Source organism: Urocitellus parryii, chromosome 1 (genome assembly GCF_045843805.1).
Source record: "Urocitellus parryii isolate mUroPar1 chromosome 1, mUroPar1.hap1, whole genome shotgun sequence".
Taxonomy (NCBI): domain Eukaryota; kingdom Metazoa; phylum Chordata; class Mammalia; order Rodentia; family Sciuridae; genus Urocitellus; species Urocitellus parryii.
Genome location: NC_135531.1, coordinates 64,046,552 through 64,112,418, shown reverse-complemented (window position 1 = coordinate 64,112,418; position 65,867 = coordinate 64,046,552). Strand labels below are relative to the sequence as shown.

At 34.1% G+C, this 65,867-nt stretch overlaps 1 protein-coding gene and 1 pseudogene across 2 annotated transcripts; one reads left to right on the top strand and one right to left on the bottom strand.

Moving 5' to 3' along the window:
- Positions 1 to 10,091: 10,091 nt before the first annotated feature.
- Zfyve16 (zinc finger FYVE-type containing 16) lies at positions 10,092 to 50,980 on the bottom strand. 2 transcript variants are annotated; one of them, XM_026415256.2, is made up of 18 exons: positions 50,865 to 50,980; positions 42,336 to 42,444; positions 39,466 to 41,741; positions 38,416 to 38,512; positions 35,645 to 35,806; positions 33,377 to 33,519; positions 31,385 to 31,760; positions 29,692 to 29,805; positions 28,625 to 28,780; positions 27,810 to 28,034; positions 24,653 to 24,735; positions 23,440 to 23,544; positions 22,923 to 23,070; positions 20,796 to 20,876; positions 16,285 to 16,447; positions 15,382 to 15,487; positions 14,294 to 14,461; positions 10,092 to 12,753 (listed from the first exon to the last, which is right to left on the bottom strand). In XM_026415256.2, exons 2-18 carry the CDS (start codon positions 42,403 to 42,405, stop codon positions 12,595 to 12,597), a joined length of 4,632 nt encoding a protein of 1,543 aa, XP_026271041.1. In that variant the 5' UTR covers positions 42,406 to 42,444; positions 50,865 to 50,980; the 3' UTR covers positions 10,092 to 12,594. The 2 variants fall into 2 exon arrangements, with proteins under 2 accessions (XP_026271041.1, XP_026271042.1); XM_026415257.2 differs by having other exon boundaries at positions 33,377 to 33,504.
- Positions 50,981 to 62,695: 11,715 nt separating this feature from the next.
- On the top strand, positions 62,696 to 62,973 carry LOC113201507 (small ribosomal subunit protein eS21 pseudogene; annotated as a pseudogene).
- Positions 62,974 to 65,867: the final 2,894 nt, after the last annotated feature.

Here is a 65,867-nt window from a genome sequence, read left to right as displayed (position 1 = left end):
TTATTACTCCATAAAAAGGAGTGTTGTTGCACAAGGATATTTAGATGAAGCTTCAAGTTTTCTCTCCCCTTTTCCTTCAAAGACTCCCCAACTTGGCTCTCTCTCCCACTGCCTTCCTAACCCGCCTGAAACTCCTTGTTTTCTGAAGCCAGGCTAATGCAGGAAGAGCACCGTGGGACTCTGACTAACCTGGGTGAGCAACCTGGCTTTATGGTTCTCGGCTTCTGCAACTCTAATACAGCTGAAGCTGCCAGCGGTAAAATTGAACTTACAGCGCTGACCTGGAACCCGAATGGAGGCTGTCTTCACCCAACCCCGCAGACTTTAATATTTTTAAATCCTTCTAGACTTGAGTTACAATTATTTTTATTTATCCTCAATCAGACCTTCGTATTCTCTAGATTTTCCCCAGGTCCATCAGAAAAGATTTCTATACTTAAGAAAACACTACGTTTTAATGACATCAATTTTGAAGTCATTACGTTAAAGTTTTAAAATTTTATAGAACAGATCAATAGATTAGAGGAAAGGGATTGGGAGGAGGAGGGGGTATTAGAAAGTACTAGGGAAGAAATCTTCCAAATTATGCCAGGTCCATGCATAAATCAACAAAATGAATCTTGCTTTTATATGTAAATATAATACACGAATTAAAAGAATAATAGAAGAGAGATGGGTAGATTAGATAGAGTAAGCAGATCAGGGGAAGGGAGGAGGAAAGGGAAGGGGAAGGTAAAGGAATGAGATTGATTAAAATATGTTCATGCGCAAATATAATGAATTCTACTTTTAATTATGCACCAATAAAAATAAGTAAAATAATAAAAATTTAAAGTTTCACTTAAATTTTTAACTTAAAAATAGATTTGAGATATACAGATGATTTGCATCTGATTACATTTCTGTAATGACTAATAATAGTATATTTAAAGTGCATGATTCAGCAAATTCATAGTATTCATAGAGTTGTACAACCATCATGACAAGGAACTTGAGAACATTTCATCACCCCAAAGCAACAACTCTGTCCCCCCACCCCCACCCTACACACATACTCCCTAAGCAACCACTTACCTACTTTCTATCCCTATGGATTTGCCTATTCTGGACATTTTATGTAAATGGTATCACATAATAAATGACATTTTGTTTCTGGCATCTTTCATTAAGGATAATGTTTTTCAAGGTTCATCCATGTTTCAGCATGTGTCAATACTTTCTTCCTTTTTATGGTGGAATAAATTCCATTGCATAAAACAAAACTGAGGTAGAACAGAAGAAATAAAGAAGTAGCTAGAAAGGCTACATAAAGGAAAAACAAGGAAATATAATTTTTTTTTATTATTTTAGAGAGAGAGAGAGCTCCCCTGGGGCCTCTGGGCCTATGCATTGGAGAAAGCAGTAAATGCTGACAAACTGGGCACCAGAGTAGGGGTCCTGGCCAAGGTTCACCCTCAGAAGGACAGGCTACTTCAACCCCTAGAACCTCAGTGGGAATCAGAAGTCTCATTGTGCATGGGTCAGAAATGGTATGAAATGGAAGACCTGTCAAAGTCTCTTCTGAAAATGTTTAAAGAGGGGACAGTTAGAGACCATAGGCTGGCTTCATGGGATTGAGGCAGGGTTTTCACAGCTGGCACATAAAAATCATAAAAATAAGGGATGCCAAGTTACCTATGTATTTCCTATGAACAATGAATAATTTTTAGCATAACTATTTACAGGTATACTTAAAGCCATGATATTTGGAATATACTTAAACTAGAAAATCATTCATTATTTATCTGGAATACAAATTTAACTGGGCATCCTCTACCTTTCTCTCTTGGCAACATTAAATTCAGGATATCCCAGGACCATCTAGGCCTGGAGAGGCAATGGCAGAGAACTGGGTGCAGGAACCTGGTGAGGCCAGGCTTCCCAGAGAATGCAAACGCAGCCACACAGGAGGGGAAGAGGCAAGGGGAGGAGGGAATGTCCCATCTCACTCTTTCCCTGCCCTCTGATCTCCTGCTGCACCTCCGCTTAGCAAGGAGCTCCCTTGATGCAGTCCTAAGTGGTTTTGGCACAGTGCAGAGCCGAGGATGCAGGGCAGAGAGGCTAACAGAAAATATTCAACAAGACTGGTGAACCGGTTTCTATCCCCTCTTCATTCTGTCCTCAACAATTTGGATTCATCACATTACTCCTCCCTTTCTCCAGGATATACTATGGCTCCCACTGCCTGGAGCAGCAAGTTCAATCTCTTCAGCCTTTCCAGTTTTAGCCTTTGTTCTCTCATCCTCTGGCACGCATTCGCTGCTCTAAGCAGACAAGACTACTGAACAAAGGAACTCACTGAGACTCCCTCAAGCCCCAGGGCCTTTGCTTAAGCAAAGGTATTCTTTAGGACCATCATGGAACTTAGAGCTGGAAGGACCTTTACGGGGATCTTTTCTCACCCCCTATGCCTCGACTGGAAACCTCAGATTTAGCAGGAGAAAAAAGAACTCATAAAGTTACTTCTCCAGCTGATCAACCCTTCCTGGCCTCTCACCAACTGTGCCAGGAAGCCTGGTCTGCACTTGGAAATGAAGCTGCGGTTCTCTGTTTTCATCACTGGTCGCCTTGTTTCTAGTTGCTGCCTGATTAGGAATCCTCTTCCCTGACCAGAATACAAGGTTCTTTTTCTTAGCTTTCCCTTTAGCACAGTGGTGGGAATGTGAACACAATAATTTTGTTTTTAAATTGCATCTGTTGATTATAGTTCAACAATTTAATCACAGTTATTAAATAACTAAAGATCTGCCTTGCTTGGTACTGGTGGTATAAGGGGGTGGGGAAATTCACAGGGTTTGGAACAAGATAGCCTGGGATTTTTTTTTTTTTTTTTTTGATAAATCCTTGCTGAGTTTTAAAAAAATAAATGAAAAAATAAGAGAGAGAGAGAGAGAGAGAGAGAGAGAATTTTAATATTTATTTTTTGGTTTTCGGCTGACACAACATCTTTGTTTATGTGTATATGGTGCTGAGGATCGAACCCCGGCCACATGCATGCCAGGTGAGCACGCTACCGCTTGAGCCACATCCCCAACCCAAGGAAATATAATTTTAATTTAAAGCTTCACATACTTTTCCAGGCCTATCACTCTCCAAGCCACTCTCTCTCCCAGGCCTGTCACTCCATAATTTCTGGGAAATATGTAAATTCGAGCTACCGTAAAATCATTCACTTATGATAATTAACTTGTATACTGTTCATTAGCCCAATAAATGTATTAAGCAAAGAGAGATGAGATTTTTAAAAAACCCAACATTATTTCTTGATCAGATAATGGAAACCATGTCAGCTGAAGGATCCTGAGAATAAGCAGACCACCAGAAACCATTTTGAGATCACCAAACTAATGATATTTTTACATACCTCACCATACCCATCCCTCAGCAAGTTTCTTTTAAAGAAGAGCCAGAAACCACAAAAACACATCTCTCCAGATGGCCTGCATTCTCCCTTGAATCTGTATCCCTTACTTTCTTAGGTAAGTCTCTGTGCTTATACTGACATGTGCTGATATGCTTTTCCATCACAGATGTCAAGAACACTGTTGTTCTCAGTAGAGTTCTCCCCTTCTCTGAGAATTCCACTGGACTATCTTCTGGTGAGCTTGACTCCAGTGACAAAACATTTTTACCTGTCCACTCATCAGTTGGTGGACATTTGAGTTGTTTCTACTTTATGAATGCTAACAATAATGCTGCTATGAACATTTATGTACAAGTTTCATGTGGATGTATTTCTTGTGTATATATACCTAGGAGTGGAATTGCTTCTTCTATGAAACACTATTTTCAACTTGTAAGGAACTGCCAGTTTTGTAAAGAAGAGCCATTTTACATTCCTTTAAACACTTTACTAAGGTCTCAATTTCTACACACTCTCACCAATGCTTATATAACTTTTTAAAAATTATGGGCATCCTAGTTCATATGAAGAAGTATCTCATTGTTTGATTTTTTTGTCTTGATTTCCCTACTGACTAATAACATTGAGCATATTTTCAGGGGTTTATTGGCCGTTTGCATATTTGATTTGAGGAAATATTCATTTGCTCAATTTTTAAATTGGATTTTTTTGTGTTTTTATTGTTGAACTGTGGAATTCCTTATATAAGTCTGAATACAAGTTCTTTTGACAGATGATTTTCAGATATTTTCTCACACTTTGCAGGTTGTCTTCTCCATTTCTTGATGGTACTGATTATAGTAGAAAGTTTTTGTGACCTATTGGTCACCATATTAGCTCAGTACTTTGATAGATTTTACAATAACTGACTCAGAATTTCTCTTGACCACGTATTTTTTAGAAATTTCTGTGATTTGCTTCAAAATACTCCAGCAAGGAAGGGATAGATGAAGAAAAAGTGGCAAATCTTGATAATTATTGAATTGGATTTTGTAGGATGGTTATATGGTTTCATTATACCATTCTTTACTTTTGAATGCTTGAAAATTTTACAGCAAATTTGTGTCTAATTACTTTTTTTATAGGGGGGACCCAGAGGAAGGGTTTCATAAGGGAAGGGTTTATGGAGCACTGGCGAAAAATAACAGACAACAGAGCCTTACAAGGACTAGAACATGAAAGACAAGTATCAACCTGAGAGCCTGCAACTTTTTGTTGAGTTATATAAAGGAGTATTATTTAATTCATGATTTCTGATTGGTCCGAACTGGGTGAAGGTATGTGTATTAGAGGAGTGAAATAAGAAGAGGTCATCTGTGTAAAGCATTAATCTCCAGGCTATAAAAATAATTCAAAACACTTAACACACACACACAAAAAAAAAAAAAAAACCCAAAGAACAAAAAACAAACAACAACAACAAAAAATGACCCAATCAATCAATATATGGGCAAAGGAACTGAATAGACACTTCACAGAAGAAACACAATTGATCAACAAATATATGAAAAAATGTTCAACATCTCTAGCAAGTAGAGAAATGCAAATTAAAACTGAGATTTCATCTCAGTGGGGTGTGGTGGCGCATGCCTGTAATCTCAGGGGCTCTAGAGGCTGAGAGAGGAGGATCCCAAGCTCAAAGCCAGCCTCAGCAAAAGCGAGGTGCTAAGCAACTCAGCGAGACTCTGTCTCTAAATAAAATACAAAATAGGGCTGGGGATGTGCTCAGTGGTTGAGTGCCCCTGAGTTCAATCCCCAGTACCAAAAAAAAAAAAAAAAGATTTCATCTCACCCCAGTCAGAATTGCAATTATTAAGAATACAAACAACAATAAATATTGGAGAGGATATGGAGGAAAAGGTACACTCAGATTGCTGGTGGGACTGCAAATTGGTGCAACCACTCTGAAAATTGGTATGGAGAATCCTCAGAAAACTTTGAATGGAACCACCATTTATTTGACCCAGCTATCCCACTCCTCGGTTTATACCTAAAGGACTTAAAGCCAACATACTACAATGATGCAAACACATTTATAGCAGCTCAATTCACAATAGTTAAACTATAGAACCAACTTAGGTGTCCTTCAACTGATGAATGGATAAAGAAAATGTGGTATATATGCACAATGGAATATTACTCAGCCTTAAAGAATGAAACTATACATTTGCCAGTAAATGAATGGAGCTGGAGAATGTCATGCTAAGTGAAATAAGCCAAACCCCCAAACGCCAAAGTCGAATGTTTTCTCTGCTATATGGATGTTAATTCACAATGGGAGGGAGCTACGAAAAATTAGTTACTTTAGATTAGGTAGAGGGGAGTGAAGGGAGGGGAGAGGGTATAGGGGGAGGAATGATAGTAGAGCGAATCAGACATTATTACTCTATGTACACATATAACTATATGATCCATGGAATTCTACATTATGTATAACCAGAATAATGAAAAATTATACTCGATTACATATGATGTATCAAAGTGCATTGTCATGTATATTTAATTAAAACAAATATAAAAATGTAAAAAAATGTTCAACATCTTAGCAACTAGAGAAATGCAAATCAAAACTAATCCCAGCCACTTGGGAGGCTGAGACAGGAGGATCATGAGTTCAAAGTCAGCCTCAGCAAAGGTGAGGCGCTAAGCAACTCTGTGAGAACTTCTCTCTAAATAAAATCAAAATAGAGCTGGGGATGTAGCTTAGTGGTCAAGTGCCTTGGTATCCCCCACCCCACCTCCCAAAAAACACAACTACTTTTTAAGATTTCATCTCAATACAGTCAGAATGGCAATCATCAAGAATATGAGAAACAATAAATGTTGGAGAGGATATGGAGGAAAAGGTACACTCATACTTTGCTGGTGGGACTGCAAATGGTGCAACTCTGGAAATTGGTATGGAGATTCCTCCAAAAACTTGGAATGGAACAGTCTCTCTATTCTAGTGCCTAAGTCTTTGACCCACTTTGAGTTTCGTGCAGAGTGAGAGATAGGGGTTAATTCATTTTGTTACACATGTATTTCCAGTTTTCCCAGCACCATTTGTTGAATAGGCTCTTTTCTTCAACGAATGTTTTTGGCACCTTTATCTTATGAGTTAATTGTATTTATATGGGTTTGTCTCTGTCTTCTATTCTGTACCATTGGTTTATGTGTCTTTTTGGTGCCAATACCATGCTGTTTTTGTTATTATGGCGCTGTAGTATAGTTTAAGTTCTGGTATTGTGATGTCTCCTGATTCACTCTTCTTTCTAAGGATTGCTTTGGCTATTTTGGGTCTCATTTTTCCAAATGAATTTCATGACTGCTTTTTCTAGTTTTATGAAGAATATCATAGGGATTTTAATAGGTATTACATTATATCTATGTAATGCTTTTGGTAGTATGGCCATTTTGACAATATTAATTGTGCCTATCCAGGAGTACAAGAGATCTTTCCATCTTCTAAGATTGTCTTTAACTTCTTTCTTTAGTGTTCTGTAGTTTTCATTATAGAGTTCTTTCACCTCTTTTGTTAGATTAATTCCCAAGTATTTTTTTTTCTTGAGGCTATTGTGAACGAGGTTGTTTTCCTAATTTCTCTTTCAGTAGATTCATCACTGATACATAGGAATCCGTTTGATTTATGGGTGTTGATTTTATATCCTGCTATTTGCTGAATTCATTTATTTTGGAAGATATTTCTGGTGGAATGTTTTTGGATCTTCTAAATATCAAATCATGTCATTGGCAAATAGTGATAGTTTGGGGGGGGTTCTTTTTCTATTTGTATCCATTGAATTTCTTCTAATTGCTGTGGCTGGAGTTTCAAGGAGGATGTTGAATAGAAGTGGTGAAAGAGGACATACTTGTCTTGTTCCAATTTTTAGAGGGAATACTTTCAATTTTTCTCCATTTAGAATGATGTTGGCCTTGAGTTTAGTGTAGATAGCTTTTACAATGTTGAGGTATGTTCCTACTCTCCCTTGATTCTCTAGAGTTTTGAACATGAAGGGGTGCTGATTTGTCATTTTTTTTTTCTGCATCTATTGCAATGATCATGATTGTCTTTAAGCCTATTGACGTGAATTACACTTATTGGTTTAAGACAACTTTGTCTAGTATAACTGTAGGAATGTGGGTTTGTTTCTGTGTCTTCTGTTCTGTACCACTGGTCTACACACTTGTTTTGGTGCCAATACCACACCATTTTTATTACTATATCTCTGTAGTATAATTTAAGGTCTGGTATTGTGATGAGGATGGACATTTCTTATTGTCTTAAAATCTCTTTGGGGTTTTAAAATTATTTTGTATTTTAATCAGCTATGGTTGTTTTCAGCAGAAACATTAATCTAAATATACTAGCATTCAATTTTCAAAAATAGAAAATTTCTCACAGTTGCACTTTTGTTCCTGTATGGTTAAAACTTACTCTCCTGGTGTTTTCTGCACTTACCACATACTACTTGTGGCATGCATTCCATAAATGTTAAAAAGAAATGTCTAATTCTGTAATAACAACTAATAATTTTTCGCTATTTAGAGCTAAATTGTTAAATTTAGAGCTGCTCAAAAATATGGGTATCTTTTATTTAATGTTAGTTGCTGCATATAACATACTATTATAAAACTTAAGCCTAAAACAAACATTATCATACACAATTTCTGAAGATCAGGAATGTGAGTTTGGCTTAGTTGGGTAGATTTTATGAGGTTGTATTCAAGCCACTGGCTGGGGCTACAATTTGAAGGCTTAACTAGAGATGGAGAATCTACTTTCCATTCACGTGGCCATCAGCAGGAAGAGGCTTCAGTTCTCATCAAATAGGCTATACAATTGCCCATACCTAGCAAGTTGAATTCATGCCCCTCCCCATTTATCCAATAAAAAGAGAGGGGAAAAAAAGACAATCTTTCACAATGCATTATTCTGCCATATTCTATTGATCCCAAAGACCAACACAAGTACAATGTAGGAGAGGACAACACAAGAGCATGAATACCAGGCAGTGGGGATCACTGGAGGCAATTCTGAAGGCTAACATATTGTTTAATTTTTTTTTACAAAGGCTTTTACTATAGTACTTGAATTAAACCTGTTCATCTGTAAAAACAATGAAAACATGGCTGAATTTTATTAATGTAAAGCAGAAAATGTTTCCAAAAGGTATTAGTATTACATATCATTCCAAGGTAAATTAAAAACTGGGATATTAAGAATAAGATTTGAAGCCAGGTGTGGTGGTACATGCCTGTAATCCCAGTTGCTCAGGAGGCTGAAGTAAGAGGATTGCGAGTTCAAAACCAGAGGCACCAAGCAACTCAGCAAAACCCTGTCTTAAAATAAAATGCAAAAAAGGACTGGGGATGTGGCTCAGTGATTAAGTGCCCCTGGGTTGAATTCCTGATACCAAATAATATTACTATTATTATTATAGTAATAATAATAAGATTTGAAACTATTAAAATCTGATTTGAAAAAACCATGAGTGTAATTAAATGATAAAAGATAAATTTAGAAGGCAAGTTTAGTGCCTGATAGGAAAAAGTAAAAATTTAAAATGTAGCTTCAATAAAAAACAACCATTCAGGTATTTCAGTAATAAAAGTTTTGTTATTAAAAAGTCTTCCTATTAAGACACATGTCATAACTCTTTTAATAATGGAGTCTTTCTTCCTTTCTATAATTTAGATGTTTTTACCAATTACTGAGTAAAGTAGTTTGACAAAAGCAATAAGATCTCTAGGATCCTAAACATATGCTATGTAACCCAAAGTAACTGATACACAAGAAATTAGAGAGGATTGTACAATAATTTTGGAAAATAGTGTGAGAATCCTCAAAAAATTTAAAATAGAAATATATGATCCAGCAAACCAACTACTGGGTATCTAAAGGAAATGAAACCACTCTGTTAAAGATTTTATATATATATATATATATATATATATATATATATATATATATATATATAATATATACCATGATTCACTGCAGGATTATTCACCATACCAAGTTATGGAATCAACCTGAGTATCTACCAATAGATGAACAGATAAAGAAAATGTGGTGTGAATATACAATGGAATTTAGCTTCAAAAAAGAAGGAAATTCTATCATTTGTGACAAGCATGAACTTGGAGGGTATTATGTTAAGCAAAATACAATAGGCACAGGAAGACAAATACACATGATTATTTTTATGTGGAATCTAAAAAAGCTGAATTTAGAAGCAGAGAGTAGATAGATGGTGGTTGCTAGGGTGCAGAAGGGATGGAAGATGGCAGGGGCATTGTGGGAGATGTTGGCCAAAGAATATAAAATTTCAGTTAGGAGAAGTTAAGTTCAACCTATACAGCACAGTGAGTACAATATATTGTACACTTGAAAAAAATTACGGGAGAAAATAAGAATATACTTATTTGTATTTGCTGCTACAGCACCTAAATCTTAGAATTATAAGGAACAAATAAAAATGATTACCTGTTGAGACTTGTGGATGGGAAGAACAAGGTAGATGTGTACAAGATGGGAGGGAGTTTTAATATTTGTTTTTTAAATCATATTTACATAAAACTTTAAGTCACAGAGAAGAAAAATAAAACCTGGGATGAGTTGGAAGTTTGTTTTATTTCAAGATATTTTCTTTTAAAATTTGAGTTACATCATGAAAGTTATGCTTGCTATTAAAAATAAATGCTCTGTTCTTTGTTTATGAACAATACCTAAATCTAGATTGCTATACACCTAGGCAGTTGAGAACCATAGTCAGGCTACTACTTTTATAATTAAATCATAAGATGAAACATCTACACAATACCAAAGACTGGTTTAAATTGATTTAGAAAGGAAATTTGAGTCTTTCTATAATATTACAGATTTTTCAGATTTTCAGCTTTTGCCAACTTCACTGCCCAGAGTTTAATAGGTTCTCTGATGCCTTCTCATTAATGGTTTGGCCACCTCCTCAACTGTTTTGCAATCACCTAGTCAAGATTCATGTCTATCACAGCAATCTAAAACTTTTGCTATACATTAATCCTCTGTTTAATACATTTAGCTCCAAGAGGGAAAGAACTGTTTATTTATTTTTAACCAATGACCTAATAAAGTGCTCTGCACATAGCATGTACACAAACACACACACACAGTTTGCTGGCTAATAGTTGTATACAACAGATAGGCTACATTTTACTTCAGATTTCAAAATTCAGAAAAAAGAGTTGTAATAAAAGGTATACGACAAAAATAGATCATTGTAGAGTGAGTATAAAGAACCATTCTATTTCTTTACCTTAAAAAAATTAAAAATCCAACTTTAGTTTCAATGTGAAGAATATGGCCAAATAAGTAGCAAATGCTTTCAGAAATATATGTCTATAAAGAATACTTTAAAATGTGCCTTCAAACCTTGGGTGTAGAATTCCAATTTTTATTGAAGGTAGAGGCTTTATAAAAACAAATCCAAAACTATCCCATCATAGAAGAACCTTCTACCCTTTGGATGTTTTAAGGAAACTTTAGTATTTATAAATTCTGCAATTGCATTACAAAATAAGTGTAGAATAAACTGCAAAACAAACACTCTAAATAAAGAAAACATAAATTGAGTTTCATATGTAATTGTCTTTATCTTACACCAGTTCAATAAATTTCACAAGTTATAATTTGTTGCCATTTTATTTAACATCTGTAACATTTACACTGTTATGAACTAGTGATTTCCAGAGGAATGATATTTTCCTCCAAATTGTGTCTTTGACTAGTACCACAGATGTGATCCAGTGGAACCAGATGCCCAAACATTAAAATTCTTGGTATCTCCTAGCATGAGACCTCAGATCCTGAGTTATAGACTCGATTTAATTTATAAGAGGTGCTTCACAAATATTTTTTCTTATTACAGGGTTATTTAGTGTAGTTTCTTTTTCTTCAGACATACAATGAGTGTTTTTGATACAAAAAAATATATATATTACACATACAAATAAAAAAGGCATTAAAATAATTGATTTTATATAACTTAAATGACAGGAATAATATATGCCCTTTTTCTTTTCTTCTTCTTTTTAAATGCTTGCAGTAAAAGGGAAAGCGCTATAATAGTTTCAAAAACATAGACTCTAACTTCATTCAATATTCTATTATAAAAAATAACTATTATATAAAGAATTGAAAATACGTAAAAGTAATTAGTTCATTAAAATTGATAATGTACTGATGTCAATGAAAACATGTAATGTTGTCAAGATATTTCTAAGAATTAACATGGGAAAAAAAACTTGTTTCAGGCTTAATATATTGCTACATAATGACTATTTGAGGGGTACTCTGGCCTTTTGTTAATCAATGGTAGAAGTGTTAAATACAGTGGTATACTTTCAAAGTAAAGGAGAAAAAAATAATGCACTATGATACAAAAATATTGCCTATTTATAAATTATTAAATTCTTATAAAACATTCTGAATCATAAGTTGCTATAAAAACAAATACTTAAATATAGAAGCACAAAACCCTAAAGCACCCATAATCATTTTAAGAATACCCATTTAATCAAGAAAATGATACATATATAAAATAAGTGAGAAGAAAAAAGGCAATTAATCCAAACAATCAGAGTTTATCTAATTATGGAGGGAGGTCTCCACTCCAATTATACAAATAAGTTATCAGTTTTATTCAAAGAATCATAAGTCAAAGATCTTGAAACTGGTCTGTGCCATTGAAATACATTTTTAACAGACTTTAGAAACCAGTATCCTAACTGGCATATACACAAAACAGACATTTCCTTCATAAGGTTACATCTGAATAGAGCCTTCATTAAAATCATTCTTGGTATAAAGAGGTATAACTAAGTGCAGACACTTTGGCTTAGCATTTAAATAATGCTGTAAATGCTACAGATTTCTTCAAGGTATAAGGAATCCTTGTCATTTTAGTACATGTATTAAATGTAAAGCTTCAAAAACTGTGGATCACTTAAATTTTTAGGTATTTAAATATTGTGCTAATGATTTTAAAAGATCATTCCTGCCTAAAAAGCAAAGCTTATATGTTTCAAACATCAAATATTTACTTTTAGTGTTTGTGGCATTTCAGCTTTAGTGCTGGAGTTAATTTTAACAAAACAGTTTGCAATATATAATACAGCACATTCTTCCATTAAAAAAGATTTTCTATAATGAAAAATACTAATTCTATTTCTAATGATAAACTAGAATTGGAGGTCCCACCGTGGATCACAGGTATCAGAGCACTATCAAGGTCATTTAGGTAATTCTGAGGAAGAAGTTGACCTTCAGATCCTGCCTGAAATTCAACCTGGAAAACAAATATTGATGAGATGATCCTAGAAAATTATCAATCTTGTTTAGCTCCATTGATGAAGATAAATTTTAAAATATCCTAGAATATTCAGCATGTTAATAAAATACTTGATATATTATTTATTAAAAAATCCCGTATTCTCTTGTATTAATTCTATCCATCTATTACATAAATTATAATTGTTCCTCACATATATATCATAAATATTGTCATAATTTTATACTTTACATTTCCTCTCAATGAATATATAAATACACTGGCTGCGGTTATGAATAATTACCAATATTACCTAAATAAAAACACCATGGTATTAAAGATTTTTCTTAGAAATATTTCAATTTTTTTATTGCAATAATATTTGATATTAGAATTTAATAGTGCTGATGAAAATTATATTTTAATACATTTGAATAAAAAAGAAAACATTAACAATGCTTACTGAAATAACAATTAATTATCAGGTGCTTCCTTGAAAAAAGAACTTTTAATAGTGTAATGAAAACAAAACTTCCTCTTTTCAGAAGTATGAATATAACACATCCTGGCTAGAGAAAAGAACACTGGCATAAGGATGCACCCATGTTTAGATTAAATAGTCTAATGAAAAATCTGCTTTGAAAAATCTATATTTCCAAATATATAATCAAAAAAGTTTGATTATATACTGTTACATGCTATTATAAAAAAAAGTTTGATTATATACTGTTTTGATAAAAAAGAGCACTCTCAAAAATCATTGGTAGAAATATAAATTAGCATAATATCTATTTGGGACAATAAGGCAATGCCTATTGAGCACATACCTGGATCAAGCAATTCTAGTTCTAGGAATTTTTCTTATGTCTATGCTCACACTTATACACAAGCAAAATATTGTGGAAAACCTAAATTTCAATCAACCTATAGCAAATAAGCATGAAGATCTGGTTAAATAAATTACTATTTAACCAACTACTCTGCAACGTTAAAAAGAATTTATGCTGTTACATAATCCCTCCATGGTCATAGCAAAAAAAAAAAAAAAAAAAGTTTAGCTGACATGATCTTTTTTATGTATTTGCTTTTAGACATTTTAAGTTTTATTTAAAACATGTGAATATAAATCTAGTCAGAATAAGTAAATTTAAAAACATTCCTATTAAGTAGGATAGTCATGGGCAGGGTCAGCAAATTATGGCCTGCAGCCCAAATCTGGTCCCAGTGGGTACAGGAAATTTCATGGATAAAAGCCACATTTCATTGTTTGCATAGAGTTAGTGGCTGCTTTCTAACTATAATGCAGAGTTGAACTTTTGTGAAAGAAACCAAACAGCCTACAATGCCTAAAATATTTACTATCTGGCCTTTTACCAAAAAGTATGCTGACCTCTATTGCACAGATTAATAGAAATAATATATGTGAATTTATAGCACACATTTGATGTTCAACAAATTTTGGCTCCCTTTTCTCAAAATAAAAGGCTAGAGAAAAATCTTTTGATTATTTTAATATATGATATATTCATTTAAAAATTCATCACAGAAGCATCCTTACCATATCAGTGTCAACAGAAACTCTGAGTCCAATTTTATTCATTCTATTACTCTTTAGTGTTTTCAGGTGAGGGCAGAGTGCAGCACTACAAGCCATGGCTATTTCTTTTGCAAACTGGTAACAAGTTGATAAAATAGATAAATCCTGGTCTTTTAGAAAGTAAAACACCTGAAATGCATTTAATTAGGAAATAAGTCATGATTAAGATTCAAAGTAACTTTCAAAATGAAACAATTAAGCTCTACATGGAAGGCTGAAACAGGAAGATCACAAGTTTAAGGTCAGACTCAATAACTGTGACCTTCCTCAAAAATAAAATATTAAAACAATGTTTTCTTATTCCTATATTCTCTCTGATTTCTACATTATAAGTTAAAAATGTATGTATTACATAAGAAATGAATGATGCCAGTGGGAGGTGGAGGGAGGAGGAAAGTGCTGGGGAGCAATACTGGCTGAATTACATTGTTATATTGTCTTTATATATGATTATGTAACAACAAATCCCATCATTATGTACAACTATAATGTAACAACAACAACAACAACAAAAATGTGGGGTGGGGAAGAAATGAATGAGCAATTGCCAGTTGCCTGACTAGGGGAGATGGCAGAAGGAGAATAAAGAAGCAGATTAAGGGGCTAGGGAGTATACACATCTATAGTTTCATTACCTCTTCTTTAAAAGAAAACAAAGTTAGAACATGCACAAATAACTTTCATTACGTGAATGCTGATTATAAATGCATGTCAATAAAATATTTTACTGTAAAATAAGAGAAAAATTAAAATAACATATTACAATACAAAGATGGTAATGTTGCCAAAACTGAACCATTAGCTGTCAGCAGTACCATCATGATGATAGCCTAAAAGTACACCTAGAGGAAATCTACATCTAGTGTGTAAGAGACAGGCTAGGGCAGAAATATGCATGTGCCTACCAGTGTAAAGTAAAACAAAGTAAAATGTGTATTAAGCTACATTTCAACATTCAAAGGTTGAGCATGCACCATGTCCAAATTCAAAATACAAAAACCATATCCAAACACAGAATGTAAAGGAAAGCGATCTCCTTTCTCTGTTACCTCAGTACACTTTACAATCTTCTCATCAGTTTCAAAATCTGCTTCCAGTTTTATTTTTTCACTTGGAAATCCCTGTAATGATATTCCATCCACTGAACTGATAACACTGCAGAATAAAGCAATATAGTACGATTATTAGCATAAAAGTGCTTTTCTGAAATGAATTATTAGATTTGAACAAATGAGATGAGAAAAACTATGAAAGTCCTACATTTTAAGCAGCAACAAGATGTCTCAATTATATACAAAATAATTAAACCTGCAGCTCACTTATCATGATTTCTTGACTGTAAAACAATTTTTTTCATTCATCAATAAATTATATGTCCTTCTTCATATATGTCCAATTTAGACCTAGGTTTAAAAGGCTTTAAATACTCTCCTAACAGAAAAGATGTCTCATGAATTTGAAAAATCTATTTTGGAATCTTTTAGCATTAGCCCTTAGCCCCAGAAAGAAATACAATGATTAACTGAAAAGAGGAAGAGTGGCAGTAATAATCTATAAGGTCTCTAATGTGTATACTAAATTCAGTTTGTATTTATAGTAAATCAAAATGATCCAGACTTACCCAAAGAGAATGCTTACTCATTTGACAGAAAAAAAATTTACCTTTTCCCAGCCCCGGCAGCAAGCTCATGCTACTACACAGTGGATGTTTTAACATTAGCCCTCTCCCAAATTGCCCATCTGTTAACAGCATCCTGCCCAAGAAAACCCTTATGAGGCTGGTTAAGTACATATTTGAAAAAAACAGGCTGTATTTATTAACTGGAGCATAAATATTTAAATTAATGGCATAATTTTATATTCATTCATAAAATATTTAATTTATTATAAGAATGTTTTTATCCTTCCCCCTACATCAAATCAAGTACATTTTAGTAACAAAAAATTCCTACCCTTTGTTTCCCTTTTCTTCAGAATCTACCCAGCAGATATCCACATATTCTCTTAGATCTACTGCATCAACTTTTCCACAGGTAATTTTAAAGTCTTTTTGCTCTCGTAGAGCTAGCCGCAAACCGTCCATGGTCTCTGGAGTTATCTGTACCATTAAGCCATCTAGAAATGAGAGTTATGTTTCACACTTATTTTGCCAAATATCTGTTTATATGTCTAAGCCATAAAATTTACTATCAAAATATGTTCAGTATGAAGGTTTTAAATACTTTGTTAATTATCCTAATAGTGGTCTTCCACTAGAAAATAAAAATATGAAGTTAAGAATTCATTTTTTAAGGTTAAACAAATAAAGAGAAGAATTTGTCCTTCTGGCTATGATGAATTTACTGCTGAAGAATAATTTAAGAAGATTATACATAGGCATGGTGGTGCATGCCTATAATCCCAGCGACTTAGGAGGCTAGGACAAGAGAACTACAAGTTCAAGGCCAGCCTCAGCAACTTCATGAGGCCCTCAACAACTTAGAACCTGTTTCAAAAAAAAAAAAAAAAAAAATGGACTGGGGATGTGGCTCAGTGTAAAGCATCCCTGGGTTAAGTCTTTATTTAAAAAAAAAGGGGGTAAGGGCTGGGGATATAGCTTAGTTGGTAGAGTGCCTGCCTTGAATGCACAAGGCCCTGGATTCAATCCCCAGCACCACACACACACACACACACACACAAAAATTAAAATAAAAAAATAAAAAGAATATCATACACTATAATTAAATGGGAATTTTCCCAGGGATGCAAAGATGCTTCAACATGACAAAAATCAATGAACTAAATACATCACATGAGGGATAAAACTATAATCATCTCAACATATGCAGAAAAATATTTAATAAAATTCAAAATCCCCTCATAATAAAATCCTCAATAAATTAGGTATAGAAAGAATGTATCTCAACACAATAAAGGCCACAACTAACAAACCTATACCTAACATCATACTGAAAGGGGGAAAGCTGAAATGATTTTCTTGAAGATCAGGAACAAGACAAGGATATTCATTTTCATCTCTCTTTGAAATTTTGAGCCAGAGTATTAAGTCAACAGAAAGAAACAAGGGATATCCAAATAGAAAAGGAGGAAGTCAAAGAATGCCTGTTTATAGATGACATGATTTGATATACGAAACAAACAAACAAAACACCTGTTAGAACTGATTAACAAATTCAGTAAGATTGCAGGATACAAAATCAATACACAAAAGCAGTAGCATTTTTATATACCAATAACAAACTTGTCTAGAAAGAAATCAAGAAAGTAATCACATTCACAATAGCATTAATGACAAAATTTCTAAAACAGGAATGTATTTAACCACAGAACTTAGTGATTTCTACAATAAGAATTACAAAACACTGATGAAAGAAACTGAAGATGACACAGAACAATGAAAAGACATCTATATTCAAGGATTGAAGAATGGATGTGAGGGCATCTGGCTGTGACATCTGTCACCCCACTGATCACGAGGGTTGATGCTGCTGATCTGGCTGGCAAAATGGGTATTCCCTTCCTCCCTCACTGCTCCACATGCATCCTTCCTGAAGCTGAATGTTCAAAGAAGACAACTTTCCCCAATAGAAAAGCACCTTTCTTCAGTGAAGAGTATACAGGTTGCAGTGCTCTGTGCTAGAACCTTCAAACAAGCTCTCAAGGATTGAAGAATAATATCATGAAAATGTCTATACTACACAAAATAATTTCCAAACAGCATGGTATTGACTTAAAACACAAAACAGAGATGAAAGAAACAGAATAGAGATTCCAAAAATAAATCTACCTGTATACAACCAACTGATCTTCAACAAAGGTGCCACAAACAGACACTGGATAAAGGACATCTCTTCAATAAATGGTGCTGGGAAAACTGGGTATCCATATGCAAAAGACTGAAACTAGATCCAATATCTCTCACCATGTACAAAAGTCTACTAAAATTGGATCAAATACGTAAAGTAAGAACTGAAACTATGAAACTACTAGAAAAAAACACAGGGGACTTTCAAAATTTCTATATAGGTAGTGATTTTTTTGGATAAGAACCAAAGCACAGATTAAAAAAAAAAAAAGCAAAAATAAATGGTATTATAACTAACAGGTTCCTGTACAGAAAAGGAAACAACAGAGTAAAGAGACAACCTACAGAATGGGAGAAAATATTTATAAGCACTTCATTCAACAGAGATTGACATTCAATCCATTTGAACATACAAAGAACTGAAAAAATCTCGACAGTAAAAACAATTAACAAATGAGCAAATGATCTGAATAAATATTACTCAAAATAAGATATATCAATGGCTAACATGCATATGAAAAAATGCTAATGTCACTAATCATCAGGGAAGTGTGAATCAAAAATCACACTGGGATATCATCTCACCCCAATCAGAATGTCTATAATCAAACTGACAAAAAAACTAGTAAGGATGTGGAAAAGGAGAAATTACTATTGGTAGATTACGTAAATTAGCACAGTCATCAGGAAAACAATATGGAGGTTCCTCAAAAAACTAAAAATAGAACTATTACATGATCTAGATATTCCACTACGGGTCTATTTCCAAAGAAATAAAATAATTTTAACAAAGAAATACCTGCACACCTGTGCTAATGAAGCACCATTATTAATGTTAGCCAAGATATGAAATCAACTGAGGTGCTCCTCAACAGATTAATGAATAAAGATGTGACATACACAATGGCATATTATTCAATCATAAGAAAGAATGAAATCCTGTCATTTGTGGCAACATAGATGGAACTGGAGGACATTAGGAGACTAATCCAGGCACAGAAAGACATTTGTCATTTGATATTTGTTTTTGTTCATATGTGGAAGCTAGAAGAGTTTATTTCATAGAAGTACAAAATAGGATAGTGGTTATTGGAGGTGGGTAGGCGAGTGGAAGAGAGGTTGAATAACAGGTATCAATATATAGTTCCATAGGCAGGAATAAGTTCCAATGTTCCACATATAGAAGGGTGACTATAGCTCATAGCAATTTACATATATTTTATAAAGAACTAGAAAAGAAGAATTCAAAGTTTCCCAACACATATAAATGATAAAAGTTTAAGGAGAAAGAAATGCTAATTACCCTGATTTGATCATTATACATCCTATACCTGTATCAAATTATCATATTGCAGTATACATAATATTTACAATTATTAAATGCCATTTAAAAATGAAGGAGGAGGGGCAGGGGTTGTGCTCAGTGGTAGAGCACTTGCCTAGCATGCACATGGCACTGGGTTAGATCCCTGGCACCACATAAAAATAAACAAATAAAATAAAGGTACTGTGTCCATTACAACTAAAAAAATATTTTTAAAAAATGAAGGAGGCAGGGCTGGGGTTCTGGTTCAGTGGTAGAGCACTTGCCTAGCATGTGTGAGGCACTGGGTTTGATCCTCAGCACCACATAATAATAAATAAATAAAATAAATGTATTGTGTCTATCTACAACTAAAAAATAGTTTTAAAAAATGAAGGAGTGGGAATCTACAATATATAAAACTATATAAACTACAGAACAGTTCGAAAAAAGACACATGGCCTAATATAAAAATGGGTAAAGTGGTAAACAGGGATTACACAGAAATGGTCCCGTAAGTGCCCAATAAATACAAAATAAGATGCTCTACTTCTAAGTGAATAGGAATATGCTAATTATGACCATATTCAGAAATACCTTACAGATTGACACAAATTAAGTAGTCTGATTATACCGTGTTTGCAGAATATGTAAACTAATGAAAATTCTTATACATTCTGATTGTGAGATAAATTGGTACCATCATGCTGAAAAACAATTATCCCATCTTGTAAAGTTGACCATTTATTAATCTATTGACCAAGAAATTCCACTTCTAGATATATAGTCTAGGAAAATTTTTAAACTTACACTCAGTGTCCACACACACAAATAAGAATACTATTAGTATCACTGTTTGTAATAGCAAAAAAACCCAAGAATTATCCCAGAAGTTCATGACCAGAAAGTGAATATACTGTCACACATTCACAGAATATTTAATAGCACTGAAGATGAATAAGCTATAGCTGCAGGCAACATATACATAAATTTCAGAAACACAAATAATTTTTCATGAAAACAGTTCCATATGACTATATGAAGAATATCTTTCATAATCTCCAAAATAAGCATATTTAGGTTACATATTGTTTGAGCACATGCATATTAAGAGTTAAAACAAAACAATAGTATTCAGTCTAGTAGGAAATTCTTAGGGAAAGGAGGTTCAAGAAGGCTTAAGGAGACCCAATACTGCTCATGTTCTAGTTCTTGGACTGAGTGATGATTTCACATTAGTTTGTGCTACTATTCTTTATAATTTACTTTTTTTTTTTGGTAAGCATCAAGTACATTGTTAAAGGTAATGGAAAAAACAACTTTACATTAAAACAATCTAAAAGTGAAGCACATACCTTCAACTATACTGGACTTTGCAAGGAATCCTGAAGATGATTTTAGGGCGCCATTGAATACCACAAAACTTGCACCTGTCACTGATAATGACATAAACAATTATTTATGCTTTAACCTGCTCATTTTATATTATATTTGTTAAATTTAGATTATGGAGCATACACATTCTGAATACTCAATGTATATTAAGCTTATTACACTTAAATTAAAAAATTAAAATATTATATAAAATAAGTTAATGTTTATATCTAATAAATTATAGACTATTGTACTATTTAAAATGTTTATGTTTGTGTTAGTGAGAGTATGGGAAATGAAACCTTCACTACTGGAGAAAACAAAAATTAAAAAAAATAGAAGTATCTATGGAGCCTTACCTTAACAATTATCTATTAAAATTATGAATGTAACCTTTGCCACACTAATTGTACTTCTAGGAATTTACCCTGTAGATAGGTTCAACAGTGAACAAAATGGCATGTATAAAAGATTATTCACAGTAGCATTTTTATAAATAGCTGAGGATGGGTAATAATGTATGTCTATCAGTATGGGATAGTTAAATGATGTATACATAAAATGGAAAGTTATGTGGAATGTGAAAGCTCTTTACCAACATAGAATAATCTTCAATGTGTGTTAAAAACAACAAAAAAGCAAGGTGCACAATGGAGCAAATGTTATGGCTTGTCTAAAACAGTGGGAGTTAAGAGATTATATGTGTGTGTGTGCATGTAAGTGTTTGCTTAAATATAGATTAAAACAAAAAATGTCTTTGAAAGGATATATAAGAAACTAATACTGGTTTGATTGCATGTAGGAAGACAAGAGAATGGCTGGGTGGTCAAGGTAAGAGTTTTTTTTTCACTACTATTTATATTGTATACCTTTTTTGAGTGTTAACACATGAATGTATACCTATTCAACATTAAAAAGTTGTAAATATTTTAATGACAAAAATGTCAATGACATGTTGTTAAAAAGCAAAACGCAAAAGTGTAAAATATACAGTGTAATGCCATCTAACCTATATATTAAAATAAGAAGAAAATATACTTAAAATACCAACAAATGGCCTTGTCTTGGCACTTTTTTCTTTTACTTTTTTTTTTTTTTTTTGGTACTAGGGATTTTAAAAATATACGTACGTTTTTAGTTGTAGATGGACACAATACCTTCATTTTATTTATTTATTTATTTGTGGTGCTGAGGAGCAAACCCAGTGCCTCACACACCCACTGAGCCACAACCTCAGACAGGTACTAGGGATTTAACCTGTGGGTGTTTTACCACTGAGCTGTATCCCAGCCCTTTTTATTTTTCATTGAGACAGGGTCTCAAGAAGTTGCTTAGGGCCTTTCAAAGTTGCTGAGCCTAGCCTTAAACTTTTTTGCTCAACTTCAGCCTCCTGAGCTCCTGGGACTACAGGTATGTATCACCATACCAGGATCTTTTATTACTTTTTAAGATATATTTTCCAAGCTTACTAAAAATGAGTATACATTACCTTTATAGTCATGAGAAAAAACTTATTAGCAGTCAGAATACCAGATTACTTTAAATATGTTATCCTACAATAATGTATTAATTTTAAGGGATACTATCTTCCATTTTCAATTTGTTAGGTCCTTTACTGCAAGGATTTGGTAATCACAGCAGTTACTGAGGCCCTTCAGCCAAAGCTGAGTATAATGTCACCCACAAAATCTACTCATTCTACCATTTTTATAATTTTTATATCTGCAGCCACTTATAATTTTATAATTCATTCTTCATTTTTGTCCACTCTGTGCTCCCCAAATTATAAGAAATTGGGACAGAGACTGAACCAATGTGAAAAATCACCTCATTCCAGAGAGAAATCACTCATAGACCTCTACCTTATAGGATACACTAAAGAAGATATCAAAAGAAATACAGTCTTCCAAGTTTTTAAACCTAACACAGTTAGAGAGAAAAACACAATTTAGAAGCATTTTTTAAAATCTATTGTTTGTAGAGCTGAAATTATTTAAGTATATGGTTTTATCATCAAATCAGGAAATAAGTAAAATGTGTATATTCCTCCTTTGAAATTAATTGTATTAATTGAGGTATCTTTGCAAATTAGGAATCATGACTCTCACCTTTTCTAGAATGGCCAGAGGCACTACTGGCCTGTGTTTGATAAACACCATCATTCTGTACACAGACTAGATGAGAATCTGCTTCTGTACTAAAACTAGCTCCAATGCTAATGACGTGCTCATTAGAAGAATTTATCACTTTCATTACCTGGGGGGTAAAAAAACAAACAACATGTGTTCAGAAAAATTTTTTTGAACATTTTATATTGATTCCAGGAGTTGCATTCCTGACCACCTTCATAATTATCAAGCTTTGGTCTGGACAACTCTCTAGAAATATGATAAAAACCAATGTTTTAAAATAAAATTACCTCAATTATTAGATAAAACAATGAGGGAAAAAAATGGAAAACCAGCATTAATCAAATTTATTATTAGCAAATAAATTCTAATGTTTCAAGAGCAGTATTCATTGCTATTATATATCAGCCTAATTCAAAACAAAAAAAATTAATGTGACACAATTCTAATGTTCAAACATTTGTCTTTAAATTTTGAGTGAAGCAATTATACTCACATCATTGTATTTTTTCCGAGGTATTTTGATGCAGCTTTTTCCCATTTCCATATGAATAAATAGCTGATCTATATTATGCAAGGTATATTGGTAATTTCGAAGGTCCTATGTAAAATAATCACAGTACCATAAACCTTAAACTATTATCCATGAACATTTACCCATCCATTAAATCCTTTTCTTAGTATCTATTACTTTAAGGTTTCTGAGACCTAACTATCAAAATGCCATCCAGGAAGCTAATATAAACTTTAAAAACAACAACTAAATCTTTTAGCTATTCCACAACAGTAATAATGAATATCATTCTCAGGAAAAATACTGCAATATTTTGAGTTATCTCCACTTTTTAGTTAGAGATCTTCCAAAACAGAAAAAGTCTTTGCTATGGTTTTTATAAGTATTCCCCAAAGGCCCATGTGTTAGTATTGGCTACTCGCCTGGGGTACTATCGGGAGGTGGTGGTCTATTTGAAAGGAAATTAAGCCATTGGGGGCATGTCCTTGAAGGGATATGGGACCCCCAGCCCCTTCCTGTTTTCTCTCTTTGCTTCCTGGCCATCATGAGGTGAGCAGGCCTCCTGCGCCAAGCGCTCCTGCCACAATGTACTATGTTCCCACAATCCCAAAGCAATGGGGCCAACTGACCATGGGACAGTTCTGAAACTGTGAGTCAAAATAAACTTTTCTTCCTTATAGCTTGATTATGTCAGATATTTTGCCACAGTAACAGACAGTTATAAACTCAGCCTTCAAATCAGACTTGGATGGACAAAAGTGAATCCACTAAGTACTTTCCTACGATAACAGGCAAACACAAATTACAAAAATTATAGATAGAAATGAACCTCAGATATCACCTAATCCAATCCTTCTTATTACACATGAGAAAACTTTTCTAACACTATTTCTAAAGCTTCAACATTTTTGTAAGTCTGTACAGAGATCTCACATTACCTAAAATAAGAACTGCAGAATTAGCCCAAAGGCAATTCAATTCAGGTATGCATAAATTAGGAGATATTATGTTTTTTTTAAAGGGTGACTCATGAAAAACAGAGTCCACTTATGTTAAATGAATTAGGATTTATTATAAAAGAGCTTTCATTATTCTATACAAATTAAAATAGGGAAATATAATTGTGTGAAATTTGCTAAATAAACTTTTAAAGTGACAGTATAAGAACACTTAATAAAACAGTTGAATTACTCACAACAAGTAAGTTCATAATAGTGTGTCCTATTTCTCCAAAAAGAGGTTTTCGGCCTCTGATACTTGTAAGAGGAGTAGGATATGCTACACAAGAGAAAGGAAACTGGTTATTACCAACTAAAAACAAAAGTTTTGAGTTTATTACCTTAATTCTCATTTTGAAAACGAATGTTATACATAAATACCATCCAGTCATTGCTCAGAGGAAAGTGAGAAAAGTCACTCACCCTACTGTATATCTACTAGATAATGGTACACTGAACTGGGAGGTTTACATATATCATCTTATTTAAGCCCTACAACAAACCAATGCTTATTTTACATATAAGAAAGATGAGACCTAGAGATTAAAAAACTTGCTCACAGTGACTAAGCTAATTGGTGAAACAGATTTGAAACTAAGCTTGTCTGATTTCAAAGCATTTAATCTTTTCATTATATATTTTCCCCAAATTTGGGAAGGGGTGTTAGAAAACTATATAGCATTTCCCCTGACCTCTATAAAGTTTCAATAATTTAAAGAGATTATATAAAGAATTAAAGACTTTAAAGGCATTTACAATTAATCACTTGTGCTAATTTATGGTAGTAAATGTTTATAGTTCTTGAAGCTGATAACAGAAGCATAAAGAATCGTAGAAACCAAGGTAGAAAAGGGAATCAGACACGGGGCCTGTCACCTAACTACCTTTTTCTTTCTTTAGGGTACTATAGATAGTGAACAGCAAAATAGAAAACAAAACAAAACAAAACAAAAACAACTAGTTGGCAATGCAGCAAATACCCTGAAGCAAACAAAAGGTCAAAAAGGAAGGCAAGATTATTTCTACAGTGATAAAAAGCAGACATATTTTTAACTCTCAGTTCGAAGCTTAGGTCATACAGAAACTAACTTCTCTAATATCTCTTATACAAACATAAGTCCTTAAACTTCTAAGAAAAGATCACATACCTGACATTATCTATTTTAAAGACTTAAGTAAGAACAATCACATCTTTGCTAGTACAAACATATTTTCTAACTTTAAAAAAGGAAAATGATATTAAAATGACAACAGAAAAATGCCAATTTTTTACCTCATGATTTTATGAATTGGAAACTGTGAAGAGGTAATTTTATTTAGAACACTACTCTCAACAGGGCTTAGAATGACATTGTGAATGTCACAAAAGGACTTCATGAATCTAATCTTCATGAATCTAATATTTAATGAAATTCCAAATAAGTTTGGTCAACATCAATGTGCAGATAATCCCCATCTCAAAATTACTAATTCAGGCCAGTTATTTTAGCTCAGGGACTTTAATTTTTGTAATTAGCTATTCCACATGTATATTACCTCCATAACAAAATCCACATTCATGTCTAAAGAGGCATAAGCACCATTAATTTCAAAGTGCCAGTTTATCTAAAATCTAGCAAAACATAAAGAATACAGAAAATAGCTGAGTCTAGTTAAGTCCCATTGTAATTGATAATTTTCCTTTATCGCCTCTAAACAGCTATTAGAGATTTACAGTTCCAACTCCTCTCATCTTTTGAGAAGTCCCTCATATTGTTCCATGATTTTCTAACCTTCTCTGTGTGAAAACCACTGGCTAAAATACTATTCATACTTACAGATTAAATGTCCTATAATGATTTAAAATGAGCTAGTATAGTGCCTTAATCTTCCATTAAAAACAGCATTCAAACATTATGATCAGAAACAAAATATTTGGCTGCATGGAAGAAATACTTGGCTCAGAATGAAATGTCTTAAGCTCTTTAGTTTACACAGAATTAAACTTCAAAGTTAGGGTCTGCAGTTGTAGCTCAGTGGTTCAATCCTCAGCACCACATAAAAATATATAAAATAAAGGTATAAAAAATACAAAAACATTTTTAAAAACCTAGAAGTTAAATTATTTTTATGCAAGTTGGTGGAATTATATACTTAAATCCTAAAAGGTAAGGAAACCCTATCTCCAAAATCACAGTTTAATAAAATCTGCCAAATAGAGGAATTTAAATAAATTATCTTTTTTACTTAAATTGCTCATTCTGAAATAGTGATCACTTTTTAAATCTTCCCTATATTTTTCTTCCAAGAAAATGCCTATTAAATTATATTAGAATCAAATACCTAAAATTCTACACTTCCAACAAATATATTATCTCTTGAAAAAAAATCAGGGATGAAGATATGAGAATTCAAAAAAGTTTAACACTACAAATGATTCTGAAATCACAGAAATAATATGTACAACACTTTGACCATCACAATAGCTTTAGAAGTCTTCAGTTGTATCAAAAGCAGATATGTAAATACACAAACATATAGACACACACACACACACACACATATACACATATACAAACAATATAAGCTCCTCTTTTGGGTAATAAATGAAATATCAGAAATATAAAAATAAGCATAAAAAATCAAAACATACAAAAAGGGCAACCACTATTTTTAAGTATCAATAAGCAAGTGAATACAATAACAATGATAATCTAAAAATCCTTTGGCTTTATGATATAGACAGATTAAATGAGGTAATAATTCAACTTCTTAATAGGGAAGCAACAAAAACTTTTTTGACAATACATGGTTTTGTTTTGTTTTGTTTTTGGGGAGAGGCCTACAGGGGATTGAACTCAAGGGCACTCACCCAATGAGCCACATCTCCAGCCCTCTTTTGTATTTTATTTAGAGACAGGGTCTTGCTAAGTTGCTTAGGGCCTCGCTGAGTTGCTTAGTGCCTCCCTGTTGCTGAGGCTGGCTTTGAACTTGCGATCCTCCTGCCTCAGCCTCCCAAGTCACTGGGATTACAGGCATGACCACTGTGCCCAGCAGAAAATATACAGTTTTAAGAAAACTGAGAAGTAATTTTGACAAGATTTTTTATATTTTGCTTTGAAAAATTTTTTAAAAAGTACATGGCTATTATTTTTGGAGCATCTAGAAATTTCATGACATACAATGTTGTCCAGATTAACTTGATAGCTTCTAAAGCTTCTAGAAGAGAATTATTTTTGAAATTTAAAAGTACACCAAATTGAAAGTAGTTCTGTTATAAAATCAAAATTTTATTTTGATGATGTCCCTGAAATTTTTACTGTACATTCTATGTATTTGAAAATATGTAATCTAACTTATTATTCTAAAACTTACCTTTATATTCTGCACCCAATCTCAACATTAAACGCATAGGAAAAACCTTTGCCCAAGGAATCTCTAACTTCTGGATAAGAATTCCAAAGAGAAAAGGATTACTTGGCAATGGGAGATCATCAAGTTTCTGAAAAGTAGGTGTAATAAAAAGAAATCCTCCATGATCCTTGCTATTCAGAAAACTCTCAGTAAAGGTAATGTTGTCCAAGTTTTCTATGTATTTTCCTGGAAATAAAATTATTAATAAAAGGATTTTAAGTTGTTTTATTATTATTTAGGGGACATATTCTGAGTTTGAATGTCATAATATAAACAAACAAAAGGCAATATAGAATTTTTGTCTGTTTGTTTCTACTCTTAAAGAAGCATCTAATAAGCACCTTTTGTGCACAAAGCTAAGATACTCTTGGAGCTTGGGGACCATAAAAAAAAAAAAATGTGAAAATGTTTCAACCGTACATGCCTTTAAATTTTTATCCTTATTGCATATATGATGTAGATAAATTAAGAGGGGTTAAATTATCATGCCTCATCCAACCTTGTAAACACAATATGGAAAGTATATAGATAGATTTTTAAAATCAAGGAGGCAAATATATTTCATTTCTTAAATTTGAAAAAAATCTGTGTATACACAATAATCCCATAAAATGCTAAATTTAAGAAGACTAAAAATGATAATTAAGCTCTTTTAAGAAATTAGCAACCTCTTCAGAAAATAAATCTATAGTACAGTTAGCATAACCAAAAGCATAAATGCCTTTAACTAATTTATCCATCCCCTACTCTGAATAGTTCAAAATAAAATGCTATACCTTTTAAAGCATCCTTATATATGGTGATGAATAGTCTGAAGATGTCCTTAGGAATTTTATCTTCATTTGGCGTACATAACAATAGAATAATAATTTCTGCCTGTCCCAAGCCATGCAATCCATTGGTTGAAAAGTACCAGTATTTGTCTGAGGAGTCTTGAGTGATAAAAGCATACAACTATGAATGTTAACTTCTACTAATCTAACAAACTAAAAATTATTTTTGCATGAAGCACACCCTTTCAAATTCCTTATTTTCCCCAAATTCTCCTCATAAAAACTTTAAACTGAATTGTGTAAGATTCATGTAAGGAAAGAAAAAGGATTATCTTATGAAGTCAAGTAATAACTCTAAAATAAAAGGTACACAAATATGCAAAAATGCAGTGGTTAAAAACTACATTAATTTCAAAGAGTATGAAAGCTGATAAATAAACTGAGTGTAAGAATAACTTAACACTGAGGATTATTATTTTTTTTTAAAGAGAGAGTGAGAGAGGAGAGAGAGAGAGAGAGAGAATTTTAATATTTATTTTTTAGTTTTCGGCGGACACAACATCTCTGTTTGTATGTGGTGCTGAGGATCGAACCCGGGCGGCACGCATGCCAGGCAATTGCGCTACTGCTTGAGCCACATCCCCAGCCCCACTGAGGATTATTTACTTCCTTACTTTTAATTAGGTTACATGATACTTGCTTTAAAACCATCTTTATTTCTACTAAATCATGATTCCTGCTTATCTCATTCACAAAATTTCAATTTATCTAAATTATCAAAAATTTCAATTTATTATACAATTTATTATCAATTGTATAATAAGCATCAAAATACACCTCACCTATAAACGCATGATCTTAACCTAGGACAGACTGAGGAAGGCTAGTAAAAATCTGGAAGTTTATATATCAAGCTTCACTGAATATAAATTTATTTATAGTCAGATTTGGCTGAAAAGCCAACATTCAATGTGGCTTATTTTTTACTGTTGCCAGTGAAAATATAACTTGAAGATGTAATTAGAAATCCTGCTTACCAATAAGGCAAAAATTGATTAATCAATACTTACAAAATACTATTTTGACATTCACGAGCAGATTAGCATTTAGGACAAATGTCACAGGATGAAACCCTTCGCCTTCAAGAAGTAAAATGATCTGCTCATGAGATGGGTGTTCTTCTACTACAGGCACAAAATAATAGAAGTAACATTAATCAGGATAAATATCCTGCTAAATATGTTTATACACACACAAAAAAGGAAAAATGTATAAATCCACCAATGGCCTCATCAAATTTATAAACAAATGCCAACATGTCCCAGAAAATCAACATCTTGTAAAACTGTTAAATACTAATTTTTAGTTGTCTATGGAATGAAGAAATTAATACTGAAACATATGTCAATCCTATATATTGTATAGCATATGCACAAATGTTGATGAAACAGCATATTTATAAGATTCCAGCACCTTCAAAGTTTTAAAACAAACACCTGTGATAGTACTTTCTCGTTTGTCAATCACTTCAATTCTAATTTCCAAAATTTACAAGTCTGTGAAAGTAGTTTAGACCCAGGTTAAATATGCTATTCACTGTCATATGCCTGTAGCAGTGATAGGTAACAAAACTTGACAATCAACAGGAAAACATGCATGATATGCACAAAACAGAGCTTCAGGGATTTTTGTCACTACTGCTAAATTCATGAAATCGTTCCTACAGACAGAACAGAGATCCTAAGCTTCATTCTCCTACATTATCATGCAGAGAACCACCATCTCACATTTCAGGATGAAAAAAAAAAACAGCTTTGGTGACAGTGTCTATTCTAGGGAACCACTCCAAATGGGAGTTAGCCATAGAATATCCAGCTTGAAAAGGACCTTAAAGAGCCTCTTTTCTTTTACAAAGAAAACTGAGGCCCAAGGAGATGAAATAACATGCTTCAAATCATTCATGTTACAAGTAACAAATGAGAAACTAAAATTCCCAGTTTTGTTGTCCAATATAATACTCTATTTTTTTTTTTTTGAGATACAATGCTTCTTTTTTTTTAATATTTTTTTAGTTCTCAATTGACCTTTATTATTTAATTTATTTATATGTGGTGCTGAGAATCAAACCCAGTGACTCACACATGCTAGGCAAGCATGTGACCACTGAGTCAAAACCCCGTCCCCTACAATGCTTCTTTAAAAAGAAAAAAAGAGCAGGACACCCTGATGCATACCCTATAATCCCAGCCACTTGGGAGGCTGCAGACATGGATCACAAGGTTCAAGGCTAGCCTCAGTAATTTTGTGAGGCCCTAAGCAACTTAGTGAGACAGTGTCTCAAAATAAAAAAATAAAAAGGGCCGGGGATCTGACCTAGTGGTAAAATGCCACTGGGTATAATCCCTAGTACTAAAAATAAATAAATAAATAAATAAATAAATAAATAAATAAATAAATAAATAAATTTAAAAAGAATATAAATTTAAAACCTTAATACAATGAAAACATTGCTAAAAGTCTGAATTTCCTTATTGTATTGGATTTTAACTCATTTTAGAGAACTTGATATGATAAATGAATCATAAAAATTCAAATTCTCTAGAATTCTTTACATAAGGCTTGTTGAAAACTAAAGATAACAGCCTACTACACATTTTAATAAAATTAAGTTTTTAAAAAGGCATTTCATACATTGTAGACAAAATTTATCAGTACATTCTTTTTAAAAAAGTATTTTAAAATTTTAAGTAACTGCTATCCTACCTGATCCCTTTTCTCCAGATGTAACCAGAAGTGGAGGCAAACTGTCCTCATCATTAGGTAAAAGACTAATTTTATTGCAAACATACTTCTCAATATCACACAATAATCTATAATCTGAAATACTAGTGACAGGTAAATTGCTATTAACCATGACACTAGGAAGAGCAGATGGTTCCTCAATTTCTGCAAAAACATCATCAGCTAGTGCAAAAGAACCAGAAGTAGGTATCCCCTCAGTTCCTGTGTTTATAGGCTGTTTTTCCACAGACGGAACATGAAAAATAGGAGTCCAAATTTCTTTTCTTGTAATATCTCCTATCTCACTGTTTGTTTTTTCCACTGTAGAAGAATGGGTATGATCCACTGGGTTTACATTCTGTAAAATATGGGATAAAAATTCAATCAGTTCTTATTCTCTGTTCAACTGTGAAATTCTGATCTTTACAGTCAAACATATAGTTTTAGTAAGAATGAGCACATTCATATTCTTCTGAAGTAAATTTCTCAAGAAATAGTACCACTTTACTTCTTTAAGTTCAGGAGCATAAGATGTTAAGGAACATAAGGACTTAGACTCACAGCATGTTTAGGTAGATATAAGTAACTTATTGACTGGAAAAATGAGAAGAGAGGTTGAGGATCCTGCACCATATCACATGTAATCAACCAACTTGGTTCAAATCAAAGCTCTCTCATTCTTATGACAATCAACAAAGGCTGGGAAGGTAGGGGAGAAGGAAAATCAAGAATCAATATTAAATAAGAATGATTCATGAACTCAAGTGATATGTTCTAGCCATGGAAGACTTCCATTTTGTTGAAAGACTGATAGAGAATAGGTCCTAGATAAGGAACATATTTTTGGTTATCATGCCCATTTGTAAAACCTAGCAAAAGAACTCTTACTAACAAGAGGCATATATTGTCTATCTACTATTTAAACAAAGCACATGTGTGTAAATACAAGCATAAATATCACCATCAGACTTTCCTGAATGTGTATAAACCATTAAATCAATATTAGTCTAAACAAAATTGCTAAATCTTAAGTTACATTTACCTATACCAATGGTTCTCAAAATGTGGTCCAGAGATTCTATAGGTCCCCAAGATCTTTCAGGAAGTCGATGAGGACCTAAGATTTTCTTCATATGAAAACAACACAGCACAATACACTGAATGCAGGTATGAGAATCTGTCTTCTATTAAGTCAGATATTAAAGAAATTTGCAAAAATGTAAAACAATGACACTCTTCTTTCTAAACTGCTTTGGTTTTGAAAGTAAGGTTTTTCATAAAAATAGTATTTCTACTAATGTAATAGGCTTATTATTTTGTAATTAATAAATATCCTTAAATTTTTTCAATTTAATTTAAAATACAGTAATTACCAATAGGTATAAACCACATATCTTAGGGATTCTCAATAACTTTTAAAAGACTACAAAGGGGTCCTAAGTCTAAAATGTTTGAGAACCATTGCCTTAGGCTAACATGAAAAGGGTAAAATCTAAAGCACATTCACTGTTACCTATACAGGCATACCTCAGAGATACTGTAGGTTCAGTTCCAGACCATTGCAATACAAAATGAGTCACATGAATTTTTTGTTTCTCAGTGCATATAAAAGTTATGTTTACACTATCCTGTAGTTTATTAAGTGTGTAATAGTATTATATCTTAAAAAAACCACAATGTACGTATCTTAATTAAAAAATATTTTATTACTCAAAAACGCTAATGATCATCTGAACTGTTGGAAAAATGGCATTGACAAACTTGTTCCACATGGGGTTGCGGTAAACTTCAAATTGTAAATAACGTAACATCTGTGAAGTGTAATGAAGAAACTGCAATAAAATGAGGTATGCCTGTACATTGCTTATTTTAGGAAACTCAAAGCATTGAAAAGATAAGTACTGTAAAAATCACATGAGGAACTATCCAAAAAATAGAATTTTATTTAACGAATAAGTTATTTAGACACCTTACCACAGGCACATCAGGTAAGAGAGGACTAAAGTCTTCAGAGTATCTTTTACTTCCAGATGATAATTTTGTTGTATCTGCAACTTCACCGTTAGGCAATATGCCATCTGCAAACCATACTCTTTTCTGTTCTTTGGTACATAGTCCTAGAATCAGTTGGGAAAACAAATCATTTTAGTCTGGCAATGTTGCAGGGATGTAATACCAAATGGTCAGGAAATGTTTTCAAAAGCTTTTTGCTGTCCATTGGCCAGCTCTGTATTCTCAGGGCTACAAAGGCCTCAATAAATGTTTTTTTGTGTGTGTGTGATTCATCTATCCTAAGCAGAATCCTTTTCTACCTAATTCATACAAAAGGAGCATATTAGACTAGATGTGACCCTAGGAATCACATACACTGAAAATAAGTATATGGAGAGATTACACATTAAAAACACTAGGGGAAGATTTAAAGCATATATTATGGAGTTTGAGTTTGTGAGCATGGAATGGGAACTGAATAAAACTTACCGATTAAGGCACAGGAATGAAAAGTGTAGATCAGAGCATGGCAGATAAGCAAAGGAAAACATATAAAGAACAGAAAGAAATAAATTGGCTAAAAAAGGAAACAAGATCACTTAGGCATACCAGAAAGTCATTTTTTACTTTCATTTCATGAGAGAAGCGTAACATTTTTTGTTTTTATGATACGGATACAAAACTTTATTAATTTTTATTACCAATTCCTCTCAAATTTGGAGGCAAATGACTAGAAATCAGCATAAATATTTGTTCTCTTTTATTATAAAGTAGCCACAGAGGAAGGTTATGAAAATTGATGCCAAAAGATTTTTAAAAAAATATTTTTGTAGTTGTAGATAAATAGAATGCCTTTGTTTATTTTTATGTGGTGCTAAGGATTGCACCCAGTGCCTCACACATGGTAGGCAAGCGCTCTGCCACTGAGCTAAAGCCCAGCCAATGCCAAAAGATTTTAAACAATATCAAAATACAAAAGTTTACTTTTGTCTACAAAATACAATGTTTACTTTCCAAAACTGAAAACAATTGAATCACATATTTTTGCACTATCAATGGACATACTGAACAATGTATTTTTCTTGCATTTGCAATAGTTTTATAATTTAACAATTCTGATTGTCAATATAAAAATAGGTAAATGTTTTAGACAGATACATTCATCTTTAGAGCTATAATACATAATCATATATTTTGAATCTCCTTATTTTGTTTATAATTATAAATACAAAATAGCTACTGAGTGATAAACTAAAATCCAAAATAATTGTCAGAAGTATCCAAATTTACATTTATCTAACATTTACAGTTATTTTCTAGCATAGTACAGTCTTCATTCCCCAGACTAATGTTTAAAAATATACATGGGCTTTACTCAAGATGCTAAATGACAACAGGTTATAAGAAACAAAACCTCAAACGTTTAAAAATATATTGGTAAAAAATTTTATTATTGTGGTAATTTATAAAATTTAAAACATTTTTAAAGAAAAAAGCTCAGTGACAGAGTAATTGCCTAGTGTGTGTGAGGCACAGGGTTCAATCCTTAGCACTACATAAAAAATAAATAATAATTATTAAAAAATAGGAAAAAAAAACGATATGTGAGTTTTTGACCAATTGTCTCTAAAACCCAACCCCACCATTCCACAGTGTACTTGTAGATGCTAGGCTGAAAATACGGAAAGTACAATTCCCAATTTCCTTTGCTAGCTAATTGGCTATGGTCAAGTTCTGCCAAAGGTAGGCAGCAGTGGGAAACCAGAGGTGGAAGAGAAGAAATCCTTTCTATTCTACTTCCTGCCAGGATCCTTGCAGCAGCAGCAGAACTATCACTACCACTGGATATTGCTGCATGTCCCATAACTTTCAGAATTTCTAACATTAACCCTGGAACTCCCCTTCAGTCATCTGGAAGTCCCTTAATGGTTCCAGCATTTGCCACATGGTTTCTCCCCAGAAGTAACAGCCTCAGTGATGTGATGCTCCAACCCCTGACACCAAGTTCTAAACGCCAAGCTCCTCCTGATGCCCTTGCTCCAAGTTTTAATATTATTCCTCTGGCCCCTTTTGCCCCCTCCAACCCCACTGGTGGTAGCTGCTTGCAATTACTAGTTTCTCAGATGCTTGACCATGCCAACATACATGTATAACCAATTCCTATATTAAATTCCTCCTCCTGATATTTAGTCTGGTTTCTATTTTAATAATTTTTCTTTAGTCTAAGAAATAGCATTTTATTCCTGTTACCTTCAATACTTGGTTGTTTAAGTGCTGAGATTGGCAAAGTTGTAGGTGAAGGTATGCTAGATGTTTGGGTCTCCTGAAGAGGCTGGATGGTAGCACATTCATCAGAATGATTAGATTTAAGATTAGAAGCAGTTGGACTCATCATCCTTTCAAATGCCTGAGCTACAAAGAGGAAAGAATAGTATTAAAATCTCAGATGTCTTTAAAGTTCAAAGTAAATTATAATAATAAATATTCAATTTTTTTAAGTTGAAAGGAGAAAGAAATAAATGGCTTATCAAGAAAAAGAAGTGGCACTTGGCAGAAATACTATCTGAGTAACTAGCAAAAGCTCCTTACTTTAGTTGGCAACACTCCACTTTGATAAGGTACCAGTGAATTATTTGATATTTTATTTTATTTGGTATATTTTAATATCTACTACGAAAATACTCCTTTTTAAATACGAGTATCTCTCTACTTTTGCCCTTGAACTCCGTGGGTCTATTTCCAATATAGTTAAGAGTCACTCTCTTAACACATAAATCACTAACTCATCACTGCTTGGTTTAAAATTTTTTAATGGCTTCCAAATTGCAGTGAAAATTTAAGTTCCTAAAATGGCTCACAAAATCCTAAATGATCTGCATCCCTACCTATTCTACCTTCCCAGTTAGCTATCTTTCCTAGTTAGACTTCATCTCTCACCACAATCTCACTTGTTCAACAAGTTAAGCAAATATTCCCTCTGTCTAGAATGCTCTCCCCAAAGGTACTTACACAGTTTTAGTCTTTCACTTCCTTCAAGTCTCTATTTACATGTCATATTATCATAAAGCCTCACTCTGACCATCTTATAAAAATACTACCTCTTGGCACCAATTTATCCCTATTCCACTTTAAATTTCATTTTAAGGTATTATCACCATCTGATATCCTCTTCGTTTACTATCCATATGTACCCACATTCAATATTGTTGAATGATTTTTTTCAATCAAAAAACACAAAGCAGCACTAGTTCAACATTTCTCCAAACCTATCTGCTATAAATGCTGCCACCGTTAAAATAATCTTCTACAAGTGCCACCAAACGTTAGCACTCTTAGAAAATGGCTCTGTTAACCAAGTGAAATTCACATATCGTATACTCTGGGTTTCAAAGTAATTTCCAATTTGCCCCAATCTACCTGATAGCTTTCACACGCACATGTCCTCAAAACTCATGGAATCTCAACACAACTTTTTTATTATCCACAACCTCGATTTAATCTTTTTCCTTCACTGAATGTGTCTCACAACCCTTCTTTCCCTTTTTATTAGATAACATTATTTACTTCTATCATTTTCAACCCTATGGTAAGTTAACTTTTTAATTCATGCTTTCTTGTAGTATGTAAATTAATGATAGTAGCCCTCTAAATTAAACTATATGCTTATATACTATAAGATATCAAAATACACAAAACTAAATAAACTAATTTCATAATACATTTTTTGATAAATCAGAGTTTGATCTCAGTATCTTACTGAATATCTTACATGATTATATGTTCTCCCCTTTTGAACCTTACAGTCAGAATATGTTTTAATTCCTACCTAAAAATCGAACTTGTCAACTCAAACAATACATCAAAAGATCACAGCTGTTTTACTATGTTTTTTTAAGTAGGGGGAGATAATTATGTGGCATCTTGCTCTAAAATTTCTGAATTCTGGCAGATGGCTTTGGTTAACAACACGAGCAGTAGTCTTCTAGACTACTGAAACAGTACAAGAAAAAACAACTGTAAGCACTAAGCCTAACCTCTTCATAAACAATGGTGGTAACATGAAAATATAAAATGATTCATACGCTACTATCTTCCAGAGCACAGGTCAACAGCAGGTAGTAGAGCAGCTTACCTCAGGCTAACAGACTCACATCAGAGCTTTTTGGAGAATTGCTGAAAAAATTTATCTTCATTCAAAAGAGAAAAACAAATTATTATCAGGTATTTATTCTCCTGGCTAATAGGAAGCAGTGCCTGAGCTAGTGCACAGGTCTGGTCAAAAAAGGCCCAAGTAATATTTGCTGAGAATTAAACTGTCAACATATTTTTGAAAATGCAAAAAGTACTCAAAAGAACAAACATGTACTGGGGGGAAAACACAACATAACACACACGTACACAAAACCTGTGAGAACTCAAAGAAGACCATCAAGACTATTGCTGAAAATGGAAGCTAACTAGAGAGCCAGAGAAACAATGGAAAGTGCACACACATAACATTCTAAAATGGAAGGGAAAAAAAATATATGAGACAAAATGTGTAAACAGCCTGGCACTCCTATGAGTTGATGAAATCATAATATTAGTACCTTATCTTTTCTTATTTTAGGTTATTTTCTAAAGGGGGGAAACTTTTATCTTGCCTTATGCCATTAATAAATAATATTGAATACTATTTATTGGTAGATATCTTATAAATGTTTAGATTAAGATGATGAAGATGATGATGATGACAAAAACAAATAGGCAGATGAAATGCAGCATTTAGGGACTTGGTACCTGTTAAAAGTTAATGAACTGCCATTCCAGAAACTGAATGCTTCCTTTCCAGACTGGTAGTATTAATTGTGAGAGTGGAACAAAAAGAAGAGAAACCAAGCCTTGGGATGTCCCACCTAAGCCAGATAATTCAACACTAGGTCCTTGCCTTAAGAAAATAAAGAAGTTTATCTTTGTCACAATCCAATTGTTTTTAAGATATATTCAATTACTGGAGGAAAACATGTCAGGTTAATACTCACCTTTATTAATAGTCTCATAGCAGATTACACACACTCTTGCTTCCTTTTCTAGATATTGCAATTTACACTTCCTATTACAACAGACACCACAAAATACCTAGGAAGAATAAAACACCATATTTGTTTTTGTTTCAAGAATATATTATATCTACTAGGGACAGGGACAAGGGAGGCCCAAAATCTAACTAACCAATATCCATTTTTCCTATTTGATAATTCATTTTTCTAATCATCATAATTCTAAATAGAATTTGTTACCTTAAATGAAACTTCTGATTTATAACCATATTTCTGATGAGGAAAATGCCTTTAAATCAACTGTTAATTGGAAAGGGAACAAAAACTTCTTCAATGAATAAGTTTATCATTTGAAAAGCTTTTTGTAGTTCTTTGTTTAAAATTTTTACAAGTAGAACATTATTTTGCTAAAAATGAATAGGGTGATCTGAGACCAACACAATATAGGAAAATGTCAAAAAAAATGCTGTATTACTTCTAAGACAAGTTTGTAGACAATCTCTTTATCCTCTGTTGTAAAACAGAACACAAATGAAGTCAGTTTCAGTATTCTGAACCTTGGGTAAGCCAATTTGCCTCTCAGTGATTCCCTGGGCATCAGTCACAACACTAGCTACAAAGTGGTCTTGAAATTTAGTATTTAAGGACACAGGTGGATCTAACTGAATTTGGAACATATGATATGTCAATATGAGAAGGGTAAGGACAGTATTCTTAAGTTTCACTAAACTTAGTAATAGAGTTCCTCATTTCCCAGAATGTAATGAATGCCCATGACAATGTACCATTTGTTCAACTATCAAGCAATCTATAAAATGGCAGGTATTTTACATATTTCCATAATTGGGAGGTGAAAAACACTGATTTTAAACTAACTAAAGCATGGAGTCACCAGTTAATTAATCTTTTCTGTCATTACATTTCATTTAAAATGTCCCCAAACAATAAAAGACTTGGACTAGGGATATAGCTCAGTGGCAGAGTGTTTGACTATCATTAATGAGGCCAAAGACAAAGATTTTTATAACTTACTTTCCCACATGCTCTGCAATGATGTCGCCGTTTTGTAAAAGTAAATTTCACTTGACAATTCATACAGTTTGGAGCTTCTGAATCAGGAATCCAAGTGGGTTGTTTCTGGCCCAAAACTAAGCCTTCTTTGCAAGTGTTTTCAGGTAGAGAATCTTCATTTGCAGCTACAAAACTAGATCTACCTTCAAAATTACTTTCTATATCAATATAATTAGAGTTGAAATTAACCTGAGGATCAGTTGTAGAATCTATAGTACAAGTATTTGGAGCAATCGTATTTGCTATGCTAGGTTCACTTTCTGGTATATTTGGAACATCTGGCTTGTTCAGTTCCTTTGAACTCTTTATTCTTGATGGAAGGTTAAGCAATTGCTTAGGTCTAGCTCCCCCAACATGAATAGATTGATTGTTGGTATCAGAGACGGGTAATTCATTCATCACCTCGGTCTTACTGATAGGTAACCCTTGTTCAATTGGAATTATGCCTTTTTCCCCTATAGAAAAGCCACCATTTTCTCTTGTATTTTGTTTATCAACTGCTTCACATATCAAGTTAATGCCATCACTTTTCCCAGTAGCTCCTGCTTCGGCATTGAAATATATGTCACTGGCATTTCCATCATCTAAGCCTTTTACATCTATCTGATTCATTTGAAATTTTAAATCACTTACATTTTCTTCAAAAGATTTTATGTTAGTGGTCTGAAGATACTGTTCTGTCAGAAAGGCATCAAGTTCAGCATCACTAATTAGTGCACCACTTTTCATGCCTTCATCAATATTAAGGTAATCTAAATCTTGCCCATCCATATCATTGCTTGAAAAAGCAAAACCTTTGCAATGATCAGGAGACTCTAGGGCATGAGCACCAGAGAGCTCCATTTGAGATTCAGCAGCTATGGAAGAATTGGTGTTTTCAGGGTAATCCAAAGATTCAACTCTGATTACCATCTGCTCAGATTCTACCTTTCCATCCTCCCTCTTTTCATTTACTGGCTGAAGAAGTATAGTTTTACATTTTTCCTTTTTCAAAAGATCAGTTACCCTGAATGGTTCCCCATCTAGAACAACACTCTTTTGCGTTTCTTCATGCATAGTCGCTGTATCTTGTATATGGTCTTTAGGTTCATTCCGAGGTAAAGAATCACCATGTGCTTTACTGTCAATTAATGATCCACACAAAGACCCAGACAATGAAAGACAGGATAATGAAGAATGTACACCTTCTCTTGAAACATGTAAAGTTGAAGAGGAATCTTGGATTATATCATTATTATCTGTAAGGTCTAAGTTTTTTGAGTCTATTTTTCTACATTGTTTTATAAACATAGCAGTTTTATCTTCCTGAAAGGAAAAGTCAGGTAATTTGAAATTTTCATCTCTTAAATTTGAGTCATTTAAGCATAAATCTTCATTTTTTAGAAAACTTTTGCAAGGCAAACCACTGGTACTACCTCCTTCTTTTAAACATTCTGTGGCAGTTATGGCTGCCGTATCTATCTCCTCTTTTACTAAATAGTCATCATCTTTTAATAATTCACATGGCAGACTCTTGTGTTGCAGGTTATCTTTGGCATCAAATATTTTGGAACTTTGGTGAGTCAAAGCAGGTGACATGTTAAAATCAACAATTGGTTCTAACTGACTAGAGATCTTTTTATCCTTTAAATTTTCTGTTTTGCTGTATTTACAAGAATCTGAAAGAACTGTATCTACTTTTATACCCAATTCTTTGGTTCCACCAGTTTCTCTATTTTGTAATTCAGAGCTGATATTATTCTGTTCTTCTCTGACAGTATCACTAGCATGGTCTGTTGAGGAAACACACTGAGTATCTGAAACTGAAGATGAATCCAATTCAGTCAAAAAATGTGCACTAGACTTATTATCATCTGGCAATAATTTTTTAATATCTTCTTCACTATTAGTTGCATGAACTAAGTTACCCATATCACTTATTAAGTCACAGACAGGTTTACTACATCGTCTCATGTGTAAAGGCTGGGTTTCATCTGAAGTACTACCGTCCACAGAAGAAAGGAGATCAAGTCCTGTTAAATTTTTTTCATTTTGCATACAAGTTAGTCCCTCAAGAGTTTTTCCATTCAAGGAAAGCTCATTTACTTCATGGCATGTTTCTGACGAGGCACAACTACTAATGCAATGTTGGTCCTTTGGCAGCAGTGAAGTTAGCTGGGAAGAAACCAACTCTGAAGAAACTGAACAATAGTTAGAATCATATGCATTTTTTGCATCTTGAAGATAATCTTCTTCATCTAATAAAAAATAGAAACACAAAGTTATTCAGGAGGCCCTAATCAAATAAATATTATAAAGATTGTTTTTAAAGACTCCTAAATGGAATAAACTTTTTGTTTAGCTTTCAAGAACTTTCTGGTTTTTTTTTCTTTTGAATATAAATGTCATAAGGTGACAGAAATTCCACTTAATAATTCAGCTGCATTATAAAAAACAGACTAAGAAAAAGCTGAAAAACAATTTAACTTCTTTATTCTGCCCTCCAATTTCCTGGTCTTAATTCTGAGGAAAATATCATCTTTCACAGTCATGAATCTCTATTTATATAGCACTTTAAAGCTGCTCTTAGCTTGCTTATATGCTGATTTTTCTTATAGCTAAACTTGTATCTGCAAAGAAACTTCTAGTTTTCTTCCATTCCGACTATTGGCTCCATTCTGTATTAGAATAAACTAATATGTTATAATGAAACAAGTAAACTTCTTTTTATAGAAAAAAACAATGAGACTAAAATTGAAATCAAATTTTGCTTCGAGGACTTTATATCTGAAATGACTGAATTACAGAAATTTAAAAATTCCAATAATGGCAAAAATGGAAAAACAACAAACCTGGGTTCTGTTCAAAATCATCAAGGAGTTTGTCCAAGTCACTGACAGCTGCTTTAAAATAACTGTCCATCTTACCTGTAGACTTATTCAGAATTTAATTCTTGTATATCTAGAAAATAAACAAGTACATTTCATTTAATTTTCTAATATATAAATATTATTCCATCTATTCTATCACATGAAACATGAAATATAAACAAAAATATAATTTCACAATAATCCTTTGAGGAATTTGCCCTTTAGGTGGAAACAATGGTCTCCATATAAAAATGACATGAGCCAGGCCCAATGGCACATGCCTGCAATCCCAGCTGCTCATGAGACTGAGGCAGAAGGATCACAAGTTCCAGGCCAGCCTGAGAAAATTAGTAAGACCCTGTTTCAAAATAAAATTTTAAAAAGGAGTAATAGGTTAGTAATAGTAATGGGTTAGTGCCCTAACAACCCTCCAATGAGTGGGATTGTAGTTCAGTCGATGAGGCCCTGAGTTTAAAACCCAGGACCATCAAAAGAAAAAAAAAATAACATGGATATGAAAATCAACTCATACAATATACAACATAACATACAATGTACAACATAACATTGTACACATAGCTATTATGCATTTTAAAATACTTATCTAAATAATTCACAGGTCAAAGAATTCACAATGAAAACTAATACTTAGAAATACTGCATATCAAATAATATACTACATACAGAGATAAAAAAAAATAGTCCATAGAAAACTAAAAAAGTCAGTTTGTGAAAAGATGAATGAAGTGCATGAACCTCTGATCTAAGTCATAAATTCCACCAAATAAGCCTGAGACACTTTGCAGGAATCTATAAATAACTAATGAGATAATACAAAAGAAAAGAAGTCAAGTCAAAGGGGTTCTCACTGGCTTAAATTGAACATCAAACTGAACAACTTAACATTAAATTAATGAAGACCACAAAGGACTGAAAACAAATCAGACAAAAAAAATAACAATACTAACATAAAAAACACAGCATTCATTGGAGGGCTGTTAGGGTAACCCATTACTATTATTCTACTAACCTATTACCTTGAAAGTTAACAAAGGAAAAGAAGAATTTTTTCTGACCTTTATTTACAAAATATACTTTAGGATAATAAAATACTTTCTGAGGAAAAGTTATTTAGACAAGAATTCCAGTTCAGAGCAGAAGAATATTTAAAAAATTTTTAAATCATCTATTCATGGTCCTTAAGCAATGGCTATCATGAATGTTAAAACCATTAGAGAAAAAGGTTGATGGAGAACTTGAAACTGCTGAGATCATTATGGTTAACATATCTGAATTCAAAGATCAATTTCACCACCAATAAATATGGAAGAACACATGACATAGAATAAATTCCTGTCTAAAGATCTGACACTGAATCTAATCAAACTTTTAGAACTAATTGCATGTTCGCAGGAAATTCAAGCTGAGAAAGAAAAATTAAATGACATAAAAAGAAAGCAATCAGCTTGCTGGGCATGGTGACATACACCTGTAATCCCAGCAAATTGAGAGGCTGAGGTAGGAAGCTGGGGCAGGAGAACTACAAGCTCAAGACCAGTCTCAGCAACTTAGCTAGGTCATATGTAATTTAGCGAGACCCTTTCTCAAATAAAAAATAAAAAGGCTGGGGATGTAGCTCAGTGGTAAAATGCCTGAGTTAAATTCCCAGTACCAAAAAAGAAAAAGAAAGAAAGAAAATCATCTAAATTAATCCAGAAGGTGAAATACTTTATTTTTCATATTTTAAAATACATTTGGGATTTTGTATGTATGTGGTACTGGTAACTGAACCAAGAGGCCTCTACCACTAAGCCATATCCCTATGCCCTTTGATTTACTTTTGAGACAGAATCTAAGTTACTGAGGATTTCCTCAAACTTGCAATCCTTCTGCCTCTCCCTCCTGAGTTGCTGATCATAGGTTTGCACCACTGCACCTGATTAAGGCAGAACACTTTACAGCAAAGTTTTTCAAATTGTCCATGGTGAATGTTGTTGTTGTTTACCTTTCCAAGCTGCTGCAAACTGTTATTACTCTTGTAACACAAGAAAATACAACAAATTTTGAATAATAAATACAAACAAAAGGATATAGTTAATTAAACACATGGGAGGTTGCCTGGAGCGGAGAACAGGAGTGGGAAATGAGAGACAAGAGACAAGAATTGAGAGAGCTTTACAAGAACCAGTTATGATTGAGTCCTGTGAACTAAGGACACTCGTGGTCTAGAAAGAGACTTGAAATGTGGGTTAAAAAGATTAGACAGAGTTTAAGAGAATGAAATGAACTGAAAGAACTTTTTGAAGAAATTACCTGAAATACTTTATAAGAGCTAAGGAAGAGACAAAATGAAAAACAAGTTAAAAGACAAAGATGAACTGGTAAAGATTGAGCTTAGCATACATGAGGCCCTGAGTACAATTCCAGAATTAAAAAAAAAAAAAAAATCGAGAGCATGGAAAAACTAACTTTATTAGAAGACTGTAAGAGAAATTTTTCCAGAATTGATGAAAACTCAACAGAACAACAGATTATTCTGTACATACAGAAGAGTTAACAAAACACAGAGACCAAGCCAATTAAAGGGATTTGGAGGAAGAGAGAATGCAGGAAGCCGAGTAATAATTCAAGGAATTTTCTCAGAGAAGAGAAAATACAATGCAACTATGAAACAAACAGGAAGCCATAAATAAGGAACATTTGGAGAACAAAAAGTGATCAAGGAAATTGACAGCAGAAATCTTAAAATGTAAGAAAGGCTTGCTGGGTGTGCTGGCACAATCTGTAATTCCAGTAACTCAGGAGACTGAGGATTGTATGTTTGAGGTCATCCTCTGCAATTTGTGAGGTCCTATCTCAAAATAACATTAAAAGGGGGTGGGGATCTACCTCAGTGGTAGAAAACTTGCCTAGCATGTGGGAAATTCTAAGTTCAATCCTCAGTACTGGGTGGGGGAAGGAAAGAGAAACTTTTGGGTTTGTAGTGAAAGCAGTGCTTAAAGAGACGTTAATAGCAATAAATGCATACATTTTTAAAATAATTAAAACCTGAAATCAATAATCTAAGCATCCACTCTGGAAACTAGGAAAAAATAAATAAAAGGAGTCAGGTGCAGCAGTACAATCCTATAATCCCAGTGACACTGGAGGTTGGGGCAGGGAATCACAAGTTTGAAGCCTCGGCAACATAGCGAGGGCCTAAGCAGCTCAGTGAGACCTTGTCTCAAAATTAAAAAAAAAAAAAAAAAACCAAAAAAAAACTGGAGATGTAACTAAGTGGTAAAGCATCCCTGGGTTCAATCCCCAGTATTTAAACAAAACAAAACAAAAAACAACAGAAATTTCAGCCAAAAAACCAGCAGAAGAAAAGATAAAAATAAATACAAAAATCAATGAAATTAAAAACAGTATACAGGAAAGCAGTAAGTTAACAGAGAAAACCAATAAAACCAAAACCTTGTTCTCCAAAATGATCAATAAAATTGATAGACTAAGATCAAGAAAGAAGAGAAACAAATTATTAACATCAGAAATAAGAGTGTATTTATCATTACTGAAGCCATAGACATTAAAAGAAAAATAAAGAATTCTATGAACAACTCTATGCTCATAAACTTGATAATTTAAATAAAATGGATCAATTTATCAAAAGCACACTTAAAGGTAACTCCCAAACCCATGTCTATTTTTAAAAATTAATAATTAAAGACCTTCCATAAAATAAATCATCAGGTCCAGATGGATCCATTGGTGAATTTTACTAAACATATAAGGAAAAAAAAAATACTAATTCTCTACTATTTCTTCCAGAAAAAAAGAATCAAAAGGAACACTTCCAAATTCACTCTATAAGACAGCATTACCCTAAAATCAAAACCAAATAATGATGTCACAAGAAAGGAAAGTTATAGACCAATTTTGCTCATTAACATAGATGCACAAATACTCAACAAAATATTAGAAAATTGTATCTAACAATGTATACAAAGAATTACATAACATGACCAAATAGGATTATTCAGTTATACAAGGCTGATCCAACATTTGAAAATTAATCATTGTAACCTACTATATCAGCAAATTATCATATAATCATATCAATTGATGCAAAAAGAAAAAAAAACTTAAAAAAAAACCCCCAAAAACCAGCACCTGTTCATGATAAAAACTCTCAACCAGGCAAGGTACAGTGGCACATGCCTGTAATCCCCAAGCGGCTCAGGAGGCTGAGACAGAGGATGCAGAGTTCAAAGGCAGCTTTAGCAAAAGCGAGGCTAAGTAACTTAGTGAGACCCTGTCTCTAAATAAAATACAAAAAAGGGCTGGGGATATGGCTCAGTAGGCAAGTGCCTCTGAGTTCAATCCCCAGTACCCAAACAACAACAACAACCACAATAAAAACCCTCTCAACCAACTATGGAGTAGAGGAGAACTTCTTCATGTGGATGATCAATATTTACAAGATATCTACAGTTAACTGGATATTTAATTATAAAAACCTGCTTTCCCTCAAAGACTGGGAAAAAGACTTCTCTCACCTCTCTAATTCAACATAATATTAAAAGCCCTAGCTATTGTAATAAGAAATAAAGGCATACTGTTTGGAAAGAAGTAAAACTGAATGTGCATCTCTATATAGTAATGTACAACTAAGAATTATGTTATTTGAAGTGCCTAAAAAGATAATAATCCAACAAGTTGTAAAAGATATGGCAACGCAAATACTGTACATTGAGAACTTTTAACATGAAATCTTATTAAACTATATATATTTCCCAAATATATATTCAATTAATCAAAATGTACTTTTTGAGTCAGTAATCTACCACATATAATAAAAGACACAAAATAAATGAAAGATATGCTTCTTGTTTTAAAGAAGTTTATTTAAATAAAGTGTACACATGATAAACTTGTTGGGGCAATAGTTTTACTCACTGAGCCATTTATATACTCTAAGATTATATAATAACTTATGATTATTCAAAAAATTGGTAACAATGTGAAAAATTAATCAGAAAACGGACCAAAAGTAAGGAAACTCATTAAAAATGGTAAGGCAAGAAACATGAGGACCTGAACTAAGACAGTGCAGTGAGGATGAAAAAGGAAAGAGAAAAGTGTACAGAATGAGAACTTTTGAAGAGTGAAAACAGGGCAGAAGGTTAGGAACGCTGTCAGGTTTCCATTATGTATGACTGCACAGATGGTGGAACCACTGAAGATGACAGGCAATACGAGAGGAACAGGATTAAGGGGAACCATGAGTTCACTTTTAGATTGTTGTCAGAAGTACCTTGAGAACATCCTGGGGGAGATATCCAAAAGGCTTTGAATATAAGGATCTGGAATGCAGGAGAGAAGTCTTAGATAAAAATTTGGAAATTGGCAACACACAGTTGTTAATGGATAAGATCACCAAGGAAGAGAATACAGAAAAGGACAGGAGCTTGACATCAGATAACTAAAGATTGTTCATGTTCCCAAAACCACTCTGGATAGTTTTGCCTAGAGTTATATACACTTCTACAGGAAAAATATCCAATATGTCATTGTTAAACAAAAGAAAATTTATGTATAAATTTTATATATAAAATTATGTATAATATAAACCCATTTTTACAAATAAGCTGTTTTAAAATGGTATTAACAAAAGCACATGGAAAAAATATAGAGGACAAACATCAAACTGTTATTAATACTAAAAATATGGGGATGGGATTATGTGAACCCTTTAAAGCCACATTATATATCTCTATTTTCCTTTTTAAAATAAACATGTACTTTTATAAACAGAGAAAAAAGATAATTTTGTTATTTTCCTTAAAAATTATAGTATGTGTCTTTACAATATAAGAGACAATAAAAATCTGTTAGAAAAACACTTGGACATTGGATTATAAGTGGCAATAACAACCTGTAAGATCATGAAAAAATGTTCAATGAACCATCAAAGTAATGAGAAGTAGAACAAACGTGACTTGTTGCCTACTAAATTGAAATATAAGTTTTTTTCATAATAGAAGTATTCAGTGTTGGTAAGGATATGATTTTTTTTTAAAAGCATATCAGCCACTTCTGACAGAAAGTAAACTGATAGAATCTCTCAGGAAAACAATGTGACAATAAGTATTAATAGCCTCAAAAGTTTTTCTAATGTTTGATCTGGTAATTATTTAGAAATTTTAAAAAGTAATCCTAAACTATTGAAAACATTCAAAGATTATGATCTGTTATTAGTTGAAATAATCTGAATACCAACGTAGGACACAATAGAAAATTATACAGGCACTAGAATCAATCAGACATAACTTTCCTAGGTTCACATATGAACACATGACCAATGTAACTCCACATTATATACAACCACAAAAATGGGATGTTATACTCCATGCATGTATGTCAAAGTGCATTCTATTGTCATATATAATAAAAAATAAAAAATTTAAAAAAGAAAATTATAGAGGCATCAAAAGTAATGTTTATGTGGATTAAAAAAAAAAGAATTCTATGACCAAGCAATTTCTAGAGAAACACCAGCTCTTGTGCACACATCACAAAGAATTTTCAATATTGCAAATACTGAGATTATAATAATTATTTGTATATAACTGAATTGTTATATTCAATTATAACAGTATAAAAGTGAAAACAACCTACTAGTCTGTTAATACAAGAATGGTTAAGTTAGACTTTCTCAAACTATAGACTGAGGACTCCTGAAAGATACCAAAAATCTTTTTAAGGGTCTTTAAGGTTCTTCCTTTCCCAACTACATATCTATCTAGGATAGATTTTCTTCATATGCTTTTACCTAAACAAAATAGCACACCAGACAGAACAGAGAAGCAAACACAAGAATTCAGTGCAGGGCTGGGGCTATAGCTCAGTGGTACAGCACTTGCGTCTATGACTGGTTCAATCCCAATTCCAGCACCACAAGGAAATAAAATTTGTTTTCATATGTTTATAAAGCCAGTGATTTACCTCAATGTAAAATAATTTTCCAGCCCCCCACCTGTAATCTCAGCAACTCAGGAGGTTGAGGCATGAAGATTAACAATTTAGTAAAATCTGACCTCAAAACAAACAAACAAACAGGGCTGGGGATATAACTCAGTGATAGAGCCCCCCAAATTCAATTCATGGAAAAACAATTGATTAATAAATTAATAATAAAACAATTTTATCCTCACTAAATTTTGTTTTTGAAAATAAAATTTTCAACAAAATTATTTAATGAGCTTAAGGTTATTTTTAAATGAATAAAAAATAAATTTTCTGCATTTTAACTTCCAAAATGGTAAATAAACTGCATTAGGAAATAAAAATTCTTTTGGTCCTCAATAATTTTTAAATGTGATTATCCCCAATCAATGTTAAATAAACTGTAGTACTATTATCTAACATTATGATTAGAGATAACAATTACATTAGAATTTAGTTTTATCTGTAATGTAGTTATTTCAAAAGATTTTCTTCTCATGTATTACTTGCATAATCAGAAAGTCAAAGTCATATTTATGGGGCTTTATAAGAACACGAGGAAAGCAAGCAATCCAACTGTATACACATCTCATCATCTTAAATTAAGAAAATGCACAGGAGGGAAAAAGAAAAAAGTCAAGACATTAACAGTGAAGGATTACCTTTATATGGTGGGACTATGATTACTTTTCCTTACTCCTAATAATTTTCAAAATTTTTATCACTATGCAGTTTAATATTCAGACGAGAAAAAATTAGTGAAAAATTATATGTACTTATACTGAATCAAACCATTAATCTTCTGCCAACTCAAGAGGCCAAATGAATAATTTGATCAACAAATTATTTTTAAATAAAAAATGAACTTAATATCAAAATTATGGGCCGATTTTTATACACTCAAACTAACAGGAACATTCTTAATCTGGAATATAATAATTTGCAATTACGGTAGTACAAATAAGTTAACGGGTAAAAGTAAGGACATCTTTTCAAAGGTACCAAAGATAAGGTATTGGGGCAGAACAGCATGGCATCCTTGCGGACTACAAGGAGGAGAAAACGCACCAGTGAGGGAATGGACACTGAGATTCGAGGCGGCTATGACAGATTCGTCTGTCGAGCCCAGTCTTTTCAGGTAGAGTCCACCACTCCTCGGGAGCCACAGTCGCCTCCTTTAGTCACACCCCCTCCCCAAGCGCGACCAGCGGTGCTTCCCCTACGTCTGCCGGGGCCCAGGAGTCCAAATCCTAGTAGCGCTCAGAACCCGGGCGGCCCGAGTGGGTGGGACCCGGCACCCCACAGCCCTGATGGCCCTCCTAGCCCGGTGTGGTCAGGGCTGGGATTCCCCGGCCAGCTCAGAGGGTTCGGCAAGGAACAGGTCGACAGCCGGGACTCGGTTCCTAGAGGAAGGGGAGGGCCGACCCGATGTCCAAGTCGGCGGGTCCAGCGGCCATCCCACCCTCTCCGCGAGGGCAGCGGGGGTGAGGAGAGGCCAAGACGGCCCGTTCTGGGCACTCTTACCTCCCCACCCCCTTTGGAGCTTTCTGGGGACTCGACGCGACGCTGCGCTGAGAAGAGAGACCCGGGCCGAGAGTCCCGGGAGTGCGCGACTCCGGCTCAGAGATTGCCCGTCTTCAGACGAGGGCTGTGCAGAAGGCGCATGCGCAGTGGAGGCTTCCCGCTGCTCACACGCCCCCTCCCTCCGCGTCTGCTGCCTCCCGGCCCCAGGCGCCTGCGCGCTGCCACCGGGTCGGAGCTGGGGGCGTCGGGCTTCTTACCGGAAGTGCCGAAATACGCCTGGGGCGCCTGCTACGCGGGGACATTCGGCCCTTCGTCTGGCGGGACTTGGTTTCCCACTAGACGTCCAGGATCCCAGATCCCGAGGCGGCTTCCCTTGCCCTTCGCTGACCGTGTATACACGCCCCTTTCCCCGCCCGCAGGAGCAGATCCGCTGGGGCGCCCCGGTTGGTACTGGACAAACCCGCCCGGCAGCTGACCAGGCCTGCCCCCAAGCCGCTGGACTCTCTGAACACCTAACTTTTAAACTTAAAACTCTATTTACAACATCACCTCCCAGTTTCCCTAACAGAACTGCTCCCCAAATACCCTGAAGTTCCCAGCTCTCCAGTGATCTGGCCCCTCCCTTCGTTGCTTTAGTTCTGCTTTTCTAACAGTGGCCCCTAGAACACTGCCTCCCCGTCTAAAAAACAAGGCTAACTTCTCTTATGCTGACAGAAAACGTCGCTTACTCTATCTGTGCCTCTTCTCATTTAAATGAAAAGTGGCATCCGTGTGGGTTCCGGGTTATTATAGACGGTGGGATTGGAAATCAGTTGCCAAAAGGATTCAACAGCTCACAATTCTTAGTAGTCTTGCAAGGATTGCAAAAGTATTGGAGTGACGTCCTGACTGTAGACTCTCCGCCAACTGGGGAGACTCAGGCAGGAAGATCTCAAGTTGGAGAGACCAGCCTTAACCAGGGCCTAAACAACTTAGTGAGACCCTCTCTCTAAATAAAAAGGGCTGAGGATGTTGCTAAGTGGGTAAGCACCCGTGGGTTCAATCCCCAGTACCAAAACTAAGAGTATTCCACTCATGTGTCATTTGTGGTAAAAGATTTTAGAACCTAAATCTGCAATTTACAACAATAGTTAGTGATCTTTGAAAGATACTTAATGTTCCCAGGCAGGTTGTGCTGCCTGTAGTCCCTCCTATTCAGTAGACTGAGGCAGGAGAATCACTTGAACACAGAGGAGAATTCAAAGCCAAGTTGAGCAACATAGTGAGATACTGTTTTGAAAACAAAAAGAAACCAAATCCTTATTCTCTAATCTTCGTTTTCCTAAACTCTGAAATGGAATTTGTGGTTTTAGTTCAAGGGCAAAACTTCTGATTGCCTAAATCAAAAGCTTGATTTGATTTAGGCATAGCATCTGTTATATGACAGACAATGCATTAGATGCTTTGCTTACACTATCTTAATCCTAAGAATAATTCTACAAAGTACAGTATGATTTTATTTACTATGCTTTTCACAGATAAAATGGCACAGGCCTTATGGAACCATAACCCAGTAGCAGATATTTATGTAGATGAATTCAGATTAGGGACGGAACTGTTCATAATATAGTACAGTGTGAGTACAAAGAGAATAGAGCTAGAAAAAACACTAACATCTTAAATAAATAAATGGAGAAATATATACATGAATGGTCAAGTCACAAAATACAAAATTCAAATGCCTACCACATACCATATTAATGTGCAAGTTCATTAATAATAACAAAATCAAAGGAATATTATTCCCCATAAATCTAATTAGCAGTTTGCTTTAAACTCCATTTGTAAGAGTACACTGGACACTCATATCCTGGTGGGCTATAAATTGTAACAAAGTAGGACTTGGGAAAGTTACCAAATCATATCAAGAACCTTCCAAATGTTCACATGACCTAATTCAATAATTTTCCTATTGGAAATTATAGGATATTTCAGAACACAAAGGTTTATATGGAAAGATATTTACTATGGCAATAGTTATATTTTTAAAACTTGAAATCTCAGCAAGAAGGCTAAGACAGGAGGATTGCAAGTTCAAAGCCAGTTTCAGCAACTTAGCAAGGCCCTAAGCAACTTAGCAAGACCCTGTCTCAAAATAAAAATAATAAAAGGTCTGGGGATGTGGCTCAGCGATTAAACAGCTCTGGGTTCAATCCCCAGGACTGGGGGGGGGGGAAGCTTTAAAAGATTCTTGTACACATGATTAAAACTATTAAGACTACATTTATGAAGAATTTCTAAGGCTGAGGATATAACTCAGCAGTAGAGTGCTTGTCAAGTATGTACAAAGCCCTGAGTTCAACATTCAGTATAGCAAAAAGAAAAAGAATTTCTAATGACTTGAGGAAATTACTTCATGAAAAAAACACTAAATATCCCAAAATATTTAATATTGCTTTTGTAGTATGTGGTCAGTTATACTCATGCAAATCATGTAAAAGAGTGAAGAAAGTATACCAAAATGTTGATAGTCATTATGAGTTTCTAATTGGAATATAGATGTTATCACCTTGAACATTCTGAATTTTCTACAATGTATACATATTGACTTTTTATTCTGAAAAAAATTAATGTGACAGGTATGATAAATTGACCAATGAATCTAAGAATCAGCACCCCTATTATTAAGAGTTTGTCTTTAGAGTCAGACTATCTAAATTTGAATTCTAATTTCATCACTTATTAGTAGTTTGACCTAAATTCACTAAGCTCAAATACTTCTATAGTCTGATGGTGATCAAACTAATGCATTGTATGAGATAATCCACATAAAGTGCTTAAGTGGGGCACTTGATATAAATGAATAATTGCTATTTTTTCAGTAAATTAACCCATTATGTTCATGTCAATGTATCAGTATTCAATAAACTTGATGAACTTGACTAATGCACATCAGTTCTTTGGAGCACAATTACCTTCAATAGTATTTAAAAATTGAATTTCTTAGTCTATTAAACCAAGAACAAGAATTGATGACCACTCCACATGGGTGTCACCTTAGAAAAACTTGTAATTTTTTTTAAGAAGAGGTAATGTTTGTCCATATAAAGTTTACAGCCCTTGATTACCCTTTAAATATTTAATATAAAACTTTAATTTTGGAACTATCAAAAGCAACTTGCAATATTTTAGTAGTTTTTTAGAAGTAAAATAAACCTTCCTAGTTATGCCTTGGAAGATTATTTAATTTGGGTTCCACAGAACTTCTGAGCTGTAGAGTAGTAAAAACAAGAAGTGAAATCAACCAACTAGCAAAACTTTAAATCAACAACTATTAATTTAACCCAGAAGTTGTCAGTTATGGTGATGTTAGTTGACTTGGTCTCCTAGAGGGCATTTGACAATATCTGGAAGTTTTTTGATTGTTACAACTGGGAGAATGCTACTAACATCTAGAAGATAGAGTTCAGAGATGCTGTTAAATGTCTTACAATGCATAGGATGACATCTAACTATCACCATCTAACTGAGCTGGCTACCTATGCTGGGTTCACAAAATCTGACTACATCAATAACTGAGAAAATGGCGAAGAAAGCATGCAAACACACAAAAATACCTTTTCAAAATCTGGGATGGCTCTTGTGACCTTATGGGTCTGTTGGAAAGAGAGCAAGCCACTAGAATTCTTTATTTATATAGAGGGCACACAAGGGGAGATTGGATGGGACATTCTGTCTAATAATAAGAATAAGAATGAGAAGGAGAAGGAGAAGGAGAAGAAGAAGAAGAAGAAGAAGAAGAAGAAGAAGAAGAAGAAGAAGAAGAAGAATTACAAAGGAACAAGTAGGCAGCCCACTCCATTGATTAATGATCTATTCCATTGAGCTGAGATGGGGAGCCACCTGCTTTCACGCAGAGAAGCCAGTCTGCAAATTTCCATCACTCAAAGCTAGGGGGCACTAAGCTCCTATGTGGCAGCTCCTGACACCCAATAACAAAGAATTTTCCAGCCTAAAATATCAATATTGCCAATGTTGAGAAACTCTGATTTTAACCAGCAAGTATTTTTAGTTCTTATAGTTCCTTATAATTCTTGGTAAACAGTTCTCTTTTTCTTTGATGGACACAAGCACAAATATGGGTTTAGAAACTCAGGAGTAGGTTTGAACTCTTGCATAAGTCTGTATTGATGCAATTAAACTTTGTACCAAGCAGTATACAAAGCAAGTTATTAGAAGAAATCTACAATGACAAGTTTTACAGATCAAACATCTGGTCAATTGAACTCTCACAATGCTTCATACCTATGGTTTAGTTTCACCAGATATACACAATCTCTTCTTGCCAAGAACCACTTTATAAATAGCTGTCAACTATTGACCACTGACTACTTTTTAGCCTTTATCTAATAAGTAAAATGGTCAGTTCTAAGTATGAAATTCTTACTCATCTGTGAAGAAACCTGGAGTTCAGAAATTCTCCTTGCTGGTATAACTACTTTGTTAAGCACAGCAACACTTACTTGTGGAGGCCTTTATCATAACAGCACACTGAAGAACACACTTTCTGTCAATAGACTGTTTTCCTCTTGTATAAGTGCTATAATTTAGTATTGGTTGTTGGGAGAGCTGCTTTTCATTTTTTAAAGGAAAATTACAATCATGGTATCTACAAGAAAATCACTATAGGTCCTTGGATGTAACTCAGTACTCCATTTTCTTAAAGTTCTAAAAACCAAAAAGCTCAGATAACCAAAATTTCTTTCTCAGTACATGTAAAAATCTATGACAAAGAAACAATAAGTTCAGTGACACAAAGATTTATTAATAACTCTTATAAAGCTTTTGAACTTTTGACACCAACAGTGAGAGAGAGAGAGAGAGAGAGAGAGAGAGAGAGAGAGAGAGAGAATGTATGCTCCTTTCAATATACTTGTTTCCTAAAAACAGTATGCACATTTCAAGATCCTGCAATGCTTTTGAACTAACAAAGAAAAAAAGAAAGTTGCATGAATTTTTAGAGTTAAATTGTGTCTTATTATATTAAGGTGATTTCCTTAACCATTTTAATAAATGAAAGTTTATTCAATTAACCTGGTCTAACTCCTCTCTACATGTATACTAAATAAACAACAACAAAAAAGAGGGGCTGGAGATATAACTCAGGGATAGTGTTCTTACCTAGCACCTATGAGGCCCTGGGTATCACTAGTACAGTCCCACCAAAAAAGAAAAAGACTGGGGCTGTAGCTCAGTAGTAGAGTGCTACCTACAAGGTCCTGGGTAGTTCTATCCCCAGCACCACAAAGAAAGAAAAAAGACATGGTCAGTACCTTAATTTTTATTTTATTTTATCATGGTTTTGGGCCTGGAACTGCTTTCTGTTTTTTAAGACAATTGCTATTTTGTAACATTAGGTTATATTATTTTGTTAACATTAAATTAAAAAACTGCAGCTATGTTAGTTTGTGACTTTGTTTTGTTTTTGTAACATGTCGCTCGTGAAGCTAGTCAATCTTTAAAAAACAAATACCAAATGACTCCTTTGATATAAGGGGAGTCAACAAGGACAGGGTAGGGATGAAGAGCTTGAGAAGAAGATTTACATTAAACAGGGATGAGAGGTGGGAGGGAAAGGGAGTGAGAAGGGGAATCACATGGAAATGGAAGGCGATCCCCAGGGTTATACAAAATGACATATAAGAGGAAAGGAGGCGTAAGACAAGATAATACAAATGGAAGAAATGATTTACAGTAGAAGGGGTAGAGAGAGAAAAGGGGAGGGGAGGGGAGGGGAGGGGAGGGGGGATAATAGAAAATAGGACAGACAGCAGAATACATCAGACACTAGAAAGGCAATATGTCAATCAATGGAAGGGTAACTGATGTGATTCAGCAATCTGTATACGGGGTAAAATTGGGAGTTCATAACCCACTTGAACCAAACCGTGTAATATGATGTATTAAGAACTATGTAATATTTTGAAAGACCAATAATAAAAAATTTAAAAAAAATTAACTTGGAAATTTGTTATTTTGTAATATATTAGATTCAAGAACTATAGTCATGTTAGTTTGTGACTTCCAGACTGAATAACAAGGAAAGTAAATAAGCATGGAGAACTCAAATGCCTTTCACATACAAATAGAATTATATTTGTTTATAGGTTTTTATATTTGTTCTAGTTGTTTCCTTTGTGCAATACAATGTGCTAGGAATTGGTAGTTACAAAGGTCAATAATTCATGGTTTCAGCCCCGAAGAAGTACATAATCTGCTATGTCATTATTTTATTTACTAGCATAATTATTTGAGAAATAGATGGAAGATGATAAAGTTACAAGAGCTTTGTGTAGGTTCTTGGTCAATTAAATTTTCTGTGATTTCCTTTATTGATTGAAATGAAATCTGCACATGAAATGCAATGTCAAGTAAAATATGAATGAGGGCTGGGATTGTGGCTCAGGGGTAGAGCGCTTGCCTGGCACACATGAAGCACTGGGTTCCATCCCCGGCACCACATAAAAAAATAAACAAAATAAAGGTATTGTGAATATCTGCAACTAAAAAATATTTTTTTTTAATGAATGAAAGAAGAATTCTTGGCAAAGTTTGGGTCATAATTGCTAAAGATTTGCACATATTAGCCTTGATCTCTAAGAAGCTTAATCTATAAACAGTTTCTGCATTTCAGAAATCATCCCAATTGTAACATGTTTGGCTGATTTATTCCCTATATTAATCAGTCATTGCTTTAATCAGCAACAGATTTTTATTACTTTGAAGGATAACTAGGATCTTAAATTTAGGACTTAAATTTCACAGTAATATGAATTTCCAAAGCTGTTCCCTTTTTATAAATAACCTGAATGAATAAAATACCAAAAGCAAATAAACCCAACTATTGTAATTTTTCATTTGTTTCTTGTTTATTGACTGGTCTTATGCTAATTTTTATTTTATTTTATTTGTGGTATTGGGGATTGAACCCAGGGCTTTATGCATGCCAGGCAAGCACTGTACCAACTGAGCTATATCCCCAGCTCTATGCTAATTTTTTAAACCAGGAATATATTGCTCCAAAACACAGAATGTGACATGGAACTCTTAATTAGTCATTAGTATTTAAGTGTTATATAACCATGTTAAAACACTTCTGTTACAAGGAAGAGGGCTAAAACATTTAAAAGAAAAATTTTTAAAGCTCGTGAAAGTCATTTTCTGGCTCAAGGACATTTAGATAAGCTATTAAAGCAAGTTCACTGATGTTGTCTGTGTCTTGAAAAATTCATCTGTTGCAACTTGATGGCCAATGTGACAGTGTTAAGAGGTGGTACCTTTGGAAAGTGGTTAAGTCATGAAGACAGAGGATAGGATTAGGATCCTTATAGAAAAAGGCTTGGGTTTTTCTCTTTTTCTTCTGACATGTGAGGACATAACATGGTGCCATCTATGAGAAATAGGTCTTCACCAGATTACTGAACTTGCAGCAACTTGATCTTGGACTTTCAGACTCCAGAACTGTAAGAAAACAAATTTATGTTCTTTATAAATGATCTAGTCTCAGGTATTTTGTTATAGCAGCATTTTTGTTATATTTTGTTATAGCAGGATTAAGACTGTATTTGGGCTTTTCCCTGAAGTAAGGACTTCAGAAGTAGCTTCAGAAGTAGTTTCTCTCTAACCTACTCTCTCATGGCTCTCACCCTTCATTTTCACACAACAAAGTGAGTCACAGAAACCAGAATTACTCTTTCCCAAGGTGAATCATGAAAATCAGAATCTCCTTTCCCCAAAGCTGATGATAAAAATTAGAATTATTACTCTAATCTCCCCCTGTCTTTTGCCCAAGAGCTGATCATTAAAAAATTAAGATCTTCACTCCAGGGGGCCCTGTCCTACAACCAAAAGGAAGGCCAAAAAAATCTGAATAGGCATTGCCAGGTTTTCCTACATAGTCTACTACATCTGATTATGCCATTTTTTTCTAGTGATATTTCTATTCATTCTTTGTGGAGCCTAACCATAAAAATCAATAGTTTGCCCTGGGCATTTTGGTTTTCAATGTGAAGACTTTTATGTCATGTAAAACTATGATCAAACAAATTTATCATGTTTTTCTCTCATTAACCTGTTTTTTGAGATAGGGGTGTTTGCTGTGACCCTTCTGATAGGTGATAAAGGAATCATCCCCCTTTCTCCCCAACTACAGTCACTAGTTAAAAAAAAAAGTTACAATTTTGATGAGTGTGAAAACTAAATTTTGAAAATGCATAGGAAACTTTGGAAATAACTTCACTAAAATATGAACTTTCATTATCTTAGGGTGGAGAAATCATGAGGGATTTCCTCCCCCATTCTTTTTTGTTTTCCATAGTTTCCAAGTTGTTTTTGTTGTTGTTGTTGTTGTTAGTTTCTTTACAAGAACCCGATACTTTAAAAACAGAACACTTTTTTAAAAATGTAATGCAGAGGCTGGGTATTGCTTAGCATGTGCAAGGCCCTGGGTTTGATTCCCTAGCACCACAAAACAAAACGTATGTATGAACTCATAATTAAGTCAACTAATTACCTCACACTCACTATGCAATCTCTGCATGCAATATATTGTATGACTGTGAGTCACAAGAGATGGTCCAAAAGGATGAATGAGTGCTTGTATCTAGCTGATGTCTTAGAAGTGGCAACTACATGCAGTCATCCCAGAGGCTTAAGTATCATGCAGCTTCAACATCAGAACATAGGGTCTTTTAACAAGGAAGTTATTAGAATTCTTTACCAAGTGTTTTTGATTCTCCTTTCTTCTGGGCATATAGCAGCAGTGTGCTTCCAAGTCCTTCTGTGGTTGAATAGAGTTTTGTGACTGATTCAGGCAAATGAATTATAATAAGAAATGTTGTATGTCATTTCTAGACTGGATTCCTTATTCACCAAATAAGATAATCTAGAGCCTACTTTCCCTCTGGCATACAACAGGCAAGAGCTGATATTGTGGCTGCTCCATTTGCATGAGTCCCTAAGGAATTCTAATGAGCAGAACATATCTAGAACATATCTATAGGCCTTGTTGTTTTATTCAACAAGTGATTTATTTCTGATACATAGCTAAGTCTATTCTGGCAGATAAACTGAAACTGAATTTTTGCCCAAGATTTGGGGGTGGCTATTCAGAACGATATACTAAGACAGCACCAATATGTAGCAGCATTGCTTCCTACTGTGATTTTTCTCTATAATTATAATTATTATGATTTGCCAAATAAGCACAAATGTATGTTTACTCCTACTGCTCCTCGGTGTAATGGTTAATTTTTTATTATGTAAAATGCCAATCACATACAAAAGTGGAGATGCTATGGTCTGAATGTTTGTGCTCCACCCCTCAAAAAAATTATGTAGAAATCCTAACCCCCAGGATGATAACATTGGGACTTGAGGCTTTTGGCAGATAAGATCATAAGGGCTTTAATGTCCCATGAAAAGGACTGTAGAAAACTAGCCCCTTCCATCATGTAAAGACACTATGAGAAGAAGTCTGTCTATAAAAGAAGTGGACCCTCACCAGATACCAAATCTAACACCACCTTAATCTTGGACTTCCTAACTTCTGGAATTGTGAGAAAGACATTTATGTTGTTTCTAAGCTACCTGGTTTATGGTATTTTGTTATAGTAGCCCCAATGGACTAAGACAATAGTGCAATACACTATGCATCTATCTCTCTGCTTCAACTATCCACAACTCATGGTTATACATCTTTCTTTATCCATATGTTTTAGTCAGCTTTTTTCCTGCTATAACAAAAAGGACCCAACCAGAACAACTGTAGAAAAGAAAAGGTTCATTTAGGGCTTATGGGTTCAGAGGTCTTGTTCCATACAAGGCTAGCTCCTTCATTGGGGCTGGAGGTGAGGCTGGACATCATGCATGGTGGAAGAGTGGCTGACAGAAGCAGCTCACATGGTGATTGGAAAGCAGAGAGAGAGAGTCTCCACTTGCCAGATACAAATAATACCCCAGAGGTAGGAAATATGGTGGAATGAAATGAATGGACATCATTACCCTAAGTACATGTATGAAGACACAAATGGTGTTACTCTACTTTGTGTACAACCAGAGAAATGAAAAATTAGAACAAATAAATAAGTTTATTAAAAAATACATAAACAGGGGCTGGGGATGTGGCTCAAGCGGTAGCGGGCTCACCTGGCATGCGTGCGGCCCGGGTTCGATCCTCAGCACCACATACCAACATAGATGTTGTGTCCGCCGAGAACTAAAAAAAATAAATAAATATTAAAAATTCTCTCTCTCTCTCTCTCTCTCTCTCCCCTCTCTCACTCTCTCTTTAAAAAAAATACATAAACATATGTACATATATACATATAATACATATAATAAAATATATAATAATTTATTAAAAATACATATAATCAGCTCTTGGGCAAAGACAGGGGGAAGATTAGAGTGATAATTCTAGTTTTTATCATCAGCTTTGGGGGAAGGAGGTTCTGATTTTCATTGTACACCTTCTATATGTGTACTATGAATTGAAATGCATTCTGCTATCATGTATAATAAATTAGAACAAATAAATAAATTTATTTTAAAAAATATATATACCCCAGAGCCATGGCCAAAATTTCTACCTCCTCCAGCTATACCCTGCCACTTTAGTTACCACTCAGTTAATCCTTATCAGGGGATTACATCACTGATTGGGTTAAGACTCTTACAACCCAATCATTTCTCCTCTGAACCTTCTTACATTGTCTCACACGTGAGCTTTTGGGGAACACCTCACGTCCAACCCATAAAACTATACAACCACCTATTCTACTTCCTGTATCCCACAACTGGATTGTTTTAAGGCAAATTTCATTCATGATATTTTTTTCATCTTTAAATTTTTCTACTCATATATTTAAAAGATAAACATTTTATAAAATAGAAATAACAGTAAAAAACAAAACAAAACAAAAAACTTCCTTGTATCCAGTACTATTAATCATCTTCAATATGGACAAGTTTGTTCATCTATACCCTTAGCTACTCATATTATTTTGAAGCAAATCTCACAAGTCATGTAATTTCCTCCATAAATATTCTAACATATATTTTAAAAGAAAAGAGGTCTTTTTAAAATATTGTTTTTTTAGTTGTCAATGGACTTTATTTATATGCAGTGCTGAGAATTGAATCTAGTGCCTCACACATGCTAGGCAAGCCCTCTACTGCTGAGCCACAACCCCAGTCCAAGAAAACAGCTCTTTACAAAAACACAATAACAGTACCATTATCACACCTGAGAACTTTATCAGTAACTCTTCAATATTAACATACATTTAGGGACTAAATTGGGGCCATAGTCTCGGTTATGTGTATTTTTTAAATAAATTTATTTATTTGTTCTAATTTGTTATACATGACAGCAGAATGCATTTCAATTCAGATTTCCAATGTTTTCATAAATGTCATAATTTTTAAATAGTTTGTGTGAATCAAAATCTAAATAAGGACAATATAATGAGACTGGTTGGTGTCTAATAACATTCCCTCTTTCTTTTCCATTCCTTGCAAGTTAGTTTTTGAAAAAGCCAGGTCTTTTGTTCTGTAAATTTTTCATTATGTGAATTTTTTTTTTCAAATTCCTTGCCAGGTGTGTTTGTCAGCTTTCCATCACTATGGCAAAATAGCTGCAATATCAAACTCACAGGAGGAAAGATTGATTTGGGCTTACAGTGATCACTTGGCTCTGTCACTTTGGGTCTGTAGTGAGACAGCACATCATGGTGGAAGTGTGTAACAGAAGAAATTGTTCTCTCTACTCTGGCGCTGGTGGCGGAGGCAGCAGGCGCGCTTCAGCATGCAGAACCACGCTGGCGAGTTTGTGGACCTGTACATGCCGCGCAAATGCTGCGCCAGCAACCGCATCATTGGTGCCAAGGACCACGCGTCCATCCAGATGAACATGGCCGAGGAGGACAAAGTCACCGGCAGGTTTAACCCATTTAGTTTAAGACCTACGCTATCTGCGGGGCCATTCGCAGGATGGGTGAGTCAGATGACTCCATTCTCAGATTGGCCAAGGCAGATGGCATCGTCTCAAGGAATTTTTGACTGGAGAGAATTAGAGATGCAGAATATTTGTCATAAATAAATAATGAAAAGCCCCCCCCCCCCAAAAAAGAAGAAATTGTTCACGTCATGAGAGCTAAGAAGCAAAAAGAAAAGAAGGGGTCAAGGTCTCAATATTCCCTTCAAGGGCACACCTCAACAACCTAACTACCTCCCGCTAGACCCCACTGTTAGGTAGTAGCTAGCAATGTGCAGTGAAATGCAGGCAAGGTCACAAATATTCTTTAAATTACTTTAGGATCTTCTGTAACTACTTCCAAAGTAGACGAGAAAGCTACCTCAGCATCTGAGTTGCTAGGATTACAGGTGTATACCTTATAACACCTGCCTTAGAATTTAGTTATATTTCTAATGTCAGACTTCTACTTTCATGTCAGTACATAGAACAGTTTTGAGAAGAAACCTTTTCAAAACTATTACTTTTACATATCTAAGGATAGTTACAACTGAATTTCTCTGCAAATTTTTCAAAGATACAGACACATCATATTAGTATTCAGATATGTTCCTCGTTTAGATACCCACACAGGAAAACTCACCAGAACTCCAATGTGTTGAGATGGAATTGACAGTATCAGGCAATCAATGTATCAAGAGTCAGCTGTTGGTCATCTAATTCCACTGCCAGAAACATGTAAACTGCAGTCAGAAAAAGAACTGAAATTCAAATCAGAGAAGTGAAACTAAATATTCTACTTGTTAGTCACTTGAATAATGATATTTTGTGAGAACAAGTTCAAAATATGGTTAATATCCATTTTGAGTTACACAAGTTTAACACTGAACACAATTAGGAGAAAAAAATGAATGGGGGTATCATCTCCTTGTCTCTACTCTCAAGAAAAGAGATCATGCTCTCAAACATTATAAACTTTTTTTTTCTCAGCTGGGAAAAAGACAAAGAATGCACCACACACCACAGAGTGGGAGAGACTAAATCCCCAGGTATGCAGTGATCTCTCTGACTAAGGTTTTTATAACCTGAAGTGAGTGAAAAGATCAACTGAGAGGTGCATTGCTGACCTGGAGCCTTAGGGCCCAACAGGCAGGCTACAGCACTCTATAATAGCACCCTGGGGTCAACAGCACAATGACAAAGATTATAACCACAGAGAATCAAGGACCAACTTAACCTCTTGATTTTGGCATTTATAGAAACCCAGGATTGATGCTGGACCCCACTGGGGGGAGAAAGCAGTCCCCAAAATGATTGATTGGATTTTCCTCCAAACTCAGAACAAGATAAATATGATTTAAGAAATAAGGATATGTTGGGCTGGGGATATAGCTCAGTTGGCAGAATGCTCACCACACATGCACAAGGCCCTGGGTTCAATCACCAGCACCACAAAAAAAGAAGAAGAAGAAGAAGAAGAAGAAGAAGAAGAAGAAGAAGAAGAAGAAGAAGAAGAAGAAGTAGTGATGTTTCTTGTACGTAGTTCTATAGATTTCTCACATAATATAATGCAAGTTCCACCTTCTACTATAAGAGTTCATAATAGATCTCGCAGCTTTTTTGGACCAGCTTTCCTTAATCAGTTTTTGGTTATTTTGTTTTTGTTTTCTTTATACAAAATTGGCAGTTAGTTCAAAGAAATTTTCTTATATTGCATTTCTTTGACTTAAATTCTCAAATCAAGAAAGAGAAATCATGATAACTAGAAATATAACTTTGCAATATACTTTACAACGTAACAAGATTTTTTAAAACCCAGAATCATTTGGACTTTGGACTCTGAGACCATTATAGCACAAATTAAAATATAAATTACACATACACGCACATACACACACACACACACACACACGCACGCAGAGTTTAACAGGTTATAAGAAAGTATGCACTTCATAGGAAAAAAGAATTATCATTTACCTCGTATATCCTCTTGAATTACGGCTTGGCAAAAGTGTCCACTGTGGTGGACTAGTAATACATACGGGGCTGGATAATGTGGGACCATATGGCACATTTGATCATGTGGCATTTTCTCACTATTCTAGTCATTTCCCTACCCATTTCCTTCCTAACATCAATAACTCCTGGACAAGATCCCTGGCTTTAAATTAACACTATCATTTTTCCTGAAAGAATTTTCTTTGATGACTTTTAATCTGTTTTCATTTCAGTGATAGCTTGTTATTTTTATTATGGTCTGAACTTTTCTTTTTGGCCTTTTACATATGACTTAGATTTATATTTGGCAGAGAACATCAATAGATTCCAAACTATGAGTCTTAAACAAGATACTTATTTTTCTTTTGCATTAATATCCAGATTCAGGTAGTCTAATGATGCCAGGCAACTTTACTCTCTGAGATCAACACAGTCTGACTCATATTTTTTCTGTTTTATCATCTGTGGACTCTATTCTAAAGTTTTCCTCTAAGTCCAAGATGCATACATCAGTTCCAGCAATCCTGTCCATATTTCCACCAGCTGGAGGGAGGAAAGAGGCACCGTGGATAAAAGACTACATGTCAGCTCTTCCTTGAGGAAGTTGCTAGACATTCTCACATCATTGGTCTGAACTGATTATCAGGGTCACATACAACTGTAAAGAAGACTCCTTTTATTTTGGGAGGCTCTGTGTCCAAATGAACATTCTAATGGGAGGAAACAAATTTCTACTAAACTTTTTGAACCTTGGTGCCATCAGGAGCTCCCTTGCTGCAAAATCCCAGCAAAGTTTCACCAATTAGCATGCACCCGAGCAGGTTCTGCATGTTTTATTGCAAGTCCCCCTCAAAGACTGCCTTTTCAGTATCACTGGGACCCACCACTAATGACTACACTGTCACTGTATAATCTTCACTTACAGAAGAAATCCCTCGTTCCTCCTCTCACCCTCTTTGCATTTTTTTTCCTCTTTGCATTTTTAGAAGAAA

Excerpts from the sequence above, each read along its gene's own strand:
- Zfyve16 (XM_026415256.2), bottom strand. The coding sequence starts at position 42,405 with ATGGACAGTTATTTTAAAGCAGCTGTCAGTGACTTGGACAAACTCCTT. Across the intron at positions 31,761-33,376 it reads TCTTACCTGATGTGCCTGTG|AATGTAAACCCAGTGGATCA; the intron begins GTAAGGTGTCTA and ends CATATTTTACAG. Across the intron at positions 23,545-24,652 it reads CTATTATGAACTTACTTGTT|GACCTTCGAAATTACCAATA; the intron begins GTGAGTAATTCA and ends TATTTTACATAG.